The sequence below is a fragment of the Pezoporus flaviventris genome, unplaced genomic scaffold, assembly GCF_033815535.1.
Source record: "Pezoporus flaviventris isolate CSIRO_AGI_PZ_B2104156 unplaced genomic scaffold, CSIRO_AGI_Pfla_v1 ptg000007l, whole genome shotgun sequence".
Lineage (NCBI taxonomy): Eukaryota > Metazoa > Chordata > Aves > Psittaciformes > Psittacidae > Pezoporus > Pezoporus flaviventris.
In genome coordinates, this window is record NW_026892555.1 from 20,246,318 (window position 1) to 20,317,554 (window position 71,237).

Genomic DNA, 71,237 nt, shown 5'->3' on the forward strand with positions numbered 1-71,237 from the left:
CAGTGGGACTTTCACTGGCCCTGTTCGCACTTGGAAGCCCCTGTAAGCATCTCCAACCACTGCAACCATGTATGTCTCCTACACAGTTGCTGGAGGGTGTTCTGTATTAGCTCAGGGTGGATTAAAGGCTTTTCCATACATTGGTTGGTTGCTCCTGTACGCTTTTAGAATGCCTCCTTATTACTGGGTACAGGCACTTCAGGTTCTGCCTCGGTGGCAGCTACCACTGCTATCTTTAGCTCTGTACATGTTCTCCAGTAAATAGTTGACCCAAGCAGTTAACTCCCTCCACTAGTTCATCTTCCATTATCGTCCTCTGGAGGATTGTCCACAATTTTCTCCCTGTTGTGGGAGGTTGTTTATTTTTTCTTGACGGTTTTGAACGCATCAACTGTGGTCAGCGCTCCACCACCCCACGGTTCGGCCTCTCTCTCGGCGGCCGCGGAGGTCGCACACTCTCCTGCGCTGTCTGCCCTGAGGTCAGAGGCTGGCTGCAAGCACGGGCCGCTTCCCCCGCTCCATCCCCTGCCGTCAGCCGGGCGATGGGGGACGGCCCCGGCCCCGCAGCCACTCCTTTTTTCCGGCCCTCCGGCGCCCGAGCTCTGCCGCGGGGCTCGGGTCAGCGGCCGTTGTCCGCCCCGCCCCGGGGAGGAGGAGCTGCCGCAACCGTGGTGTTCCCCCTTCAACCACCACCGCCCTCCCGCGGCCATGGGCGAGAGCCGGGGGCGAGCGGCCCTGCAGGAGCCGGCTGGGCCGGAGCCGGTAAGGTCGGGGCGGCGAGGCTTCGCGGCAGATGTCCCGGGCGCGCAGTCGCTGCCGCGCGGCCGGGGGACCCACCGGCCGCCGGGGACAGGTGCGGTGGGCGTGCGGAAGCCAGCCGAGGGCAGCGCAGCTCTGCTCGGCGCTGTCCCGTCTTCGGCCTTGCAGGCTCCGGCCCAGCCCGGCCCGTGCCCGAGCAGCCGGCTGTAGCCGGGCGCCGCGGCCTCCGCACCGCCGGGTGCCGGGAGCTGTCGCCGCCTCCCCGGGGGGCGCGGGGCGGGCGTGCAGGGGTCCTGGCCACCCCGGCCGCCCGTGGCTCTGTGGCGCGGCTCCGTGGCGGCGGTTGCGGTGGCCCTGGGAAGGGCACGGGGCGCCCTCGCGTCCTTGTCCCGCTCCCGGGGGCCGTACCCTGCGGCGGCACCGTGGCTGCGGAGAGCACTCAGAGCTTACCTGTGATGTATGAACACAGCCGGGAGTCGGGCCCGGCCTCGGACAGGCCTGGCAGCCCTGGTGTCTGGCGCAGGGCCTGGGCAGCACAGGGCTCTGCCTCCTGGGCTCGCAGGGCTGAGCCTGCCCGGGGCTGGGGGGGCACAGCCAGTCCGCTGTACCCCGAGCTCCTGTGGGCCGGGAGGGGCTGACCCAGGGAGGTGCGTGAGCTCCTCCTGGGTGCTCCGCAGCACCAGCCTGCGAAGCCAGGCTGAGGGGTGCGAAGGTGAAGGATCTCTATAATACAAAGTCCCTCGTGATGTTCCCAAACCTTTGCGTCTCAGCAGTACTTACGTTGCCTAAATCTGGGATTTGCTGTGTTAAATACAAGCCTGAAAAAGCCCTTATTTTTTCTGTCTGTGAATAGCGATATGCTGATCACATGTATGTATGGTGAAGAGGTGCTCGCACCAGCCTGCCCAGAGGCAAGCTTTAGTGCTGTGCATCCCTTCAGCAGACAGAACCAGCAGGTGCTGTGCTCCTCAGCTGCTGTGCAGTGGAAGCTGTGTCTCCCCAGAGCACTGTGATCTTCCCAGTGTCACCAGTAGCATGGCTTGGGCTACTCAGGGCCAGCCTGAAGCCCTTGGGAGCTCATGCAGTGTACCTACTGCCTTCTTTCAGGGTGTGGAAGAGGTCACGGTCAGATACTACAACATGGTATGTGCCCCATCACAGTGCTGGCTCTGCCAGCACCTTTAGCGTTTTCCCTGGCTACAGCTGATAACCAAGATACTTGTATACACAGCCCAACAGCTATTGCTGTGAGGTGGTGGTTGTATGTGTATACATGTTAATTGCTTCCTAGTCTGCTGTGTTGAAATTAAGAGAAAGAGCTCCAGTACCACTTTTCAGTCATTGTTGTCTGTTGGGTTTATTGTCATCACCAGAAGGGTTGGTTGCAGTTGCAGAACAACTGGGATATGATGTACTGCAGTGTGTCCATCAAAGGGCTGATAGTTAAGGGATTGGAATATCTGTCATAAGAAGAGGAGCCATGAGTGCTGGGCCTGTTTAGCCTGGAGAAGAGAAGGCTCTGGGGATCTCATCAGTGTGCGTAACTACCTGGTGGAATAAAGGTGATGGAGCCAGATTGTTCTTGGTAGTACCCCATGATAAGACCAGAGGCAACAGGCACGTGCTGAAACACAGGAGATAACATTTGCATGTAAGAAGGCACTTGTTTGTTGTGAAGGGAGTCAAATACTGGCACAGGTTGCTCATGGAGGTTGTGTTAGTCTCCATCGTTGGAGATACCAAAACCTTGGCTGGATGCAGTCCCGTGCAATCTGCTCTGGCTGACCCTGCTAGATCAGGGGTAGGGCTGTGTCTGCCAGCTCCAGCTCTTTTGTGCATTTGGTTCATGTTGTCTGAACAGAAAGTAGAATGTTCACATTATAAACTGGATGTTCTTCATTATTATGTTGAGTGTTGATTGTTTTATACACCATTGTAGGAATAAGGAAAAGGTGCTGGGTGCAGACTGAAAACAGGAGGTGTGTTGATGTAGTGACTGTTACCTTCTCCAGCCATCCTTCTGCTTTCCTGGCGTGAGGGCTCTACAGAGCACACACACTGCTTCACAGGTTTTTTCTTCTCTTGCCTTTCTGTCTCGCTGTGTACTGACACTGTTTCTGGTGTGTTGACCCCTCTGTGGTCTGTAGCTGTTAAAGGCCATTGGAAACATGACAAGTGCTCCTTGGTCTCTAGTTTTCTTGCCATACTGGAACTTTACTCTTTATGTACTCTGCTTCACTTCTGGACACCAGAAGTATTTCTCAGGTTATCTCTGTGCATTATGGGCTGGGTATGCTGGCTTTTGACAGGCTTAAGAGCATCAAGGCTGAGTTAGCAACTGCTTGTACAGCTTGTGAAGCTAAAATATATACTTGGGAATAGTCCCCAGGCAGTATGGAAGGGTAAAAGGCTCAGGGTAACACTGGGCTAACAAGGAAGGCTTTTGCAGTGTTTCCTTTCCACCGATGTGGCTGGTGCAGAAGCAGATGGAGGTGCCAGCTGTGTGGCAGGCCCTGAGAAGGTGTGTGCTAAGGTGGGGAGCCCTCCCCAGCCAGCCCACATTCTCCCTTCTGGCACTTCCAGTGGGTTACTGCAACTGTCTGCGTCCCAGGAAATACGAAAGGTCTGGCACTGTCGTAGCCTTCAGCAGGGACTCAGCAAGGTGGTGCTGGGAAATCTGTCTCATGTAGTTGAGTAATATTTAAAAACGTAATAAAATGGTAAAATTGTAACCCAGAATGTGCTTCCTGATGTGTTTTCTTTAGGACTCTGCGGTACGTGTGCCAGCTATGCAAGCTGCATAGGTATTTGTGGTTTGTTTGGTTTTAAATGTGAGTAGAATTATTTGTTTGAGGGTATTTTCCAAACTGATATAAAGAATCACTTTTTATTGTGTGAGTGATTACAAGCAGACTGGGTAGGGAAAGGAGTTTGGCACCTCCTGGGAGGGTAGAAGCAATGGTAGTCAGTTGCTCCCCTTCCCTTCTGTATTGTGTGTAATACTTCATGTGGAGGTGGAGGTGGGATCTCATAACTAACACATAAAGGCATCCTGATGGCATGCAAACTTTGGTTAGCGTGAGTTGCCAGCCCTTCTCCTGACAGCTCTCCGAGGTTGTCTTCAGTAGGTGCTTGGTGACATGCCTGGCAAGGATGCTGTCTGATGTTGATCCCAGGGATGGGTCTTCCCAGCTGGAGGTGAGGTGAAGGTGCCACTTGTGGAGTGCCCTCTCCATGCTGCTCTTCACTGGCCTGTCTCCTAAACACAGCTGTGCCTGCCTCAGCCAGGCTGGTAGCTCTGTGAGGCAGAGTTGTGGTCAGGTGTTTGGCAGGAGCTTGTGCAGCGGGAGTGAGGTGGGGTGGGTGCGTCCGGGCAGGGCTTTTCCTGCTGCCTGCTGTTGGCAGGAGGGCACACAGCTTCATGTCAGCATTTAAGAGCAGCCTCCAGACCCACGCTGACTTGGGCTGCCTTCTGCTCCCCTCGGGACTGCATAGGCAGACCTCCGTGCAGACTTGCTGTGGCACAGGGCTGTTCCTCTACCAAAGGGGATTAGTTGCTGTGCTCTCATGGCATTTTAAAGTAAGTCAGTCCCTCCAGTGGCTTGATGTACAGGAAATGCTCTGGAGGTATCCTGGGGGGTGAGGCTTGCGCAGCGGTGCTGGGTGCAGGCGGGCAGCAGCAGCAGCTTGCACACACCTCCCCTGTGCCGTACTGCAGCCGCTGATGCCATCTCCTGGGCAGATTTCCTCCTTGCGCTGGAGAGACGCTTCCTCTGCACGCAGGAGCTTCCTGGCAGGGAGCAGTCGGTGGATCCAGGCAGGCAGCCCTGCTGCCCTGGCAGTGGGAGTGCGGATGGAGGGCAAGGGAGCAGGTACCCCAGGGGGGCAGGTGAGTGTCGTGTGTGACATGAGTGGCTTCTGAACCACGCCTCTGGGACATGGGGAAGAGAAGTAATAAGTAACGGCAACCTTAACAAGATCTGTGTGTGCTTCATCTTCAGAGCTCCCCTCAGAGTGCTGCTGAAAATGGCTTGGACCCTGTCGATGAGCCTCTGCTCAGAAAAAACCCACGTCGGTTTGTCATCTTCCCCATCCAGTACCCAGACATATGGAAAATGTATAAACAGGCTCAGGCCTCCTTTTGGACTGCAGAAGAGGTGAGCAGTGGGTTGGCACAAGGCACTCAAACTGGGGTCCTGGTGCATCTTTCCTAGCTCTGCTGCTGGCTCCCATGTTGTAAGGGGTTGGAGTTAATTGCCTCAAACACAAGGTGCCTCTGACAGAGCAGGACTCCCTTCACGGGCACTGGAAAAAAAGCTGCTTCCACCAGGCAACTTCAGCAGATCTGCTCTAGGTTTTTGGTTTAGCAGAGGTGTAATCGAATCCTGGGGCACTTCTCTGGTTACGGAGAGAGCTCTACGACTCTGATTTGTGGTCTAGTAGCTGCTATCCTGCTGTGGTGTCGGTGCCTGCAACAAGCTCCTTGGCTATGTAAGATCTTCTGTGTAATTTCATGTGATTGCTGGTCTTTAGTGTTAGGCACCCAGTTTCCAGAAAGTTGGTGATAATTAGGGACACTTGATAAAAATGCTTCTCACTGGTTACAGTGTTACACTGCAAGCTGTAAGTTTTTCCCAGGTTAGCCAGACCTGAGCAGTACTCAGGTTGCTACGCTTGCAGCAGAGGAAGCTTCTGGGCGTTGCACTGATCGGGAGAGGTTACCTGCCAGCTGAACTCATTCTAACTCAAGAACTTCTGCAGCCTTGTGTGTGGCCGGTGATCTGCAGTTGCAGGCAATGAACTGGAAGTACTGGTAGTCTCTAAATAGGCCAGTGTCCTGGGATGGTGAGGAGCTGCTGCCTGTAGAAGTGCTATTCCATTGCTAGCCTGGGAGGCTTGCTGCCCTGTTGCAGTAGAGGTTGATTTAAACCATAAAAGAAAAGGCATTTAAAACTCCTGCCTGATCAGCATTTTACCATATTGATGATTCCTTCTTACACTGTCCTGCCATCTGACAGTGCATTTCCCAATGAACTGGAAAGTTAACTGTAAAACCTGTTTGTGTATATGTGTTGATATGCACACCTATACGTGTACATGTTTTATACACACACACGTATACACATATATGGTTTTAGGCCTCCATATTTTTCACATCTGGCCCTACCTAACTGCTGCTGTGGTTCAGAAATCCCTCCGAACAAACAAACAGAAAAGGCTTTGCCAAGGAAGTTGCGGTTTCTGCTGTGGCTGGAGCTCAGTCTGGTAGAGGAGAGCAGTTGCACAGCATTAGCCCTGTGCCATTCTTTGGCAGGATGGAGGCTGAAAACCTGCCAAAGGCAAAGGTCCCCTCAGTCCATCGTTTGGCACACCTGGGTATGGGTTTCTTGCAGCATTAGCATTTATTTCAAGTAGAGTTAAGTGTCTCAGAATGAACTCAGCTTATTGGTGCATGTTCATACTCATGGTAAGAAGGTACTAATGCTTTTCAAAATCTGATTTATTTATAATTCAACTGACACTGATTTTTATTCTAAATTACGAAGTGTAAACTGCAAAGCAAACACATGATGTTACTGTTGCAGAGGGAGACAGCAGTACTGCTGTGTGTCTGTTGTCTTTTACAGCCACATGTATTTAAATCCTTTACATGTGAAGATTTGAGAGCAAAATCCAAAACTCTGCTGTGGTCATTTGACTAGACTGATTCTGTTCTTATAGAATGACAGACTCAAAGGGCAATAACGCTTTTCTTCTTTCATTTCATTAGGTTGATTTGTCAAAGGACCTTCCTCACTGGAACAAGCTGAAAGCAGATGAAAAATACTTTATTTCTCATGTTCTGGCATTTTTTGCAGCCAGTGATGGAATTGTAAATGAAAACCTGGTAAGGAAGCTTTAGAGAGGGCTTAAATACTGATTTTATTGGTTTATTGGCTTACTGGCTTTTAATTTTGGTTTTCTGACATTAATGCGTAAGTTTATTAAATGTGCACTTTTTTTTCTTCCCATCATCTCACCTTTGCCAAGGGGAATAAGCAGCTTGTTCCACTGGGGCCAGTGTCTGAGTTAAATTGGGCCAGCTGTGGTCAGCAAGACTCCACGTCACTCTTGGATGCAGTTTTTAAGCTCAGCCTTCTGCCTGACTGTGTTGATCCATGTTTCTCATTGAATTAATAGAATCCCACACTTCTTCCTGTATTTGTGTTGGATGAGAAGTAGGGAAGGATTGTGCTGTGCCATGGTCTGTATGCTTCATTTTGGTAAAACCCATTTGGCTCTCACTGAACAGCATCCTAAAATCTTTGAGGGCTGCAGGTGGATGATGCTAAAAAGGTAGAGAAATCTTCCTGCTGAAATCAGTTCTGCAGAATGTCTCACCACAGGTTATCAGTGGTAGCTGGCTGCAAATGCCCAGTTTAAATCTTGAATGTCTCTAATGTGTAGAATGTCATAGTATCTGCATATATTGCATGAGTGTGCCTTATACAGGTTTGGGTTTTTTTAGTGATAAACAAAAAGTCTGAGGCTTTGTTCCACAGGAAGTGATTTCTACTGCAATATTTCGCTGTTCTCCTGTGTACCTGTGCCCTCATGCTTCACTAGAGCTCTCTATCCAATATGCACAGCAGATGTATTTATTTCTAGCTAGCTTTCTTTATTTTCTTCTGCACCACACCTGTTGACATACCTGTGAATAAAGAAGGGCTGAATAGCCCCCATCCTTTCTTCAGGGTAGAGATCTATTGTCTTTGTGTGCAGTTCTGGTGTCCTCAACATAAAAAGGACATGGAACTGTTGGAACAAGTCCAGAGAAGGGCCACGAGGATGATCAGGGGACTGGAGCACCTCCTGTATGAAGACAGGCTGAGGAAGTTGGGGCTGTTCAGCCTGGAGAAGAGAAGGCTGCATGGAGACCTCATAGCAGCCTTCCAGTATCTGAAGGGGGGCTATAGGGATGCTGGGAACGGACTCTTCATTAGGGACTGTAGTGATAGGACAAGGGGCAACGGGTTAACACTTAAACAGGGGAAGTTTAGGTTGGATATAAGAAGGAAATTCTTTCCTGTTAGGGTGGTGAGGCACTGGAATGGGTTGCCCAGGGAGGTTGTGAATGCTCCATCCCTGGCAGTGTTCAAGGCCAGGTTGGACGAGGCCTTGGGTGATACGATTTAGCGTAAGGTGTCCCTGCCCATGTCAGGGGGGGTTGGAACTAGATGATCTTAAGGTCCTTTCCAACCCTAACGATTCTATGATTCTGTGATTCTAAGTTTACAGTACTGTCATGCAGAACTGGTTTTACTGTCCTCATTGCCATGCTTTCTGGTTTTGGCAGGTGGCACGTTTTAGTCAGGAAGTGCAGATCCCAGAAGCCCGTTGTTTCTACGGCTTTCAGATTCTCATTGAGAACGTTCACTCAGAGATGTACAGCTTGCTCATAGACACCTACATCAAAGATCCTGAGAAAAGGTAAACCTCTGGATGTGTTAAAGACCTTGGGGAAATCTTGTCACCTAGACTGGGGGCACGATTGCTGGGCAGTAGAAGCAAGCAGCTGCCTTCCGTTTTCATACTGACTTACTAGGGGAGTTGGGGCCAGCCCCTTAAAGCTTTCAAGACTTTCATGCCTCACCCCCAAAATACAGGGAAGTATCACCGACCAACAGACCTGTGTGGGACTGTCAGAAAGTTAGTTAATACTTGTATAAATCTTTGATTGCAGAAAGTGTGGATGATATGAAATGCTGTTAGAGTTTCCTTGTGGTTATTATGTTCCTGAGGTGCTTGCTGTCACATCAGCAAATGATCTGCCTCAGGAAATTGAGTGCTTGTGATCCAGCTGGTGTTTCTAATGTACAGTAATCAATGTTACTGCCATCCTGACAGCTTTTTTGTTGTCAGTGCTTTTTCATATGACTTGAACTGTTTAACGTATTGGATTCTTTGGAGACCCCATACCTTTGTTGTCTGTAGACCTTCCTAGTGCAAATGGTAATACATTTGAAAAGAAGCACTTTCCCTCAGAGACTCCACAGTGCTGATGGTCAGGCAGAGCTTGGTATCCCACGGTAGCATCCTGTGTGGTAACAGTGCGAGGACTGCAAGGTTTCATTTCAGGTGTTTAGCATGGTAACAGAGCCTGTGCTCATGGGAATTGTCCAGTTCCTTTTGTGGAGTTGTGCAAGATGAGGTTTAGCTCTGTGGGTAGGAAGTAGCTGCCGTCTGGCTTGGAGTCCGGTGGGTGGTCTGGTGAGTGGTCACTCCTGGGTCTGACTTCATTTCCCATCTCTGCAGCTCACCTCCTCTTGAGACCTTGGTATTGTTGCTTTCTGCACATCTGCCTCCTTGTGCCCTTGTTATCAAAGATCATGTTGTGGTTTAACCCGACAGGCAGCAAAACCACACAGGCGCTTGCTCCTTCCCTCCCCCTCCACTTGTTGAGATCCAGACAGTTTAATGGGACAGAAAAGGAATGGAAAATAACAACAATGGTGATAAAAGAATTAGAATATGCAAAACCTGTGATGCACAATGCGATTGCTCGCCTCTGGCTGACCGATGCCCAGCCAGTTCCTGAGCAGTGGCCCTTGGCCAGCTTTCCCCTAGTGAATATACTGAGCATGGCGTCATATGGTATGGAATATCCTTTTGGCCAGTTTGGGTCAGCTTCCTGGCTGTGTCTCCTCCCAGCTTCTTGTGCCCTCAGCCTACTTGCTGGTGGGGTGGTGTGAGAAGATGAAAAGTCCTTGACTTAGTATAAGCACTGCTCAGCAACAACTAAAACGTCAGTGTGTTATCAACATTATTCTCACCCTAAATCCAAAACACAGCACCGTACTAGCTACTGGGAAGAAAATTAACTCTTTCCCAGACAAAACCAGGCCAGATGATTGTCCCTTGTGAGTCCCAAGTCTCTTATTTGGATTAGTTCAGAGCCTGGCATAATGGGTTCCTCTGGTGGAGCCAGTGTGGACAGCCAGGGCAGATTTACATCAGTCACTTTTTATTATATTGATGTTTTCTATTTCTTTTCTTTTATAGGGATTACTTATTTAATGCTGTTGAAACAATGCCTTGTGTCAAGAAGAAAGCAGACTGGGCTCTGAAGTGGATTGATGACAGAGAATCCACTTTTGGTATGTAGCTTCTTAAAAATTTGTTCCTGTCACATGTCACAAACTAATCCTCTGGAAGTGAGCTGCATCCCTGGAACATGAAATAAATTCTCCACAGATGATGTAGTGGCTTCTGGCTCTCTGATTTAGCTAAAGAATTAGAAGTAACTTTTGCTGAGCATGTATATTTATATCTTCAGCTAAAGCAATATTGTAATGTCAGTGCCCACTAGAATCATGTTATGCGAACTGCTTGTAGACTTCTCTGTCTTTGTCTTTATGCTACTTTCCTCAGGTTTTGCTTGTAGACCTTATTTAGAATCATAGAATAGTTAGGGTTGGAAAGGACCTTAAGATCATCTAGGTCCAACCCCCCTGCCGTGGGCAGGGACCCCTTATGCTAAATCATATCACCCAAGGCCTCATCCAACCTGGTCTTGAACACTGCCAGGGATGGAGCATTCACAGCCTCCCTGGGCAACCCATTCCAGTGCCTCACCACCCTGGAGTGGTGAGTTTCTAGGGGTTTCACTTATTTCTTTCAGTTGGCTCCTAGTGTGCAGAACTGGGCAGCTGAAGTCCAAGCTTTTTCTGTGTTCATGTTTATACAGACAAATGTATGTAGTTAGCCATTTTTGTAACAGCGTGACTGAGTCTGAGTGAAAAAGGTTCAAAAATCATCTGTCTCTGGTGTTTCTGGTTTGCTGTTGGGACCGGGTTTCTACTTTTTGTATCTCATTTCAGAGCTGGGACACTGGCTGATCTTCCATCAGCATAATGCAGAGCGTCCTTTCCAGTGTTGCATTCAGTTGCATTCAGCTTACAATGTTGACTCTGAAAGACGTATTGTAGCTGAAATGCATAATGAGCAGAGTCTGGTGAAGTTTTTAAACCAAACAGAGAAAGTGTAGGAGATGGAGAGATTCATCCAGACAAACAAAATAAATCTGAATATCATTTTTTTGCATCATCTGTTGTTCACAGCTCATTTTTGAGTGGAGTTCTTTCTGTAGCTGTAGATCCTCCTGTCCTGGAGTGTCCCACTACCTCCCTAGTCTGGCTTTGCTTGCTGTGTATGATGGCATCTCTTCTTCATCTCCTTCATTTTGCTCCCAGCAGCATGGGGTGTGCTAGGAATCAGTAGGTTCCCTAACTCAAAAGGCAATGTTCCCTCGGTGCCTTCAAACTTCATGCATCCTATCCAAATTTTTGTAAGGTGCATTTTTCCTCTTCTCTTTTTTAATCTTACTGAGAAAACTTCCCAGATTTAAAACATTTGTGAGGCCCAGGTCTTACAGTTATGGATATATCATACGGAGATATGGCATATGGAAGTGGCTGAGTGGCTTGTTTGCGTGGTGTTTCCTTACAGCTTGGGGACCTGCCCTGTAGCCAGGTCTCCACAGTTTGATTGATTTCTTATGCTGAGGTTTCAGTTGTTGTACCTGTTCTGTGGTCTCCCACTGTGCACTCACATTATGTGGTGCTGCTGATTGGTGATTTTTGGTTCAGCGTAACTCATTTGTATGATAGCTAGTTAGGTGGAATGTACTAAAAATCTTATTGATATTCAGTCTTGTCCTTCACTGAATCTATATAGTATGAGCAGCTTTGCTCCATTCCTCTCTAGAAGTAACCTAGGAGATTTTTAGTGTTGCCCGACAAATTCTTTCCTTAGTAACTTCTTGATACAGTTTGTATTGCTCTTCATGCTTTTTCCTGACTTGAATTTCCTCAGATGAGCCAGTAGATGGCATTTGCATCTCGTAGGAGAAGTAGAACATGTGGCTGTTACGAGGTGTTTTTTTTTTTAAAGAAAATTCTATGCAGTTCTTACTGTGAAAAGGCACCAGCACTTAATGCATAAGCTTTCATGTTAGAATTTATCCAAGGCTCTTGTGAAGTTGTTAAAAATAGAGTACATGGAATGATGTGTCTTTACTAGGCAGTCAGATGGTTTTAAGAGTCTGAAGAAATACATTCCTGTAGAAAACAGGGAGAACTGGGACCAATAGTTCATCCTTGGATGAAAGGTGGGATAATGTAAGTAGTTATTTGTGTCTTGATGAATTACATTATGTGTATTGCACTCTTACAAGAATATGGTTTTATGTAGATTCTCAACAAGTAGGGCTTTTAGTTTAATTTATAGGAGATCAGCTCTTCTCTTGGTTTTGTCTATTAATTACACATCCATTTTCCTGCCTTTTAGGAGAAAGAGATAAAGAAGTACCAATGTCCTGCCCACTTTGGATAGATATGTTCTTTCCCTTCTGACCTGTGACAGTTTCAGTGGGTGCTCTGGTTCTTCAGTTCTGCTGGCATTGCCTGTGGTTAAGTGCTGTTGTGCGTGTAGACCCCATGTGCCTCGAGATCTGCTGAAAGATGTGGTCAAATACAGCACCTGGTGCTGCAGAGGGGATTGCTTCTCTCCAGCATCTGTCTGTCTGATGCAAATAGTGCATCTTGCTGACAAGCAATACACTGTTTTGTGTCTAACTGAAAATGTGTTCTGTTAAACAGGTGAGAGAGTGGTTGCCTTTGCTGCTGTTGAAGGCATCTTCTTTTCGGGTTCCTTTGCTGCTATATTTTGGCTGAAGAAGAGGGGCCTGATGCCAGGGCTGACTTTCTCCAATGAACTTATTAGCAGAGATGAGGTAATGTATGTAATATCTTACATACTGTCTGGGAGGAAAGGTGGGTTTCCAGGGGAAAGGCAGAATTATATTAATGAAGATGCTATGTTCCTCAGCAGCAATGCCTGTTTTTAAAGGGAATAAACATAAATATTAGCTATACTGTTATGCTTAGTATGACTTAAGTATGACTTAAAAGGTGGACATTTTTGATTGAAGGGGACATTTGTTTTCCTGTGCCTGGCTGCCCAAAGACTGGCGTGGAGTTGCATGGTTTCCAGCTGCAGCGTTGGCTCTCTTGAGCAAGGACCTCACTAGGACATGTGTGAGCCTTGCTGTACACCTTTAGTCAGGTCCAAGTGGTCTCCTTGTACCACTCCCCATTACAGCCCCTAGCTGTGCGTCCCAGAGCTTGCAGATGGTCGCCTGCATCCATTGCCTGGCTAGCTGTGTTAGGGTGCTGCGTAAGCAGCAGACACCATTCCTCTCCATGTTCTGGTGTTACTGCACAGCAGTAGAACTTCCTGGGTGTGGGCAGCTACAGATCTGCATTAGAGGTGAGTGCTTCTTAGCTTAAGATGTGATGTATCTGAGGGGATGCACATTGAATGTGTCAGGCCATGTGGTGACAAGTGCCTTTGCTTTTCACTGCTTCCTGCACTGCTGCCTGCCAGTTGGCAGCAGTTGCTTATGGTTGGGGCCCGTCTTTGAGGTACCACACATCTTATGGTGCTGGCAGTACTAAAGAAGCGGAAGGACCAGTTTTGTATGCAGTATAAAAAGCTAGTGGTTTGAATTTACCAGAGTTGGTCTAAAAGAATAGAGATCTTTATCATAATGTAAGTAATTTCCATGTATTAGGTAAACTAGTTTGAAAAGAGGCATCTTGCAAGATGCCTTTAATTTAAAAGACACTTTGGAAGAAATTGATATGATCAGTAAGCAAAACAGTTCTTCAGCCTTGGCCTTCTTTGTGTCTTTTGTTCCTGTGAGTCATCGTGAACTGATGTATTCAAGTGAAGTATATTTGTCAGAAGGGTCACTCTCAGGTGAATGAGATTTAAGTTCCTCCATACAGCAGTGTAACTGTACTTTGCAGAGTTGAGCACCAAAAGACTGATTTTTTTTCTTGAGCCCCACTGGCATAATTCAAGCTGCAGAGCTGTTGCGAAATGTAAGGCTTGGTGCACACAGCACCTGCACCAAAAACCAGGAAATACTGTTACAGAAGCAGTGGCAGTAAAAAGAATCCGCAGTGGAAAAGTACAGAAACTCTTTTCTGATGCACCTGAACAGATAAATCGTTGGTGCTTAATGTTTTTTGAGCTGTAGGCTCTGTTCTCAGGCTGTTTTTTGAGCTGGTGCAATTCTGATTCTTAAAGGTGCAAAGCTGGTGGGAGCACCAGTCAGGGCAGCACGCCACTTCAGGGAGAAGCCAGGCACATCCTGCAGCCTGCTGGTGATGTTGCCCTGAACAAGACCACAGAACCCTGCAGCAGGCACCTAGTGCTGTCCCTAGAGGAGGAGTATTTCCCAAATTACGTTATTTCAGGGCTGTTTCATGACCTGAATCTCAAGGATTTTGTGGCCTTTCTGAAAAACATTTTGCTTCTTGGATTTGTTTTGCCTGTTGTTAACAATAGCAGAGGGCTGTCTCATAGCCCACCGTCCACCAAATCCTTCTGATGGGTTTTCACTCTGGATGTGCCCTAATGGTCCATATAGGCTGTAATCACCACCTTGCTGTCAGGAGGAGAGGCAGTAGCACAGTGCTGCTTTAGTCTAGCAGCAGTAGGCATGGCTGATGCCAGAGTCTCAAGCTGTAGCCAGTCAAAGTGGAGGCACCTCTTAGAGCAGCTGTCTGGGATCCCCCTCAGACTGTGAGGAATTGCTCATCTTTCCTGATGTTGTCTTGTCCTGGCTGGAGGCTTTTCTGGAAGTCTTGGGAAGCTTGGGAATGAGCAGAGTTTACTGGCCTTGTGCAGGATAGCGGCGTGGATGTGAGGGTGGGTTGAGTTGGGCACAGTAGTCTTAAGTATTAAAAATCTATGCATGTTGTGGTAGCGAATTCCTCACAGTAACTGCACATTGTGTGGAGAGACTTGTTCTTGGGTTTTGTGACTCTAATTTAAATCTTTCTTTCTGAAAATGCTGTGACGAGAAGCAAGGGAAGAATGCTATTGAAGGAGCTTAAACCAAGTATTTCTGTACAGGTATCTCCAAGTGGAGAGCAGGTAAACAGTCTACCTTAACTGGCAGGTAGTTTTGCAGATCTTGATGTAGGAGATTTTCTGCAGAAGCATCTCTGGTGGAAGGCAGGGACCCAGCAGGGCTCTGTTAAGGATCACTCGCAGTAGAGCAGCTCTCAAAAATATTTACCTGAGAAATATGTATGCTGAGCATTATTTTGGCATAGATGGCACATGTTGGATTTCAGATGTTATTAACTGGGTTATAAACTAAAAGTGCCTGCTACGTGTGCTAACATGAAGCTTCCTAGCCTCCTGCTTGACAGTCTTTAACCTGAATGAAGCGGCTTCAAAGAGCAAACTATGTGAAGGAAGGAAAACCTGACTTTTTTTTCTCATGTTCTCTGTTACTTCAGGGTCTACACTGTGATTTTGCTTGTCTCATGTTCCATTATTTAGTGAACAGGCCATCAGAAGAGCGGGTCCGTGAGATCATCGTTAATGCTGTTGAAATCGAGCAGGTAAGCCTGGCCGTGACAGCATCGTGGGCACTGCAGGATCAGTCTTGTGTGCATAAATAAATTGAAACTTGGCTCAGCCCTGGATCCGTGATGCATTATATTATCCTTTCTCTCTTCCTTGATGGTGACAATAAGAATCAGAGACTTCCTGATTCAGTTGTCAATCAACTGGGAGAAGCTGAAGCTGGCAGCTGGTTTCCTCCAGTAAGAAAGGCTGTCTTCTTTAGGATAGGATAGGGTAGGTTAGAATAGTTCCAGTTGGAAAATACTTACAACAACCATGTAGTCCAGCCACAAGGGTCACTTAGAGAAGTGTTTGTTACCTCTGTCCTTTCAGGATCTTTGTCTCTCCCTACTGTATGCACATCCCCGCCTGTCCTCAGGCGAAGACAGGGTCTGCTGTGGCCACAAGTACTATGCTGAGTTCTGAGGCTGCTGTCAGGTTGTTTCACACGAGCTGCTACCCATTTGCAACTACAAGTTTCTGCGCTGCTACGTGTTTGGCGGGATTGTAGTTTACTGTTTCTTTTCTGTTGTTATTTAACTACTGTGATGATGACAGATGCCCTGGCTTTGCCTCACTGATAGGTATTGCACTGGTGCCTAAGTATGTACGTGGCTGTGTTCAGCACTTACATAAATCACTGTCCTCTCTGATCTGTTGTTCCATAATGGCTGGAAGCCAAGGAAAACAGTAGTTTTCTGGATCTATTCCTGCTTCCTTTAGTATGGTCTGTAGGTTTTATGGAAGTTGGAGTTCAGGTGTACAGTGAAGCTTGGGTTCGTACAGGGAGGAGGGGGAAGGCAGATGAGAGGGGCAGTAATAAAAATTCTTGTGCCTTTTCCAGAAAAATGTGCTAAAAATAAAGGAAGGTACAAACAACTACTGGAAGCAGAAGACACTTGTTGAGTTTAATGATACAAGTTATTTATTCAGACAAGTGCCTGAGGAGCCTGGAATATCACAAATCATGTTACCGTGAAACACAGGTGTCTTCTCTCCCTTTTCCTTCTTAAATTTCATTTCTCTAAATGTTGCCTATATTTTAACTTGTAGGAGTTTCTAACAGAGGCATTACCTGTAGGTCTGATCGGAATGAATTGCACTTTGATGAAACAATATATTGAATTTGTTGCAGACCGGTTACTGATGGAGCTTGGGTTCTCAAAGGTAAGAGATGCATTTGCCTGAAGTGCTGGCCTGCCCTGGTAGCCCAGGAAAGCTGTCGGCACAAAGCACTCTTGATGTGCCTGGGAGCAGGTCATATTTAGTGCTTCCACTTTCTGTGAGTGACAGCTGAAACCACAGCACTAATGTATATCCTTCACTGTTTAAAGGAGCAAGAACAATTTATGCCATTGTTTCCCTTCAGCTGCTCTGCAAGTTTGTAATGGGAAGCTTGTGCTGTGCTCAAGCTCTGTGGTCCTCCAAGGGTAGTAAGCACCTTGCACTGGTGAGCTTCACCACAGACCAAACTCCTGAGGAGTGACAGTACTGAATTTGCTTAGATAGAGGTCCATAGATCCTACAGCATATTGCAGCAAGGGATGAGCTAGTTTGAAAGGGTTTGACTGTTTTGTTTGTTGAAGTTTTTTAAAGCACTGTTACCCTTTCAGAATCACCAGGGTAATGGTGTTTCCCTTTCACAGGCCTTTCATGCAGAAAATCCTTTTGATTTCATGGAAAATATTTCTCTGGAAGGAAAAACAAATTTCTTTGAGAAGCGGGTTTCAGAATATCAACGTTTTGCTGTTATGGCAGAAACAATGGACAATGTCTTCACTCTGGATGCGGATTTTTGATGACTTGGCAAATGAACAGTGACTGTTGCCCTCTGCCCATTTCAGTTTATGCTGTGAAGTTGTCTCCGTTTTCTCTCCTGGAATTGAAGTCTACTGTTTTTTTTTTTTCCTGGGTTTTCATGTTGTTTGCCAGAGAAGTAAATATATTTCTCTATTTAAGGAAAAAAAGGGGGGGGTGTCCTTTTTATATGGCTTTTTAGGAGGATTGCCTTTTGAAGATTCCCTTGATTCATCTGCTGTGATTGCTGTCTTTAAAAATCACCTGGATACAGCTACTTTTTAAAGACTTCGGTAGTACTTTAAGAAAGCAAACTGTGTATTTACCTCATGTTATGGGATTTTAATCTGAAAACCAGATAAGGTAGCACTCTGTATATATGTTGTTATAAATGATTTTCATGGTTTCTATTTTCATGTTTATAGAGTTGGTTTAGAATAAAAGCTCTTCCCTTTCATCTTGCTGTAGATAGAGTAATAAGTGATTGTGGGAAGATATAACCTGTGTACTATAAAATCTTGCTAAATCCAGGGATACACTTTGATCTTCCCATTAACTTGGGTTCTGTCTGGAAATGTTTTACTCTGGTTGCAAAACCGATGGCTGCTGGTGGGAGTTTAAATCAAATACATACGATTTTTGTCTTACAGCTGTTACTGAGCAGGTCAGTGGTCTTTGAATGCTCCTTGAAAAGGCAAGCCTGTTAATAGAGGAGAAAACACACATCCTGTATGTCTTTGTCTTGTGCTCCTTGTTTTTCCATGCTTCTCTGAACAAGTGCCTTATTAAGCAGTCTGTAGTTGTGCTGAGTTGCAATCAGCATCCAACACTGGAACAGCCAGCTCTGGGTGTGGTCTGTCTTCCCTTTGTCATGCTGGGTGGTTTAATATTTTCCCCTTCTCTGTTTCCCTTGTGCATTGATGGGGTGAGAAGGCATATTGTTCCAAAGAATTATCCCTGGAGGTGCTACAAACGTACTGCTTAGGCTGTAAGGAAGCACCAGTAATGTGTGAAGGTACTTCAAGTTGTGTGTTTAATGTGAACCATTGAAACCATCACAGAATCGATTCTGGAGGAAGGCATTAAACCTTTTAAAACCAAATCTTGAAGTAGTGTGGATCAGCAGCATCTCACAGAGGACTGCTCTTTGGGTTTTGGTGTGTTCCAGTGTGTGTCTGGAAGTTGCTCAAGTTCTTTGATGTCACATGCAGCAAATGAATCAATGGAGTAATGGCAAGCATGCTGCAGGGGTACTTGGGATGGAAGAGATACTATTCAGTTGTAGGTGGGTTACTTGCAAATAGATATGTTCTTTTTGCTGAAGTGAGTGCACATGAGCTGGACAAAGGGTTCTTCATTAAACCCAAGCATTTTTTCATAATGTTCAGCAATTTGTATAAGAGCTTTTATAAGTCTTTCTTATTGTTGCAAACATCTTGTTCTGCTTTCAATACGCCTGCCATGAGATGAGCTGACGGCCCAGGGTTATTGGTGATGGGGTGGTAGGGGTGTTATTTCCCTGCCAGCCCACATCAGGCATAGCCCTGGGTACTTGAGTTCCAGGAAACAGGTCCACTGCTTTAGCATAGTTCCTAGTGAACAGTTGTCCCTGGTGTAAAAATAAGCAGCAGAACTGACTCTTTTTGTTTGGTCTCAGTAAAAGATTGTATGTAATGGGCACGGAAACAGGACGGCTATCTTGCCTACAGAAGTGCCTGCTTCATTTGACATAAGGTACTTAGGGAGGGCAGAGGGGATCTTGGAGAATACAGAGAAAAGCTGGGATTGATGTCCCTCACTAGTGCCCTGCAACTGCAAGAGAACTATGGGCTTGGGAAGAAAATCCAGCACCTTTTGGAAATACTGTGGTACTGGGGGAAAAAGAGAAAATTTTGTTAAATGGGTCTGTTATCTGAGGAATGGAACCTATTTTTATGTCACTAAAACTGTGAAAAAGCGTTTGTTTTGAGTATTGTGAATTAGGAAGAGAGTGTACAGAATATACAAGTATGAAACTGCTATGTGCTCAGGTTTTGTAAATGCAGAGGAGATGCCAAAGTCTGGTACAGCAGCTCCCGTTTGTGTGTATAATACGTGTACAGTTTCAATAAAACTTGAATGTGGAGAGGAGCATGCCTTTGTTTGTTGTTACATGCTCTATCGTGAGATATCCAAAATGATGAAACTGGGCCATGCCAGAGTAAATTGGTGTTTACAGCTTTTGGGTCGCGGGAGAGAGTTAAGAGTGCTCCATACGCTGTCTTGCACTTAGTGAGCTCTCAGCTTGCTGGGTTTTGTTCTCAGAAATGGTGTTTGCAGTTTAGGGAGCAAACAAATACTTTTTTTCTGGAATCTTCTGGCTCAAGGAGAAATTTCCTGGGAGTCCCTTAGGTTCAAAGAAGAAACACTCCAGTAATGTAATTTTGGTGGGTGGTAACTGATCTGTCTAGGGCATCGTGCCCTTGCATTGGGCATTCTGACTGTGCCTGGGCCCCACAGTGTAGGGTTCAGCCCCAGGCATGCCTGCAGCCCAGCCTTAGGCACCACAGTCTGTGCTGGCTGAGGTTCATACAAGATGGTGTCCTCGAGGGTGTCAAGTCAAAAGTCTTGTCCCTGCTGCCCCTTTGTGACTCCTTGAGACAGGCATGCAGGGCATAAGGTTCACTCTGCTCCAGTGCTGGGTTTGGGCAGAATCTTTGTGCTCCTGAGGGTTCTGGTGCACAAGCTGGGTCTGGCTCTGTGTATCTCACACTGTGGCCATCATGCTTCAAAAAGACTGATTCTCATTCAAGCGGATGCATGGGTCCTACTGAACCCTTGACTTGATGTCATGGGTGGACAGTGTGCGCCCAGCCCTGCTCTCTGATCGTAAAACCACTGTGGAGTGCAGTGTATTAGTGACTATTCCCAGACCTTGCTGGGAAAGTGAAGAAAGTGGGTGAAGACAGGGCAGTTAGCAAGCTCACTCTCAGTGTTTCTTGGCAGCCTGGAGGCCCTGTTTCTGGGCTGGTGAGATTTAGCAGCAGACGAGGACACGGTGTGTGGCAGCACATCTGGAGCAAGCCCCTGGCCAGCTGACACTCCGCCACGTTCCTCCTCCTTGCCTTTGAGCGTTGTTAAACCCCAAGTGTGGCCTCCCTGCCAGTCACCCCCAACCTGGCAGGGGAGCGCCTCCCGTCAGCCCTTCCGAGGGAATGAACCGGGCTGGATTTCCTCCTGGTGGAGCCCTTGAGTCAGTAAGTGTTAATGCTCTGTCACCGTGCTCTCTAGAGCTCCTTCTGGGAGGGAAGCAGCCACCGGAGGCGCTGATGTGTTAACGTTACGTGTGGCAGAGGATGTGTTTGCCAGGAGGACGGTGGTGGGGCCGGGGGGCCCTGCGCTCCGCAGGAATACACGTGTGTGGGTAAACTGTATGTATGTGCGCACTGAGGGACACGGCTGGTGCGCACAGAGTGCGCGCTACACGTAGGCAACAGCGGAGCTGAGGGGAGAAAGAAGGCTTTGAACGTCAGGTTTTAGCAATACTTTCCCCGGAGCAGAAGGGTAAGATGGGCACTGTAGTACTGCTATTGGGAGCTGCTCTTCCTGGTTTGCAGGCAGCTGCCTGCCCTGCTCCTCGCACCTGGGCACAGGTAATGGCAACGGCACAGTCAGAAGCTTCTCCTGTTTCCACTGGCTCTAGGGCTGAAGGCTGCCCAAGCTGTGAGGCTAGAGCTGTACTCTGCTAACCAAAATCTTAAACTAAGGATTTTCATCTTAAAGTAAATACAGTTAAATCTCAGTGTGGAGCACGCGTGCCTGCTTTGGAGAACAGTAACTTTGGCCTTTGGCTGGTTGTGTGTAGCCACATGGACAGGATCAGGAATTCCCTGTTGCATTTTGGTGCTTCTAATGAAATCAAAGAGGATTTCTGAGTGACAGACATAAGATTTCAATGATGGGCAGTGGTGCTTCCAATATCGCAGCTTCTTGTGGAGCTCTGCTGACCAGGGGCTCCTGCAACGCTGATCCTTATTCCCAAATCTGCTTAAAGGGCTTACCCAGGAAATGTCCTGCCGCAGGACTGCTATTGCTTTGCCTGCACCATTCATCACTGCATTGGCTCTCGTGTAGGAAGTGGCAGGTTTGCAGGGACAAATCCTTATCAATCCTTTTTTTTTTTTTTTGCTGTAGTACAGTTTGGTTAATGTCACTCTGGGAACGGCCCTGGGTAACTGCTGCAGCATCTTTAATAAGCTGGTGGTACAAGAGGAGCTGTCACAGTGAGCTGCATGGATCAGCCTGGCATCAGGGATGAGGTGTTGACTCCTGCTATGGAGATGCCTGTTTTCTTAGGGAATGCCTCTCGCTGCAGAGGCATGGAGGAGGTCATCAACCAATGCTGAAAAGGGATGAACAGACTGATGAAAAGACAGTATTTTGGGTACTTCCATGGCTTTGGCTCCTGTCCTCTGGTGCCCAGTGAATGTCAGAAAAAGCCGAACCAGGCGCAGTGACTGCTGATGGCTTGCTAGGGGATCTGCTCAAAGCCTGTCCCTGCAAGCCCCTCCTAAACATCACGCCACAACTCCTACTCGGTAGCTACACAGAGAGATGGAGCTGCTGGGATGCTGTAAGCAGCTCTGCACGGCTGCCTCTCTGCCCACTCTGTGCTATGGCTGCTGTGGTGATGCTGTGACCTTTGAGCTGCGGCTCAGGCTGAAGCCCTGCCCTGCAGGGAGCCCTGTGTGCAGCACAGTGCCTGGTGAAAGGTGTGTGGTGGAGGGCAGGGCTGACAAACTGGGGGCAGGCACTGACAAGAACCATGTTTGCCTGCTCTGGCCTGGGCTCAGAGCAGGCTGTGCTCATGTGGCTGGGGTGGTTTGGGAAGCTTTGTTTTCAAGCCCCCCAGACAAGGTCGTGTCTCAGGTTGCTCCTTTTCCTTACTGTTTATATTCCCTGTGAGGGTGCTGAGGCACTGGCACAGGTTGCCCAGAGAAGCTGTGGCTGCCCCATCCCTGGCAGTGTTCAAGGCCAGGCTGGATGGGGCTTGGAGCAGCCTGCTGTAGTGGAAGGTGTCCCTGCTCATGTCAGGGGTTGGATGTAGATGATCTTCAAGGTCCCTTCCAGCCCAAACCATCTCTGTCTCTATGACTTCTAGTGAGGAAGTTCCCAAAATCTCCTGCAGATTCTGGGCAAATGGCTGAGTACTTGATGTGATTTTGTTTTTCTTGTCAGTTTGCAGATCCAGGAGGAGTGTTAAGAACAAGACTCAATGTGCAAATAGTTTCTACTCATCTGATGAAAGCCTCTGGCACCGCTACCTAACTTGAACTTGAGAACTGTAGGAAAACTTTGGCTGCTTATTGCTGTTTCCTAGCCCATGGACATGGTTCTGAAGAGAGTACACTCAGGGGTTTTTACAGGGAAACACTAGAATCCTTTCAACAGCCAGTGACCTCGCAGTGCAGGAGGTCGCTTGGGCTCCCCACCTGTGCTATGTCTGCAGGTCTGTTACCAAGTGGCCTGTCCAGGGCCTGTTGTGTGCTGATGGTGACCTTCACTGCTCTCTGCCATAGGGGGTCTCTGCAGTGGGATCAGAGCGTGCTGTTCCACTGCTTGCACTGGCAGTTTTGAATGATTAGTTGAAGGCAGACTGATGTGGCACATCTGCCATCTCCCAGCAACACCTAGGGAAGGTCTGGGGGCTCCTGAAGGCAGTGATATGCAGGAAAAGTGTGACAGGCAAAAGAGGTGTTGGTGACAGTGGGAGTGACAGCCTGTTCACTCCTCACTGCTTAGATACCAGCAGCTGTGTGACAAAAGAGATCATCATACACAGACTCATGCGGTCACTTGTGTCCTGCAGTCACTTTCTTGGTGGCCCAATGGTGAACAGCACAAACATCAGCTAATAAATATTCAATAATCGTACTGAATAGCGACAGTAGTGCTACCATCTGCTCCATTGGAAATCATGGCAGAAGCAGCTATGGGGGGCTGGAAAATCACTAGATTTGGAAAGATTTACAGCCAGTGTTAAACCTGAGGAGCCTGGAGCAGACCTGGGGGCGGTTGAGCCCTGGGAGTTTCAGCCCCATTGTGGCTGTTGTGACTCTGCAACTTGGCAGTGGCAATAACAAAAGCCTCAGGAAAGGGGGGAGGATTCTTTGAAATAAATCTCAGCTGGTGAGTTCCTGCTGTCTAGCTAGCTACAGAGGAGGGTTTCCATTCATGAATTTAAACCAGGTTAGTGAGTAGAGGCTGTTCAGATCTTGGTTGCGGGGTCCCACAGCATCACAGCATCATAAAACCCGTGGTGCAAGGAAGTACCAGTTTAGAGCTATAATAGTATTTCTTCCACATCAGCAGCTTGCCTATCAGTTATCGATTTCCTTTTTCTTTCAGTGTGAAGGGAAACAGAGTTAAATTACAGCCTATTAGGCTGGCTGGAGAACTGAATGTGTTCACTGAATAACTTCATTCATAGCATGTGTAATTGCCTTCTTCAGAGATGGGTATTATGATAAGCCCTGGCAGAGCTGCCTCGCCTGCTGTACCCTCTGCCTCCTGTTTACTCAACCCTCCACAGGCAAATGGGACCATATGTGGAGGGGGCTGAAACTACTACATCCTATAGCCGCTACTGTATGTGCCGCATGTTTGGATGAACACCTTGGAAGAAGCATTTCTTGGTTTGTTTCTCCAAGACTCCTGTTCTTAAAAGCCCCTTGTATGCAGTCACACCAGTCATGCTTAACTTCTCTTGCTAGCTGAGCAGGGCGTAGGGCCCAAAAATGTTTTCCCAGCTTCTCCAACACTTGAACAGGCTTTCGGGGTGAAGTGAGGATGTCTCCTGCCTTTGGAGCCACCTTTAAAAGGATGGCAGATGGCTGATGCCCCAAGCGCTGTGGCTGTGCAGAGGTGTGAGCTGCTGAGGCTTCCTCCTGAGCTATAAGGCAACAGTCACATCCATGGGATGCACATCCTGCAACCAATTTAGTCAGGATGCTTTATGGCTCCCAGTAGGCTGCTGAGGCCAGGCAAAAGACATGGGGAAACACTGCGTGCAGCTGCTGAGGTAAATGCAGATGTTTTCACACTAGAATGTGGCCTATTGCAATGTCCATCTGCAACACAAAATCACTGCATAGTAATTTCTCCGCACAATTAAAAAATAACTGTATTTTTAACTCTGTCTTGAATTACCCCCCTTTTTTTTTCCTGCTCTCTGGTTTTATTCATCTTGGGCCCATTAGATTTACATGCTTTAAAACGTGAGGCTCCTGATGGGCATGTTAAAGCTCTTCCTTCACTTCTACAATATTAATCTGCATGTACTCTTGGTGCTGCTGTACTTTGTGATACGATAGCTGCATCCATTACATGCAAGTGGCAGTATTAGCACATGCTGATTGTATTTTAAGCTCAAATGGTCTTGCCCAAACCCTGTAAAACAGAAAGCAATTGCTGTCACTTCTGCTTCCTTTGTGTCATGGCTGCTAATTTATTTCCCTGTTACTGCTGAGTGTAGGGCTGAATTAACAGGGTCTGGTTATTCTCACATCAACCACACAAAAAGGCCAATTTTTGCCTGGGAGCAGGAGAGAGAATTTATTTTCCAGACATTTACACTTGCTTGTGGGGCTAAAAAAATGAAGTTTACCACATTGCACGTCCACCAGTGATGTTCAATGTGAATGCTGCTTGTATGAAAGGATGGCTGTGGTTGGGGTGAGAAGCACTTTCCATAGACCTCAACGATGGGAAGGCAGATTCTCACCCCAGATACTAGTGAGTATCATGCAGAGACACTGGAAGCATCTGACCCAGTCAGTGCTTGATTGATGTGAGGCTGGAAATGTGGCTTTGGTGTGATAAGCAGCTATAAAGTCCCATTCTCTGCTCTTTCTGCATAAAGTAGTACCCACACAGAGGTGAGGTGGAGAGGAAGTTCAGATGAAGATGGGAAGGTATTTACCTTTCCTGAGGGCCAGCAGCGTTTCAGACTACACCAGAACAAATACTAATTTACAAAAGCCCATGGAGTTGCAGTCCATAGGCACAGCGTGCTGGCCCTTGGGCAGTGTTGTGCTGTGCTTTGCTGTGCTGATGATGCTTCATCCCTGCAAGCAGACCCCTTCCTTGACAGCCTGGTGCCTGCTGGTAGAGTGAGAGGTGGCAGGGATTGCCTGGAGAGCTTTATATTGCTGGCTTAAACAGCATTCATTTATTTCCCAGTGGCCACCCTGAAGACCTTATCTGAAGCTCATTAATGTCAGCAGCAGCTCTCCTAATTTTATCACAACTGCCTGGTTCTTGCAAGGAAAGGCAAGAACTTGAGTCTGAGAGGATGAGAGGTTTTGGCTCAGGGGTGGTAAATGGGATATGTCCATCTCTGCAGGACAGGCCAGCTGCCAGGTCTTCTGGCCCTAGTGCACCCACGGCAGGCTGGGGTTGGAGGCAGCTGGTGATGCTTGCAGGGAGGAGATCAGCCTCCCTACACTTGCAACTACCTTTTCCTTAGAGGAAGCTGCACCATAGACCAGTGCTCCTTCAGTTAAAAGGCTCACAGTAAACCTCACACAGGTTATTCTCGTCCCCTGGGGCCATTTAGTGGCAGGGAACATTTACATGCTCATAAACTGCATCTGAGAGCTCTTGAAGATTAGCCAGTAAACTTTCCAGTGGTAAATTTGTGATTCCACCTGAGAAGAGGTTTTGCATCCAGAGGTTTTCCTCCATTGCCAAACGCGCAGTGGTCGGGGACTGTACGTTCAATTAGCAGGGTTCTGCTGAGTGAGCGGGGTTGCCTGCATGCACTGGAGGTACAGGCACGGGCTGGAAAGTGCCTGTGGGGGTACCCAGTGGGCTCCGTTACTTGCACTTACCCTGGTGTGTTGCTAGAGGGGTGTAAGGAGGCTGCTGTCTCTGGGAAGCGCGGGTGTGTCTGTGAGGCAGCTGCAGCAAGCCCTGAGATCTGCAGCTGCTCTGTGCTGTGGCTAAGTCTGCTGGGACCTGTGTGTGCCATTTACTGTCTGTTTACCTGCGCTGTGAGAGGAAGAACGAGAGGATCATGCGGACGGCAAAGTAACTTTACAAAAGCCAAACCAAGCGGCAGCCCCCTGCTCAGCTGTTCTCTGGCACCTCCTCCTACGCCCCAGGAGCATCTCCCCAGACTCCGCTGGTGATTGACGGGTGATTTTTCCTGGGAAGCTGGCCTGCAGCGTGGCACCTCCATGCGGAGGTGGTGCCAGATGCTCCGGGGTGCCGGCGGCTCCTCCTGCTCAGGGGCTGGCGCAGCCAGCATGAGCTGTGCCCACGGAGGGAAATGCCATCGAGAAACCTGGCGTCTCCTTCTCTCGATTCACCCCCTCGAGCCGGGCTCCCGGCTCCTGCCCTGGGTGGAAACCAGCCCCTCGTCCTGATGGCCCCTGGGGTGGATGCTGCCCATCCCCTTCTTGCTTTGGAGTGACTGAATTATTCCCTAGAAGAACAGCGCTCGCTTTCTGCCCAGAGACAGCCCCCTGAGCAAGCACTGGGGCATTTTACTCACTGCTCTACACTTTGCAGGGGCACTGGGCTATATAAGGTAGTATGGACCATCTTTGATGGGCAGTCATACAGTAATTGTTCAAACTGCATTTGTATTTCTGCCTACTTTCTACATGAATCTTGCATTGGGAGCCTAATTAGTATAAGTTATGAGCAGGGGCGCTGGAGGCACAAGCTTCCGTGGAAGCCAACTCTGTAAGCACCAGAAGAGGTAAATTAGAATGATCTTGATGTGACCTACTTTAATTTACACCTTCCTCACATCCATACAGCTCTCTTCCGAGCCCACACAGTGTCAGCCACACAGGTATAAACTCTTGCTGTAAATTATGTCTGTTGATGAATAAAATCCATGGAATTTGTAATCTGAAGAAATCCAGGGAAGGTTACACTTCATTTAGTTATGTTCTCTTGAGATTCACAATATCCTTCTCCTGGACTTCTGGGTAGCAATCAGACTGCAGCCCCAGATGATGTTCAGTGCACAGGACTTTAGCCCCAAACTAAGGAGTCCTCCAAAAACATGACGGACATCAGGATGCTGGTGGATAAGCAGCTTTTTGACCCTATAAGTCTCCTAGGTTTGCTGAAAGACCTGTGTTGTTCAACACTGAAGCCAGAAGAAAGAAGCTAGTTTGGGGTCTTTCAAAGTCCTTGGGGTCCCCTGGGGGCACTTTTGCCATTTGTGAAAGTGGCATGAGGGAGCAGATCAGTCCTGAACATGGAGCAGATACTTGTTCAGGGGATGGGTTTGTCCTCTCTGCCATGCAAAGCCAGGGATGCTTTTCAAGAAAGACAAAACTGAAAAGCAGCATGAAATCTGTTTTTGCAGTGCAACCCTGACCTGGGTCATTCAAGTCTGTGTCACTCTCCAGTTGCCACTCTCCAGTTACGTGCTGCACATCTCCATTCATTAGCTCAGTCATATCTGCCTTATCTGGTCTCTTAGACCCACTGCTTGGGAAAGATTGCCTCTGCACAGCGGGAAGCGCTCAGGGAACTTATCTGTAGGTTGCATGGATTTTAGCACTAGGAAGACCACTGTGTATCTGATCCTTTTACACACCAAGTGTGTAGCAGCACTGTTCTGCTAGGAACAGCTCTTCTTCATCTTCTTGATCTTCCCTTCAGTAGCTCCTGTGATTCTGGTTTGCTCCTTTGGGGCTGAGAGGGGAGCTGGAATGTCCTTTGTGTGTGATGAGTTAGCTATCCCTACTTCAAACAGTCACATCCATCTAAAGCAAAAAAGCTCCAAGTCCTCCCACCCCACTGGAAGGTGGAGATGTCAGCATGCTGTGGAAGGAGATAAAAAAAAAACATGCAAGTGACATCAGCTAGGACCTGACTGCCTCTCATTACACCAGTGTAAGCTGAGGGAGAAGGCGATGGGTGCTGGGGCTGTTACTGGAAAGGCTTTATTACTGCCACATAGAGCATCATTCAATTATTCAAATTCAATCCAAGGATTTTTAAAAAGATCGCATGCATTACAACTGGGTCATTTCACAAAACTATAATGCTGTAATTATTATTATAATTAATTATGTATTTGAATTCTCAGAGGATTATTACAGTCTTGGCATGCCTTCTTTTGCTTCAAAATATCCTCTTTCCTATTGCAGCATGTCACCTCTCCTTCCTAGTCCCACCCCCTCCTCCTAATATGACTACAAGGATACTGGGCATGCACATAGGTTCTGATGTTATCAGGATATTTGCAGGAGTATGTTTACTTTGGTAAATTAGAAAGGGTCTCAGGTAAGTGGAAGTTGTTGACCAAGAGGGCAGTTTCGGACAGTGAGGAGTCGGCTGCCTCAGCTGGCCACTTCCTTACTGCCTTTAAGCTGGGGACAAGACAGTTTAGTTCTGATTTTAGGGTCATCCTCAAAACCACTCACATACACCAAGCCTGTGAAAATACACTATGGTCTAACAAAATAAAGTGCATCAAAGACCTATAGTTCTTTTCATGGTGGGCTTTCAGGTAGCAAAGGTGCTGGAACGTAAAGCAAAATCTCAGTTTAGTGGTTAATAAATAACATCCATTTTTCAGAGTTCAGTACCTGTATTTGATTGAGTTTCGAGGATCTGTGTGTACTGGATAATAGGATGGGATTGCATTAACAGCTGTAATTTAATTTCTCATCAGACTTCAAACATTTTCTACTCATGTGAAACAAATTTCAAAGTTGTTCTGGTTCATCTTCCAAGAGCTCCTTCTTTTTGAGGTTAGTGTAAAAAGATATTGCACAAACAGGGGCACAAGAAGTTCTGAAGTAATTCCCTTCTTGAAAAACCAGATAATTTTTACTTATTTGAGAAAGAACATATGCCAAAAGGAAAATCTTTATTTATAAAATGTTTATTTATATTATTCCTTTCACTTGAGTTGTTTCTGAAATATCTTACTAACAGATCAAATAATAATAATAATAAAAAAAAGGATATTTTTAAGTAAAATTGTGTTAGTTGAAATATAACTTCTTGGGTAAGATATGGCAAAGATATCAGGTTCTTTAGAAGTGCTAACAACACAAATAAAATACAAGAAATAAAATTCATCAGTTTAATTTTGGTCTGAATGTGAGCTCCCTGTAGGAAATTGAGAGAGGTTCAGTAAGAGGATCTTAGACACAATTTCATGGGATTATATTTGAGCTTCTCTGTTCTTTCACTGGATCTGTAACAATCCTACTGGATAAGAACATGTCATTGCTGATGCTGACTTGCCCAAAACTAGTAATTCTGTGGTTGTATTAAATTAAAGCTGTTCTCTGTCAATTATTGTCTGGCAAGGGTTGTTTTCAGCAATCTTCAGAGGTGCAAAGTGCAAATAGAGGAAAGGAAAGATAAGCAGTCTTGGACTCAAATAATCCTCTTTGGAAGAGGAGACAAAATTACACTTTTTATTTTGGAAGGAAATAGCATGGTGGGAAAGAAATACATAAAAGGAAATAATTCTAAGCACAGTTTTAGAGTTATCACTGCAATTTACTAATAAAATATTCAATAGCATAGTCTCAAGGCAATGTCCAAACCCATAAAGTCTGTAGTTGGAACTGGTGGGTTGATTGAGACCTATTTTAGTCTGTAAGTAAGTGTGAACTGCTGTTGTTGAATAGAGAAGGTAAGATTACTTAAGAACTCCAAAAAGAGGGCTCATTGAAGTAATTCTAACTGGCTCTAAATGTGCTGAGAGGTCTCATTAAGATAATTCTAGGTTTGCTCTAAATAACCAAGGTGGTACCTGTTCCTTTGCTAATAAATATCACCACCATAAAGATTCCTATAAACTTCAATGGGGCTGCGAGTCAAGGAACATTAAATATTCATTGACAGCAGGTTTGTACCATCCAGAAGAAATTATACAGTGAGTCAAATTTTGGTTTTGGCTACATCACCAGCTTGTGCACATAAAGCACAGGCCTCTCATTGATGTTGCAGGGTGACAGTGTGAAGCTGTAGCTGTTTAGTCAAGAGCCAAGGTACACTGCTACCACATGGAATCTGGTAACAGCCCTTTCCAGTGACCACTGGGAAACTTCAAATGCACCAGCACAAAGTAAATAATTTGCACACCAGGTGTTTGTGGCATAAAGAACACAGGTTTGAAGTCTTTATGGTTTGCTTTGCATGATGTCTCACAAAACCTGCTTATTGCATGAACTCTTTTGTCTTGAAAGGCATATTTGATTTTCTAGAAACATGCTGTGGTTGACTGCTCAGGATAAACAAACACAGAAAATCCCACCTTTCTTGTCCCTGTGATTATTACTTTTCACTGTGTTGCTGTGCAAGTCCTGCTGTCTTTGTGAAGCTCACCCACTCCAGCTTAGACTTTCAGACCACATCTACACTAGTAAATTAAATGTGCCCATGGCTGCTATCTGCTCTGAGATCAAGGGGCAGGGGGCAGCCTGGACCTCCACTGTTAGTATCTAACCCCGGGTGTGGGGCTGCATCCACAGTGCCTGCCAGAACAGCGCTAACTCCCAGCTGTGGGGTTGTTTGAGAGAACATTGCTTGGTGTGGGACAAGACCCTACTGGGGACTCTTAAAACGTCCCAGACATTGAGCACAAGCTATCCCTCAGGAAAGTGTCTTTATGCTCCTTTAATTTCCAAGTAAAGCTGTAGTTGTTGGTCTGGAAGAGAGCAGTCTGGAGCAAATTAAAGGTCAAAGAATGGCCAAAGCCATTGGAGGAAAACCAAGGCCTAATGCTTACAGAAGTGCATCAATGGTGTTTTCAGATGCTGCTTAATGAAAGTCAGTTTTGAATGTTATTTAAGTCATTCCTCCCACCCTTTTATCCCCCATATTTTATGTATTTGCATATATATTTGTGCTTTTTTTTTGTTTAATTTGCAGCCTATTGGATGTTTTCTGGTGTCCTCTGTATGACCGGGATAAGAAAAAGTATTTATGCCATTTTCTCTTTAATCTTGTTAAATCTTCATAACCACACATCTTCCCCAGACATCTGGGTTGCTTTAGCACCTTACTATCAAAAAATGATGCTTTAGTAACAGACATGAGAAACAAGATCTCATTTGGACAAGGTACTGGGTGGGAACCTGCTCTGGGTGGCCTTGGCTAAACAGGGGGCTTGAACCAGATGACCTCCAGAGGTTCCTTCCCACCTCAACCACTCTGTGAGTCTGTGAGGGCATGCAGGGGGAATGCTCCCCCAGATTTGCCAGGGCTGACAAAGGTCATGGATCAGCATGCTTATGGAAGGGAGAGGGTCATGGGAACTGTTGGTAGTAGCCCTGAGCTCATCTCATGCTCACCTCAGGCTCTGCTGAGGGTCAAATCTTGTTTTCCTGGTAGGGATGCATGGTGTTGCTGCCTACTAATGACCAAAATCAGAAAAGGGTTTGGCCTCATTTGACAGCCTTGCGGGTGATTATGCTAGAAGATTCATGAATAAAGACTATTTCTTCATGCTTTGCTTTACTCTGGACTGCAATCTGTTTCCAGTGCGTAACAATATTCTTCTACATATGGACTTTCTATAAATATCTTGCTGTAATTCTTTTCTACAGTACAAATACAGCATAAATCAGTATGGTGTCATCAATTCCCACTGGTTTGCTGGCTGATTTTGTGATCAGCAGAGGTCTGGTTTTTGTGCAGTTCAGATAGAGAAGTATAGCAGTTTAAGGTGAACAGTGATGAGTAGGATTGTCATCATTTTAATTGTGCTAAAGGGGCAGAAGGGAATAACAATTGTGAGGCATTGAAGAGTAGGACTGCTAGTGGCCTCGAGAGATTCACTCAGTCAATTGTGTGTGCCGAGGCAGGATGAATCACACTTCCGTCAATCCTGACATTATAGACAAGCTTGTTCCTGGCTGGATAATTCAGCCTGCAGTGCTGGGTTCCACTGTCACCCCAGGCATTGAAGTCCTGTGCCTCACTGTTAGGTGCTCTAGTGCAAGACTTCCTTCATACCATTTTAAAATCCCTTTACTTTCTCCTCACCAGGAACGCAAAAAACCCAAGTTAAGATGTTAACTCACTGCCACTGTGTTTTTCATGTTTCAAGAATATTCTGTATAAGTTGACCAGCCTTGATGCTTTTACCTTTTCCCCTCAGGTTGTGGTGGAAAACCTTGCTGCTTTAGCAGTCCTTCCCACCCCTCTGGCCAAGTCCATTGGTATTTGGTACACCACAAGCCACAAGTCATAGAGATAAATGTTGACAATGGCATTGCTGAGCACAGCTGGCTCCTCCTGTCAGCATCAGTCGTGCTCTGCACCACGTGCTCCAGCAGTGGTGGTTCACACCTAATCTGTGTTGTTCACTAGCAGAAGAGGCCTTCGCACAGGAGAATAGGATGGGGCATTTCCTCCCGAAACAATGGAAAAGACAAAAGTTCAACAGGGGAGAGGACAAAAAGTGTCTGAAATCCAAAGTGCCCAGAACAAGGTCCTCTATAATTACAAGTGTCCTGAAACCAGGGCTGGTCCTAAGGGATTACCCAGCACCATGGGCTGGTTTTCTCCAAAATCTGAGTTGCTGGGGAGGGGCTTCCAGTGCCCCTGTTGAGATCCTGTTGGGGGTTGAAGGTATTTAGGCTGTTTCAGGCAGAAAGTACCACCCTGCTGCTATCAGGTACTCACAGCTCACTCACTCCTCCTAAACCTGGCTCTGCCATCGGTTCCTCACAACCAGAACCAGATATTTAAAAAAAAAAAAACAACAACCCAAACAAAACCCCCCATAATTTCAGTATTTTTCTGGAAGGATTTCTGAAGGAATCCCCCCCAGAGGCCTCCCTTTGCTCCCACCTCTGCAGCTGAGTGCCTGTTTTAGCCTGTTTTCTGAAAATATATATATGGTTCTAGCTCAGTGCATGCAGATAAGTGGGTTTTTAACTCAATTTTTGTCATTCTTCCTTAGTACAGGCAGCAGACGTTTCATTGACTAAACCTGGGAAGTGGGTGCTGTGGAAAGCCCAATGCACTCCTGGTGTGCGGGGCTGCCGCAGCTAGGTACGTACGAGCTGTTCTATTATTGTTTATTTTCAGGAACCCGAATTTTAAAGGCATTCATGGTACCTTGCTCCTTGATTTTTTAAACTTTACTGACTCCTAGACCCTAAGGAAATCAGTGTGTTGAGATGTTTAAATGAGTCATGGAACAGCTCAGGAAGGTTTATATGATTTCTGTAAGGGCAAATCACTTCATTGTCCTTGCCCTTGCCCTAAGTTTTCATGCAAGATAAACTTTTGTGCTTGGTGTGACCTTAAAGTATGGTTGAGAAGGTCAGCATTCCAGAAAGCAAAGTGTGAGTGGTGCATGAGTGCTCACACAAGGACACTCAGGCAACCTTAAGCTCTGACCCCTGCCTCTTTGACCAGAACACCTCTGACTACAAGAGTTGGACTGGATTCCCACTGACATGCTGGTATCCCTGCTGAATTCAGCTGGAGCTGCAAGGCATCCCCAGAGTATTTCCCGCTTCTTCCTCTTTTACTTCATCCAGTTTCTCTTGCAGAAGAGAGCTGGCTGTGACAATTGCCACCATGCTGTGGTGGCAGCTCAGGGATGGTGCTCCAGGAGGCCACGCTGCGTGTGGTTTGCCAGCAGCTTCTGGAGATGTCTGTCAGGGAAACCACTGTGTGAACATGCATGTGCCACTCACAGACACTTTGTTTTGTCATTTCTAGCGACTCTATTGAAAATGACATCCATTGTAACGTGTTCATCCTACTGGATTTAATTAGAAACACTCAGCTTTAATTAAGTGTTTGTTTTGCAGTCCCAGTAGTTCTATTTTGATAAGAGTCTGTCATGTAAATCCTAAATGAAGCTGAAGAAGTAGATTACTGCATGTCACAGCTTCTGAGTAATGATTAAAGACAATACAACGTGAGATACAGTTGCTAAGAGTGGGAGGTGACCCTGTGCTTTGCATTAAGCATTTATCTCATGCTTTCTAGGATTTTCCTGTACTATCAGTGCTCTGTATCCTCAGACTCATTCTTTGCTTTCCAGAATCCTCCTCCCATGACTTTTTCAGGGACTGATGGAGGTGCAGTGGAGGCAGGAGCTAAAGGGCAACAGAGATTGCACAGTGCCACTGACTCCTCCGTCCTTCCACCTAGAACGCAGCCGGCATGGGGCGAATGGGGAGAAAATAGGGCTCCACACAAAAACCACAGGAGTCTTCTTTCTCTTCTCAGTAAACCTGCAATTTTTCCTTACCCTTTTCATGCACAGTTTGGGGTTTTATGCTGCAATTGTGTGACTTGCCCGCACATGGCCTGCTCCATATATAAAAAAAGGCTTCATATGCTGTAGCTTCTGGCTCTGTTAATGTTTTTCTCTACTTACCTACAAACCTTTATTACTTGAAGTGTAACTTGAAGCCTAGCAGAGAAATGAGTTCCAGTTATAATTATGGTGTAAGGAACAGACCTCAGTAAGAGTTTTCCTATACAGCCATACAAAAGTGTGAACTCTTGCTACAGGGTCTGCAGATGAAAGCGTAGGCAGAAATGTCCCAGTTGTCTGGATTTTTATGTTTTCAAAACAAGCCAAAGCTAAGGCTAATGAAGAAGGCTTAGATTTGACCTGGAGGGCCAGGGTGCTGCTGTTGGAGCCTGACAGCCAGCACAGTATGCTTGCTTGCAGACTGGTTCTGCATGCAGTGTTCTCAGCACCTCTCTGGAGTCATCATTGCCTGCAGTACTGACCTTTAATCAGAGTGAACTTTTCACATCAAAGAGCAAAAATACTCATTTTTTCTCCTTTTTTTGAGGGTGTTGCATGGAACAGAGAAAAAAAATTGCAAGCCTCAGACCCAGGAACATAAATCAGCTCTACACTGATGGCAGTACGTGCAATTTCTGCCTGAACAGAGCAGTCGGCTTGGGCCACTCCATGTCCACATTCTTTCCCTTCAATAGGTTATCTTCAAGATTAATGATCCTTTGTTATTAGCCTGGTGTCCTCACCTCCTGGAAGTTCAGTCCTAAGAGGAGGTAAAATGATAATGAAGGACCAATCCCCACTCACACAGAATTTGCAGTCAGCCTAACTGTAAGCAGATGAAACAGCTTTAGGCAGAGCTTCTGAACCTCTGGCACTTGCTTTCCTGGGGAGAAAGAGCACATGGAACATCCAGAGCAAGGCACCACCCCAACACTCCCCCTCAGTACAGTGCCCCCCAGGTACAGCTTCCCTCTGTCCTAGGGTAGGTACATAAGCAGATCATGATTTTCCTTCTCTGCTCTCTTTTCTAAGCTCCAAGCCTCTTCCCCAGCCTCCCTGATTTACTCTCCTACTCTCAACCTGTCCTTGAAGCTCTTCACTTTGCTCTCAGAAGTTTCTCTGCTCTCCTTCCAGCTTGATATTCCCAAGGTGGCCACCTATTCCCAAGGTGGCCTAGCAATTGTGGAGTTCAAGGACCTTCTTTTGTTCCTGGCAGAGACACCTCATACAACCTATAGACAGGCACTCACCAGCCCAGTGATTTCCATAGTAAAAACCTCATGACAGTGGTCGGAACCAGGTCTCCAAATGCTTAGCCATGCACAGCAGAAACTATAGTTTAATAAGGGAAACGTTAATGGAATTTACATTTTATGCCATAGCATTTCAAGAAATGCAAATTGCCTTCCTTGAATTTATAATATTATCTGGCCTCCAACAAGCTGGCATGAGAAGCAGGCATGGCAAATGGCCACAGAAGCTCCCATGGTGGTTTGAAGGCTGCTGAATACACCATAGACAGCAACAAAGGCCTTCAGAAATCAGCTTTGGCTCCGGATTAAAAGTGTTCCTTGATCACATCACTCTCTGCAGTGCTGCTGGCAAGTCTCCCCAGCCCCACTAGAAAGGTCATATGGACTACATGCAGGAGCAGAAGAATCTGAGCAGTAGCTCTTCTTGTGTCAGAACATGGAGGAGAGGGGGGGTCTCTGTGCATGGGGTGTTGGGATGTACACATGGGCTGTGGACCATGCCCACCTCACCATAACTCATGTTGCGAATGGGGCAGACCTGATTTCCTTGGCTGTGGCTTCCTTCCTGGCAGGGTCTCATTGAGAAAGCAGCAACACTTTGGCTCTATGGCTGGAAGAACAAGCATTCAGAAAGGTGTGAAGTGAGGACTAACACAGAGCTGGTCTGCCAGCTCAGAAATGTTTCAGTGCTATGATAACAACAGCCTTACAGGTAAAGCCTTTCTCTGCTGGAGCCTGACACAATCGTGCAGCAGGGCTGGGGTAACAGAGGAAAGATGTAGGCATGGGCATGAGCATGGACATGGGCAGGAGGACATCCTTCCTGCTCACAGCAAATGCGATGCTGCAGACCTCCCTGATGGATGTGTCAAAGCTTTATGAGGATGCATCTTAGTGTGCTTCTGGGGGCTGCAAATAGCAGGTGACTCACTGGAGACCTTTGTGGCAAAGCAGATCAGAGCCCCTGTCTAAGTGAAAGCAGTGAAACAGCCTGGAGACCTTTGTGGGGGCTGTTGTACAACTAAGGCCTGTGCCACCTGAAGTGGGTAGAACAGACATCCATGCTCACCCATTGCCACTGGGTCGGGCAATGAAAGCTTGGGCAGCACTCTTAGGAGATGCATGGGCTGTATGGCACTTTGGTCCCAGGATCTGAAGCCTTCACCTTAATAGTGAGGGCTAATAAAACCTTTCTAAGTAATATTTGTCTTCTGGAGCTGGCAAGTGGTCTGAAAAAACCCAGGCCTTGTATAATTCTGTCTGGGTAGGTGAAAGTTTCTCTCAACTTCAGTTTAATGAAAACTAGCTGCAATTCACTTTTCTTTCAGCTTGACAAAGTAGCTGTTATTAAAAGCAGACCTTAACCATTACAAAATGCCCTTTGCAGCATTGTCTCCTCCTTCCTGTGCTGCAGAGGCCATGATGGGATTTCACCAGCATATTTTGGGATCCTGGGTCACTGGCTGCGCTAGCCTGTTGCTGCCTCCCTGTGCTGTCTTCTCCTGTCTGTGTGATATGCTTTCCATAGAGCTTCTTCCCACACACTTCAGATTCCCTCTCTCAGCATTGTAGCAATGACTATATGTGCTTTTGTGCTAGCAGCCCACCGCTCTGTATCGGTAGGATTACATAAAGATAGATGATAGAAGTCTTAATCACTATGTGAAAAAAACCTTTAACTGTTACCTGTCTCTTAAGGAGCCCTTTTAAAGCCCTTGTGACATTTCCGCATTTCAGGCTCAAAATCTTATTTTAACTCTCCTGTCATCACTTAGGAGCCTTGATATTCAGTACAGGAATTAAAACTGTTTATGTATCAGCTTTCATGTAAAGACATGCAGAGAGTTAATGCCTTTTTGAATTCGGATTTTGGCTCCAAGTGTCAATTCCTACTCTCTCTGGATGTCCTGGGTCAATAAGAAAGTCTCATTCTTCTTTCATACACACATACATATACACATGCACTGAGAGGCAGCTTGCAGACATGAACCGATTGACTGCCCATTTATGAATAACCATTTCTCAAAGGCATTCTGGAATATCTCTCACTGTTAATTTTTGTTCTAAAATAGTGCTTATACCAGTGGGTTATAATGGAGCAGCTAAAATACAACAGGGCCATCTTTCCCTTCATCACAAGACTTAAACACACTGTTCACAGTGTGACTTATTATCTGTCTAAATGGATAGCCCCCCCAAAGGCAGACACCTCATCTTCTTTTGTATCTTGAACACGCAGCAGATATTTAGGAAGTAAAAATCTAATAGTGTTACAGTAATAGCTAGAATATAAAGATATGTGGCTGCAATAAAAGTTGTGGTAGCAATATTGGATTTTTGTGGTTTACAGTTCCAACTTTGACTCTCAGAAAGTGACATTTATATGCACTCTGGGAATGTGATAATAATCTTGGTATTCTAAAGTAGTTTTCCAGTTTGAAGGATAATATAAACCAAATTAATTTCAGTTCTTAGATTAATCATCTCCTCTTCCCTAGATGGTAGCGAGTCAAAGCTGCTATAATAAAATTTAATGACTGCTGTACTGTGTGTGAGATTTTTTTTTCTTTAGCTCATATGCATTCAGTTGCTAGAAAAGATGGAGTGGAACTTGGAAAAGTAAATCCAGAACTGTTAATTAGAGGTCTTCCCATCCGAAATGATCTCCTAATGTTGACTGTTCTGTACTTACAAATTAATTAGAATTGCTGTGTTTAAGGAAAAAAAAACAACAAAAAAAACCAACAAAAAAAGAGTATCTCTCCACATCCCTGCACAGACTCGACTTTCTCCCTTTTAAAGCATTTAGAAGGACATTTTCTGTTCAGCATTTTCAGTGGATTGCTGCCCAGAAGTGGTTGTAGAACCCAGTGGGTATTGACTGCAGATGCTACTGAATTTGATGAAGGTGGAAGGCAGGGTGAATGTGAAGAAGACTGATAGAATGGTGCATTAGCAGCTGAAAATAGCAGGTCCGTTTGAAACACTAATATTTTGTATACTCTGATTAGACAATCCAAGTCCAGAACATCAGAACACTGTTAAAAGTGACAGAAATGTCCTAAGGAATTACCCAGCTGACTGTGTTCATAATGTGATGTTGGTTTCCAAGGAAGCCTGCTTGATCTCCCTCAGTACAATAAGCTATGAAAAACAGCATCGTAAAATCACAGCTCTGTTCTGGAAAGAAGCAGAGGTATCCTGCCCTGGGGAGAAATTCAGAGCTGAGGTCCGCGGCCTGGGGACTATGTGGGGAAGGATTGCTCCCAGAGGTGTGCAGAAGCCAGCCTCCTACCAAAAGTCATTCAAACTGCACATTTGAATGACTCGTCTCCATGTTTCGGTTAGTCAGCTTGAGGCTCCTCCTAAGGTTATCGCATATCCACATAACAGCCCTCGACTATTCAGCTGTTGAACACGTAAATAACATACAGATGGACTACATCTTACTGAGTAAGCATCTGGAGATAAACTGGGTTCCCCTCTCTGTAGGTATGTTGTTCATCATAAATGTCAGCCAGGTTTTGGTGATATTTTAGGAGGACCCTGTATGTAGCTGCAGTAGTTATCATACTTAGGAAGGTGGCAGGAGCTCATGTGAACAAACACAGATCTGTCATTGATACTGTTGTTATGATCTTGTCTGTGAATTCATAAAGAGATGCACAGTGAGGCAGCTTTAAATAATGTTTGTGATGTGCCTGTCTCTGCAACTGTGTCTGATACTATTGAATCGTTGTTATTTCTTGTCTTTTAATGATATTTTTTACAACTAATAGGGCACTAAATGTTGTTTTCCAAGATCATAGAAACACCCAGAATCAATACAACCAAGCTTCTAACATTTCGTATGTCTCCTGCAAAGAGCAGTAGAGATGATGTCCCACAGGTCCCCTACAAAGAAGAGACACACCAGTGTGGTAGGCTGTTTTTCTGATGGACTCTGCAACATGGTGGATGTGGAGGCTGAGTAGATGAAAAGGCTGCATTTGTGGCTCACAGCAGGCATCCTGCAGTATTAAGGATGTTTCACGCAACTTCTGATCCTTTTCAGGCACCAGCTTGTCTAAGCCCAAGTGACTGCAGCTGGAGGAGGAGCGCAGGGTAGCTACAAGGGCATGGAGCTGCAGTGCTGAGCACAGGGCTCTTTGGTTTGGGATGCATCAGTCTGAAAACAGGAACTTTGTTTCCCTGAAAACCCAAACATGGGCGCACCTCTGGGTCCATATCCTCCCCATCTCAGGCAGAGCCTGAACCTCTCTCAGAGAACAGAGCAAACCATCAGGCTGGTCCGCATGAGGACTTTGCTCTGATACAGTCTGTGACACTCAGCCCCTTGTACATGTGACAGGGTAACTGAGGCAAAGCCATGGTTTCTACTCAGCGCCGGATTTAGGGCGGTCTGATGAAGCAGATCAACTCTGATTAGGTTTCTTGATTTTGTTAGTTGTCTGCAGACAGCGGCCACTGCATAGCAATGTTTCAAGTAGCATTAACGTTTCAGATCGACCACAATAGCTATTGGAGCAGCCAGAGTATTGTCAGGAACTGGAGAATGAAGGAAGAACACATGTAAGCTTTCAAACTTTTCTTTTAAGACCGATCCACCATTGTGCAAGTCTCTCTGGAATGTGGATGGGGCCCTGTAAATCAAGTTATCATTTCAGTTTGGTAAGACATATTGTGATCTTTTAGGCACTGTTCCTGCCAACTTCAGAATTACACTGGAGTTGCTTTTTGGCATAGGAATGAATGGAAATAATGCAAAAGTGATAAGAAACTTCAGGAACATTGCAAAGGCGGGGGGGAGGGGAATCGATAGCCCAACTGATGGGTACCTAGGCCAAAGCATGCTGCATGGGCAGCAAACAGTTGGAGCTGGAAACCATTGTGCAGCAGGAAAACTATGATATAGGTGCCATCACAGAAACATGGTGGGATGACTTGCACAACTGGAGCACTGCAATGGATGTCTATAAACTCTTCAGAAGGGACAGGCAAGGAAAGAGAAGCAGTGGGGTAGCCCTGTGTGGTAGGGAGTGGTTTGATTGTCTCAAGCAGGTCCTGCTTGCAAACCTGAGACCTCTTTCTAAGGAAAGGTGATCCTCATAATGGATGAGGGAAACAGAGTGGATGTTGTCTACCTAGGCTTTAGTGGAGCCTTTCACACCATTTACCGCAGCATTCTTCTGGAGAAACTGGCTGCTCACGGCTTGGATGGGCTCTTCACTGGATAAAAAACCAGCTGGATGGCCAGGCCTGAAGGGCTGCGGTGAATGAGGTTACGTCCAGTTGGTCACAAGGGGTGTTCCCTAGGGCTCAGTACTGGGGCCGGCTCTGTTTAATATCTTTATCGATAGAATGAAGAGATTGAATGCATCCTCAGCAAGTGTTTTATAGTCATAAAGCGGAAGTTTAGCTACATTCATAAACACAGGTATCCTAGCCAAGGCAAACAGGGAAAGCCTAGTGCTTTGTTCACAAAGACAGCTGCCCTTCAAATATTTACAAAGAATGAAGGCAAATTCAAGAGCAATTGGCAGAAGGTTCAGAAGCCATAATGAGTATCTTCACACAAGCTCATTATTCTTGGGGTGAAAAAAGACGTTGCCAGGATAGTTAATTCTGAAATTATGAATGTAACTATGAAGCAATTAAATAAATAAATATTTAAACACAACAGATGCCAAACAAGTTCTGGAGCTGCAGTTGTATTATTCAACATTACCATTTCATTTTTTTTTGTTTCAGGAGGATTATATGCCTGAGGGAGAAACCCTTGCATTAGGAAATGTGACTGACAAATGGGTTAGGAATGTTCACACCTATCTGTGGACACTGTGTACTATACCTTTATGAAAGAAGGCACGGCACTGCAGCAGAGAGGAGTGTCTGTTTACCTCAGCCTAGCTGAACAGGTCAAGTTTCCATGCCTGGAGATGAGAAGAGGTGACTCAGATGGGAGAAGGATGGGGAGTTTAGCCTACGGCAGAGAGGCGGGGAGAGAATGAGTTGGGAACATGTGGCATGTGTGGGGGACTTTGGGGAAAAGCATGAAGGGGACTTTAGGGAACAGCAGACCCACAGTTTGGTCTCTGAGATGATGGAGATTTGCTATCCAGAGGGACCTTGACATGCTTGTAAGAGGGGCTGATGCCAATCTTATGAAGTTTAACTGACAAATACAAGGTCCTATACCAGGGTTGGAGCAATCCCAGGCACAGCTACAGGTTGGGCAGAGAAGAGATTCAGAGCAGCCCTGCAGAGAAGGACTTGGGGGTGTTGGTTGATGAGAAAATGAACATGAGCCAGGTGCAGTGTGCGCTCGCAGCCCAGAAAGCCAACCGTATCCTGGGCTGCATCAAAAGGAGCATGACCAGCCGGTCGAAGGAGGTGATCCTGCCCCTCTACTCTGCTCTCATGAGACCTCACCTGGAGTATTGTGTGCAGTTCTGGTGTCCTCAACATAAAAAGGACATGGAACTGTTGGAACAAGTCCAGAGAAGGGCCATGAGGATGATCAGGGGACTGGAGCACCTCCTGTATGAAGACAGGCTGAGAAAGTTGGGGCTGTTGAGCCTGGAGAAGAGAAGGCTGCGTGGAGACCTCACAGCAGCCTTCCAGTATCTGAAGGGGGCCTATAGGGATGCTGGAGAGGGACTCTTCATTAGGGACTGTAGTGATAGGACAAGGGGGTAACGGGTTAAAACTTAAACAGGGGAAGTTTATATTGGATATAAGGAGGAAGTTCTTTACAGTAAGGGTGGTGAGGCACTGGAATGGGTTGCCCAGGGTAGTTGTGAATGCTCCATCCCTGGTGGTGTTCAAGACCAGGTTGGACAGAGACTTGGGTGATATGGTTTAGTGTGAGGTGTCCCTGCCCATGGCAGGGGGGGTTGGAACTATATGATCTTAAGGTCCTTTCCAGCCCTAACTATTCTATGAAAGGAGGGGAACTTCTTAGGGTACCATGTAGACTAAAAAGCTGATGGACAGAAACCAGAACACTTCCTTGACAAGGCCAGAACCGGCTGTTGGAGATTTGTTTTCTGGTCTTCCTTACTCCACTTTTTTCTTCCAGCAATTCTGGTTGTTTGCTTGTTGTTTGTTTACAGACAGCAAGAGTTTGCCTGATCCTGGTTTCCTATTTTGCCTCGAGGTGAGTCATCCCCAGATGTCAGGGGCATTTTGGTGTGCCTGTTTTAGAGCACAGGTGAGGCAGATCTGTCCTGAGGCTCTGGCTGACTCAGGGACTCACTGCAGTGATGTGGCCATGCTCTTCCAATCTGTGCACAACTTGGCAAGCCACAGCCATGTCTGCCAGTCCGATTCTGGGTGTCTCACCGCTGTTTTCTGCTTCAAAGACTTTGCTCCATGAATAAAGGGAGTGAGATTTACCTGCTTTACACTTCACGTGCGGGCTTTTCAGAGCTGTTTCTGTTTTGCTTTGAATGTGAGTGGAAGCTGCCTGATCATCTCACATGGCTCAGGCTGGGTTTTTCTGTACAGCAAAGCCCAAGGGGGAAACATCTGCATCTCATGCTTCTTCATGCTCCCATGGGCATGAAGAGCAGATGGTCACAGCCTCCTTCAGTTCTGCCTTGTGACAGAGGAGTTGTCAGTGCATGCCATTTGTCAGGGATTAGTTTCACTTATATTATTTGAGGATTTGTTGTTTTCTTCCCCAAATGACTTTGTCTTCCCCTTCCCGATTTCCTTGAATTTAAATTGTTGGGATGAATTAAGGACAGAAGTGTTATTCCTAACCATGAGATTAGGTGCTTTGCCTCAGACCATTGCTCAGTCTTGCTGTTCCCAGATCCTCATCGCTCCAGTGGTTAAAAACCCAGTTTCTATCCTAGATCTGTTTGTGGCCAATTTATAACCATTTGTTCTAGTGCCAACATTGTCTTTCAGTTTGAATAACTTTTCTCTCCCTGGTATTCCCCTTCCTCCAGGGGTGTTTATAAAAAGATACCTTATCACCTCTCAGATTTTGCTCAGTTAGGCTGAGGACATCTCTTTTAATCTCCCCTGACAATTCTGGTAGCCCTTTTCTTGCACATCTTCCCATCTGAAGTTTTCTTCTTGGATGTCATTGCACTGATCATTATCATGTCACTATCTGAGTTGCTGTATATTAAGGAGAGATTGATTTAAGATATGTCTGCTAGAGCTGTCTCTTCACTTCAGACCCTATGTGCATGTAACAACAAGAGTGCAGTGGGAAAAAACAGCCCTCATCACTGCTCTGAGGTGGATACATCCGTCTTGGGGTTTAGATAGGGAAAAGAGATAAAAAAAGACACAGTACAGCTGACACAAGCAGAACTTGACGTAAATATCTTGGAGTCATCAGATCTTGCAAAAAAAATTACCTGAAATCCACACCCTGATGATCAACCCTTGGGTAATGCCCTTGATAAGCAAACAAGATGTGCAGACCTGTCTCAGCTGTGTGGAAGACCCAGAGCTCTGAACATACAATTCCCAACACAGGGTGATTCCAACATATCTTCCTTTGTGGGGGTCAGCAGTGAAACAAGGAAGCAGTGAGCTTTAGCTTTCCTAGGCTGGTATAACAGAGATGTCACAGAACAATATCCAGACTTGTTTCCCACTGACACCACTGCAAATGCCAGAACTCCTGCTGGCATTATCAGGCTCTGCCCTTGTACAGTGTCCCACTGTGCCCTGACCCAAAGGAAACACTGCAACGATCAAGCAAGATCAAACCATCCTCTGCCTTACTAGCATGTGACATACCGGGCTCTGAAGGTGCAGTGCCAGGGCCAGATGCTCACCACTGTCCCACAGCCCATGCCCCAACATCCTCCTTCCTGCTGCTCAGTCCTACTTCTTGGCCCTGTTGCCCCATGCCCAGCTACCTGTCCTTGCCACCAGCCTCATCTTCATACCTACTACTTGGTAATGCAGCTATGGACCTTCTTCCATGAAAGACGTGTTTGATGTTGGTGAACAAGTGTGACATGGACCAACCTCCTGTATGAACTCCTGTCCCTCACTTGTCATCTTGGGATGCAGTTGTGCTTGGTCTGGTATTGGTACCTATGTTTTTCAGGGTTCTTTTGTGCCCACAAAACTTTCTACTGTGAGAGATTTTCATGCCATGGAAGAGATACTGAACTCTCACTGGTTTGAGGAGCTGCCAAACACTGCAACTTAACTGCTGGATCAGTCCCAGGATTCAGGGGACTTGGGCTGTAATTTCTGCTCAGTTGGTACATTTCCTCAGCCCTCTCTATGGAAAAGATTACACTTGCTGGAGACTCGATGCTACTGGGTAACTTTAAAAAAAAACAGTGGCTAATGAAGTTAAAGTGTTTTGCACTGCACTGGCCAGCATGGACTCAGTCCCCATTTTCATTGGCATCGAAAGCACCAGAGAAGCACAGATGCTAAACAGGATGATGTCTACTCAGATAAGCTGCTTATTGTACTGCCTGCCTCGCAGCATGTGTCATGATTTTGTAAATGTGAGTTATTCCTCTCCTACACTCCACACGGTTTTTGCTTGGAAATGATTCTCAAGGACACAGTGCCATAAGATAAAGTAAGACCAACTTGTATCTATTACACATGTTTTCTCCCTGCCTTCCCTTCCTCCATAACACGATGGCTTATCTTGTCTCTGGGAGAACTGAGATTATCCCAGCTGGAGCAGCTGTTCTCACATCTTTCTGGTCCCTGGTTACGGTATTCAGGCTGTTTTCTCTTTGCACCACACACTCACCCACTCATTTCTTCCTCCTACGTTCTTCTTTGCTCCCTATCTTTGTCTTATATCTTTCCACTCTTTTGTTTGTCCCTGATGATTTCTGCTGTCAAGCTCCTCTTCCAGTTGTGTATTTTCTCTTCTTTTTCTCCTTACCTTTCTCTAGTAAATTAACATTTGTTTTGTTTGCTTTGATGTCTTCTGTTTCACAAATTTTCCCACTGTTCTCTTTCTTTCATCTGCTTGTTCTTTTTTGTTTTGGTGCTGTTGTTGTGTTTTTCACACACTGATCTCTTGCTGGCTGCCTCTGCCACACTTGTTTACCAGTTCCAATATGCATCTCCTCTGGTGCTTTTTACAGAGCTGGCCATTGACCATTGGTTCTATAGAAACCTTCTACTCCAGTATAATGAAAGCTCTGTCTGTCTCTGGATGGTCAGTCATTTCTCCACTGCAGGGGCTGTGCAGGGCACCACATCAGAAAGTCAGATATAGGAGGAGCAAAGCTCCCTGTGCCCCCCACCAGTGCATGGCAGCACCACTTCTTCCAGCATCCCTCCTCCTGTCTGCAGGAGGTGATGGCACTAATTAGCACTCTCCAGCATGACAGTACTGCCAGCTCTGCTCACCACTGCTTCACAAGGCAGTTTCACAGGTTGACACAGAGAATGATTTATTGCCAAGAGACAGACTGAGGGGAAAAAAGGGTCTGTAGAAGGTGAATGGAGGATGCAGGGGGGAAGGATGGTGGAGGAGGGCTCAAGACAATAGGCTGCTCTGGACTCCTACCTCTTACGAACAGGAAAATGAAGACACAACTGAAGTTGTTTATGTGAGAAAGCTGATAAATTGCATTTCTACTGGGCTGTATGTTGGATACATTTGGAGTGGGAAGTCAAGCAGCAAGATATTTCTGCTGAAGATGTGCAGAAATATTCATCACCATAGTTAGGGGCTCAGGAAGTTTGCCTTGGAGACACATGTTCCCCCAGGGAAGACACGTGCAAACTGGTCTGCCTGCTGTGCAGGGTAGCTTCTTCCTCCTGTTCCTAGTTTTCTTGACTTTTCCCTACCTGTATTGACCTCTACCCCTTGCAGCTCTTCCTTGTACCTTATCCTGGTTGCTAAAGAAGAACAGCTAATGCTGTTTCATATAAGCCCGTGCAAGTGCCTTGTGGTCTCTGCCCTTCTGATTGTTGTCTCAGATTCAGTGGATATGAAGCCTTGCTGGGAAATTGAGTAGAATTGAAGTGCTGATTGATAGAAAACTGCAGAGCTCACTGGAAACTGTTCATTGGCTTCTGGGCAAATCTAGAAGCAGGATCTATTGGAAGGTTTCAATCTGCTCATGAATTTGGCCTTCCACTGAAAAGGGGATTCGTGTTTCTGCACCACAGTGAAGGTGACTGGTAATGGTGATGACGTGGGAACCGGTATTTTTGGCATATAGTAGCCACTCTTTTTAAAACTTGTGGGTAGACTGGGGTTAACCTTGAAATGGTCACCTAAATCGAACCAGTCTTCATTTGTATTTCAACCTAGCAGTGTGAGGCTAATCCAGACTGAGGAATGCATCTGATTTTTTAACATCTCAGCAGAGACTGGTGGGCTTTAGATATTTTTTTCTATGGTTCTTGTAGCTATCTGCTACTCAATGCTGAGTTTTTAGTTCTGTTTGTTCTGAAAAACTAATAGTAGATTTGAATATGAGATTTTACCTGTTCCCACTGTTTTTATTAAATCTTTGGCTGAACCTGTGGTCTAGTCAATACAGGAACCATCGCTGGTATTGCTCCAGCTGGTTTTTATGAAAACTGCTTTATGTTTCCAGACTAAAGTATGGAGTGATCCTGAGTCGTGCTAAGAAGTCTAAATTGACATCACTTTAATAAGATTTCAAGGCGTTCACCACCTTACCAAGATTACCCAAAACCATAAGAAATGTTTAAATTTACTTCAAATTTTCATAAAACTGCAATAATCCTTTCCAGTGATTCCCAAGGAAACCATGCTGGAGCTTGTTCAATTGTGCTTGATCCCAACATTTCAATATTCCTGATGCTCTAAGTCCTGTCTGCCTCAGTTTAAATGTAAGAAAATTTTCAGATTTTAATGGACAGCTTGGATCTTCCAAGCACCATCTCTCAAGAATTGAGACTGAAGCACTTCAGGGTTTCAACAGGGCTTATAACTGTCAACCCCCGTCTTCCTCCCAGAAGTAGTTTCAGAGAGCCAGTCACACAGGTTACTAAACTCCCAGACACATGGCATTAGTTTCTGATATACATAAATGGAACATCGAGTCTTAGTCTTGCCGATCTCTGAATCTCGCTGATTATTCTGGAGCAGGTTTAGGCTCTCGGTAATTAGTGTGCATTTCATAGCACCCAAAAGTATCTGCAAGCCCCATCAAAATATCAGTTAAGCAAAAAAGTTACTATAGAGAAATAGCTATTAATTTTAATGGTTTAGTGTAAACTTGCCCTCATCTTCAAAGATTGACATTTGATTGGGACATTTTGTGTTCTAAATCCTGGCAAACTCAAAAATAAAAAATTTGAAGGTTATTTTGATTTTCAGCTTCTAGAAACATTTTAACAGGAGAAAAGAAAAGTAATAAATATACGTTCTGAATGGTTATAAAGGAGGATTATAATGCACTTGCATATCTTCCCTAGTGCTCAAAAGCCTTTGTTAATATAAGGAGATTTTAAAAAAATGGTAACTTTGAAAGCAATTTCTTTTCATGCCCTTAACTTGATAAATTTGCCATGTCGTTCAACATGAAACTTCTCCCTCCAGTGTGCACATGAATGACAGTGCAAAAAATCCCTGTTAGTCTTAGTAGAAATGCTTTTGTCATGCTCTACATTCAGCAGCTGGGTTTAAGAGTCTTTCTATAATTTCTTATTCTGAAGTAATTATTGTATTTCTGAGGTGCCCATCACTGCAATATCTTAACATCATAAAAAAAACCTATGGGATGATGAAGTTCATGCAAGGAGTGTGTTTCCTCACGTCATTTCTTACGCAGAAGCAGCTGCAGGAGGCAGTGAAAGAAGCTGCACTCCAAATGTGATTTGTCTTGTGTTTTGACTTGGCAGGTACCAGCTACCTATCATTTGTGCTGCTGAGCTTTTCACTTTTTTATTCAGGTTTTGGGTGGTCACGGCTGATCATGGTGTTCTGCTGAAAGGAGAAGGCAGGGCCAATACATGTAGGCATGTACAGCTTCTGGCAGGAAGGGGGATCTGACAGCCTAAGTGTCCCAAAACAATTGTCTCCATCTCAACAATTATGATCATGAAGGAGTAGGCAACAGTGCACCAGCTTAGGCTTTGGATAGGTGAAATAGGCTGTCCCAGAAGTTACTAACCATGAAGTGGTCACACACATACGAAGGACTGCATGTCAGTAGGAATTATCAAGTTTATAAATGCTCCCACTAATAGGGCTGGATCTGATCTAGCTCTTCATGAGACGGGGGAAAAAAAAAAAAGATATTTAAAAAGTAAGCAAGCCACTGGGCTAACGAGTTAAAAATAATCCCCAGGTCATCACACCAACCCATAAATTCATGGGAGACCTTAATGTGGAACACTTATTTCAGCTGTGGTAGTCAGAAAGAAAAAACATGCAAGAAACTTTCATGTGCTTGCAATGGAGATGGTGAAAATTATTTAAAAGGCTGGAGAAATTTATGTAGAGACAAATGGGACTTTTAAAACGTGAGTGTCACAAGAAGGACATAGTAAGGGTGCTTGGAAGAATGGGTCACAAGCGGGGCAAACTGAGGAATGTGACAATGCATCGTATATAAAAAAAAAATAACCCTATGAGAAATACAGGTCCCAGTGTGGCTCTGTATTTGTAGCATTGTACTGTTGATGAAAATGACAGAGCCTTGGGCTACATGTTCTAGTGTGAGGTGTTCCTGCCCATGGCAGAAGGGTTGGAACTAGATGATTTTAAGGTCCTTTCCAACCCTAACTATTCTATGATTCTATTTAAAGTGTCTGTAGTTGGCATATAGAGGTTTATGTACAGTATTCACAGTGTATGGACAATAGAGCAGGAGCAAAGTGGGAAGGAGAAGCAAAGTCTGAATTTATCCTTTTGCTCTCTTGTTTTCTTTCTAAATGAAGCTTGGACTATTTTTCTGAATAGATGTTATGAATTCATAGCAAACACTGACCTGTTTTGATACATGTGTGTATGAACATACCTGCATATATTTCATTCTAAGCTCTTGCATATCTGTCCCTGTACCAGCTACTGCAGCACTGGAAGTGTCCCTTTCAGGAGGGTGTCCCTAAGTGCCCGTTTGAGAGGTCACATCTGATGTTGACCTCTTTCTGGAGAAAAGCTAATGGACTAGATGGAGCAGTAGCAGGATCTGTGTGATGATATGATAAAAAAAGAAGTGCAGGTTCGTTAAAACTGAAAACCTTTAATCAAAATAAATGTATTTCAAGCAAACTCACTCTTGTTCCTAATTGCATCTATGCCTGGGTTCCCTACTAGCTCTCCTGGGTGCATGTGTGTTTGTGCACGCAGGGGTGTAACATTCACTCTGCATCAAACAAATTGCCTTGGCAGCACCGTGACAGCTGCAATCCTCGTGCCTCTGAGGCTAGGTAAGAAGACTGTTCTGTGGGCTAGCATCAAGGGTAGCTTTCATTAGTTACTACTAAAAATATCAGTGGGTGCCTATAGGTAGTAATTGTATCCAGTCACACATAACTTTTGTAGTTGGTTGTTTTTTCCTGGAGTGGATACTGGCTAGGTTCTAAAATAAGTTATGTTGCGTATTATCTAAGTATCTGTCTATGAGCCTCTGAAATGCAACTTACTTTTTTCTAAAGTGTGATTATTTTTCTTTCCATCAATGTGTTTGCTTCTGTACAAAAATCATCAATAAAAATGGTTTTGAAGCCACCTCAAAAAATAATTTTCCTTTCCTACCTTCTATATTTCCATGTTCAGCCTGCCAATGTATGCATAATGTAAAGGGAGAGTAGTATTAAGAGCTGTAGGCATGAATGCAAAAGGCAGAGCTAACAGGAAAGTGCAGCTACTCACTTGCTGACCCAGAGCCCCTGACAAACAAATAAATTCTTTGTTTTCTTGTTCTGGAGCAATATATTTCTAAAATAAAAAAAGAGCTACTGCGACCCTCCATACCAAATACTAAATAACCAACAAAGTCTGTCTCTTGCAGCTTCTGGTGTGGCACCATGCACTTGTACATCCCTGGGTATAACAGAAGCTGGACTCCAGGCAGCTGTGGGATAGGCAGTGCTCAGTGCCACAAACCCCTCTGTATTCACACCAAACATCTCCCTCTTTTCTTCTGCTCCCCAGCTATGCCTTCCCACCCACTTAGTTTTCCCTGTTTTGCTTTATCTTGACAATCTAACTGCACCTAGCATTGAGGTCTCTAAGGCGTTTGTTCCTGTTGCACTTCTGCTTCCCCACTCCTATTCATAAAGAATGTATCTGGAGAAAAGACCAATTAAGTCATCAATGCCTCTCTCCTCCTTCCCATCTTTTTTCTACCTCCAATTCCCTCCTGCTTTTCCCCCATCACAAGAGCAGTGGATTGAGAAGCATTCACTGATTTGATCTCTGCCCTGGTGCCCCCCAGTGCCACACAGTGAGATGGAGCAGTGGGGAAAGACGTGCTCTGGCTGTGGGGCACTGTAGTGCTTCCTTGCTTGCAGTCCCCAGGGTCAGGCAGGGAGCCACCCTTTCCCTGACAATGACAAAGCAGTGCCTGCAAGGTAGCATCTTTTTTGAAAAGTTAATTAACATCTTCCTATAGAGAGTATTTTAAGCTACAGTAGCTGCCAAGTGACTCTCAAAGCAGATTAACCTTCAGTACTGATGGAGATTAGGGCTTTCAACTTAAAGGGCTCAAAATACTATTTTCTGCTTATTTGCTGTCACAGAGCTCCACTGTCCCACACATATACTCCTTTTGACACTGCTGAGCACTAAAGAAAAAAGAAAAAATATTATATCTGGTTGTTTTTTGAAGGATTTTAGAAAAGAAGAGGAAATACAAGGGAAAGCTTCCTTTTGCTGTTTGGTGGTATGTCCCCATGGCTAAGAATAAGGAGATTCTATTACCAGTATTTTGCAAAGCATATGCATGTGATCAAGGGGTAGAGAGGTTGAGAGGAAAATGCTATTAATAGGCATAACGTGGGAAAAAAATAAAATCACAGTTCCTCACTTAAGTGTAAGAAAATAAATTAGAGAAGGAGCCTGATGAATATCATACTTAGAATTGAGAATCTGACCAGAATTACACCTGTCTGCATGCGCAGTTCAAACAGAAGAAAGTTACACCCCAGGAAGCCAAACAGCAGGGCCCATGTCTGCCTGGGTATGTGTTATTTTTAAGCAGCAGCAGACTCTGCAGGGACTCCTTCATTTGTTATGGCCACTTCATGGGTGTTGTCTAGCTGAGAATAAATGTGAAAAGTGTTCTGGGGAAGAGCAGAGCATCTTGCCTGATTGTCAGGGAAGACAGAGCAGGGATGGGAAAGTCTTCATTGAGAGGTGATGTGCTGCCTCTCCATTTGCCCTGTGACACGGAGACAAACCAGGCTCAAGCCCAGCTCCATTTATTCCCCAGCAGGATGCCTGCCCGGTGGCTGTTTCTTTATTTTCTCTACAACAGAATCAATTTGATGCATGGGCCAAACAATCAGATTTGGATTATGAATGCTGGGGATGCTCTCTTCTGTGTGACACTTGATCAGAACTGAAAGATGATGGGAAGGAGTGAATGGCAATGCATTTAATAGCTTATTGCACTTCTCCTTTGGGTGACTTTCTTGTTAACCCACATGTCACTCCATCATTCAGCTCTCCTTTACTAAGGCACTTACCAAACCATTTATTTCTCCTATTAAATCAATGCAGAATTGTGAAAACTGTAGGCTTTTTGTTCTTCAATGACAGGCATGAGTTCATAGGAATCAGAGTGCTGCAATCAGGCAGGTTTGTACATACCAAATCTAGAGCTGGTTTTGGAGCCAAAGACCTGAAAATTGTCTCATAAACTTTTCACCACAGAAATTTAGTGTGTAGTAAGGAATAAACTCTTTTTCACGGTCCAGGTTTTAACCCTGGCTGGAGTGGCACTTGGTGATACTCCTGCACTGTGCAGTGGTATATACAGAAGTGATTCAAGCTGTGAGAAGGACCAGAAGCACCTCAAATTCCCCACACGTAGGATGCTGCTTGCAGTTCGAGATACCAGAACATGAAAACTGCTGCACTTGTCAGGATCTATTTTTCCCCTCTCACTGACCGGGCTAGATTAAACCCTTGGTGTGATGGGTTGCCTGCCCATGGCCTTGTCTATGTAAATGATGATATATCATTAACACCTACACTTTCAGGTTGGCATGCATGTTTGTAGCAATGGTTGTTTGTCCTTATGGGCCTGAAAACCCTTCAGATGTTGTGGTTTTGCTTTTCTCTGATGTAATAAGTTTGAGAACCCCATCTTGGGTAGCTAACTGCTGGTAGAACAGGCCAAGGCTCTACTCACATCTACAGTGGGACAGGGCTAGAGGTGTGGTAGAAAACATTACCTTTCGTCTGACTCAGATGTTCCCCCATCTGTGTCTCCTTTCTGGATTTTCAGCTCCAAGCAGCAGATAACACACTGTGGTTGTCTCCCTCAAACATCACCTATTTTTGACATTAAAATGATACCTCCCTCATTTTGCATTTCATCCAGTGACCATTAATTAAATGATTAAGGATGATGCCTCTTGGCAGCACATAGTGACCTCCTGGGGTGAACGGCTTCATGTCACAGAACTGTGGTGTTAGTTATCTCGGTGCTTTTACAACTATCTTTCAGAATCCATTCAAATAACCCTATTTTTTTACATAGTAGTTACTACATGGAGCACAGAATATTTTATGTGAGCACAGCTCATGGAGAAAATCCTGTATCTAACCCAGCCATTGATGAAAATGCTTTCTTCCTGTGGTTTCTGTCCTTACAATGGAATCAGATTTTCTCAGACAAGAGGAAAAGAGGACTCTGATTTGATTAAAGGCCTGAATTCCCACTTTCACATGGAGTATTCTGCAGCAGATTTATGTTACACTATTAGAATGGGGCAATATATTAAGAACATCTTCTGGGACAGAAACACCATCTAACACATTGGGTTATTCCATGGATTATTACAACCTTAAAGAGAGATACTGAATATCCATGGATCTGGTTGAATATAATGCAAATTACAGATGCACAGCATTTCACAAGATTGATCTTTATAACTGGCATATATATAACACAGTTTTGTCTTCACACCGTTGATATACTGCTCTCTTTTTGAATGTCAAGACATACGGTGAGCAAGTCAATGCAGAAAGCAGTACGCATTTGACAAGCTGACATGAAAGAGGTTAGTAGTATAGATAAAACATCTCTGAGAGGACTAGTCCCTGTTCCCAGAGGTACCCTTCCTTAGCTGTGATAGTGAATAGCAATCTTCCTTTGTGTCTGCTGACATGGGAGACACATAAGACACGTGATGAGGTTCAGTCATACAAGCTCCAGCAGCAGGAGCTGACTCTCTGTCTCAGGTCTGTGCTCCTCACTCCATGCTCTTTGGCCAGCAGCTTGTACTGGAAACAATCTGTTTACATCATTCTTCTACATGGTTTTGTGTGAACTGTGATTGCTACTGCTTATGTCTGGATGAAATGGACCAAAACAGCACACACACAGTTTTGAATCCAATGGTGTGGAGTGTTTCCTCCCAGTGGATGGACAACTTGTGTGAAGTATCGGAACAACTATTAGATATTTTAATTTTCTGGCCAGGCAGTGGTTCCATCTTGAAATGCCCAAGAGAGTGATGTTTGAAGACAGCTGGAGGCTGCCCATTACAGTGGAAAGAAGAATCTAAACTAGGTAATTCTGATCGTGTGTTGAGTTGTTGAAATTCTCAGGGGAGTGGGAAAGGCTTGAACCTGGTGTCCTGGTTTTGGCTGGTTAAACCATGACACCTGGCCAGAAATCCAGGGAGACAACTGGTCTGCCAGGATGTGTCCTGAGGCTATGATCACTCTAAGATGAGTGTTGGGCCTAAAGACTGAAAGCTGTGTAGGCTTTGGGAAGGAGGAACACCTGGAGCTGTGTATGTGTCTCTAACCCTAGGAAATGTTTTGTCATTCTTCAGACTGAAGAAGGTAAATTAATCCTTTACTTTCCCATAACATTAATTTACTGCTAAGCGGATTTTCAGGGAGGTGACAACACAGGATTTTGATCCAAGAGAGTGGTGAAGCATAGGTAGAAGAACTAGTCTAGTTTCATGTTGCCCACCACTCTTGTACACGGTCAAAGGTATTTCAGAGTAAGAAGACTTTTGCTCAAACACCCAGCACAGGTCAGTGTGAAAGCTAATAATATGTAGTGTCATTTCTGAAAAGATGTTTTCCAGTGACAAGCATGAACTAAACTGTCTCTGACATTTAGCAAAACTGTAAGAATTGTTCCTGACCTCTGAAACTCCTTCTTTGCGGGTTGTGGATGAAAGCCATCAAAATACGCTGTAGTCAATAAAATGGCTTATTCATAGCAACATTCAGAAGTTCTCTTGAGCCTGCAAAATTTGGAAAATCTAAATATGTTTTGTCAATAATTTTAGTCATATTTCATTTTAGTAACTGGTATAATTGACCTGTTAAAATATGTATGTACCCAGTTACTTCCTAAGGGTGATAATATTTTACTAGAGCCTGAGGTTTGTTGATATAAGTAGAATCTAATTTCTGAGACTTAGCCTTAAAAATAACCATGTAAAATATATTTTCAGAATATTATAGTCTCACAATATCAGAAGCGCTTTCCAGAGTGGGCTGAATGTTTTTCCCAGAGAATTTATGAGATCACACATGTCATGGTGGATTAGTGCTGTGATGTGCAAATGAGGTTACAGTATAGAGAACCTCCCAGATCACATGTACACCTTGGAACATTAGCTGAAAGAAACTTGTACTCCTTTTGTAGTTCTTCTGGGCCTCAAAGACCCATTTTTGAAGTTTTACTAAAGATGGCAATGCAGGCAGTTTGTTACTCAGACACGTACATCTAAAGCTCTATCTTGCATAATATCTCATGTTCTTCTGATGGTGCAACAACATGTTGGACTGAAGGTATGGTCAAGCATGGTATCTCTGGATACAAGGCACTCAACTACAAACAGTGCAGTCTTGTGAGACTGGAAAACTCATTGTCAGGATTGAGGTTCAGTTGATGTAAATTTAGGGAAGCAGTTGTTTTGCTGGTGGTTTTGATTTGGTCAGCTTTCGCTGTAAGCAACATCTCTAATGTATAGGACAGTCCCTTCTGAAGACAGCGACTGGCTGCTTTGGTGTGATCTGATGAAGGCATGGCAGTGCTTGGCAGATGGGGCAGATTCTTCGTACACATGCATATGCTCTGCACTTTCTCTGAGCAGCATTGCTATTGTAAGTGTGCACGGTAGAACCGTCATGACACATCTTTCCTTTTGCGAAAGGAGCGCCTCAGGCTGTTCCTACAGGACAGCGAATCTGTGTCAGTTTTAAAAAGCATCATTTTGAACACTACCAAAGCTTGCATGGCCTTCTCAGCATGAAGTTCCTACCACTCAAGAGCTGTCCAGCAGACAGCCTCTGCATCTGGAAGTAATTTAAACAAGCAAACAGGAGATGCATGCCCAGGCCTCCTAGAAACGTTATTTCTGGTTTTAAGTGACAGCTATTCCTCGCGTTTTGACAGAGCAAGTTCAGAAGTGAGCCGCCTTCCTGTGAATACATCCTCAGGGGTCTCCAGTGGGGCCTGGGAAGTTCTCTTGAGCCACTGGTGGGCTCATATGGGGCTTTGGGCACTGTGGGCCAAGCTTAGCTGGAGGGCAAGGAAAAGCATCGCTCACTGAGATCAAAGGAGTGGTGTCTGCTTGCAACCTGGTTTAATGTGTCCCACCAGCTAGGGACCCCAGAGAGCACACTGGCTTGCCCAAGGTGCCTCCTTCGCAGGGCAGAAAGCTCTCTGAAAAGCAGCCACCTCTGCTACAGTTTTGAAAATGGGATTTTTATCCTCACGCATCTTTATTCTGCACTGTGTGTTATGGAAGAAAACAACTGTATTAGTGACAATGGGCATAAAGTATATTTCTAAAAGGAGAACCCTGCAGAGCACACCTTCTCCTCTTCCATCCCTGCTTTGCCCAGCATGGAGCATAGAAGAATACTGAAAAGCATTTGTGCCTCCCGGGAGAACCATGTGGATGTACCAGCCACCCCAAAATCCCAATCATTTCTGTGAGTGTTCAGAGCCCTGCATCTCCTGCAAACACAGGCTGGCCTCTGAGAGGTCTCCATGCTGCAGCAGGCTGATGGGCAGGTGGGAGAAGGCCTGATCCTCATCTGCCAGGCAGCAACAGGCTATGAGGGTTTTCCATCCTGCAAAGAGAGGAATGTGGGTGACAGCTGCATTTTTTCATTCAGAGCCTGTTATTCCTGCATTTTGATTTGTTTTCTTCAGAACAAAGGGAAAACAAAGGTCTGATGAAAAGTCAGAATGCCCCTGCAAACAAGAGCGTCGTCAAATAAACCAGACCCCTGCTTGTGCTGGTGGAGATCACTCTCATTCAGCGACATAAAGATGAAGATTGGCTTTGTAATAGAGATTTAATGGTGAAAGATAGTAGGCTTAGCTAGGAGTGCTACAAAACTAAGTGCCCTGGGCTGCAGTTTGGCAAACATCATGTGCTTCTGGATGTGTGAGATACCCATGGTATGATGTGATACCCAGGATGGTGTGAATGCCCATGTCCTGCTAGTGGCTAGAGACTTTATTCTGAGGGCTTAGTAGACACTATGAACCTCCAAGCATTGTGAAAAATTCCATCAGGATGTTGTGTTGGAGACACGTTCACAAAAGAGACCAAAAGGGAAGATCTTGCCACCCTTAGATGTAGAGCCATGCCACAAATTTCCCACATTTTGACATGACATTGACTTGGTGGACAGCTTTGCTCATTATGCCTGTGGCACACAAAGGTATCTCATGGGCTGGGATGAAACATGGTATTTGCAAAGTGCATGGAATATGCAAGATCTGGTAGTACATGCATCTTGTTCTTCTGGAATACAGGATGTGAAAAAGCCTGCAAAAAGACTCGCAGGTTATTTGGAGAGCCTAATAATAGCTTTCTTTACTCTCATAAATTCTACGTTTCACCTTCCTGGGTAATTTTTGTTTTCCACATGTCATAAGCTGTGGGAAGAACGAGTGGGAGATAATTGAGGTGCCAGGATTAACCAGGAGAGGAAGTCCAAGGTAACCTGAGTAGTACTTAGAGCATTGGCTGTGGCCATGTGGATGGAGATGACCTGTGCTTACAAGTGCCAGGTCCTGGGTTGGAGCAATCCCAGGCACAGCTACAGGTTGGGCAGAGAAGAGATTCAGAGCAGCCCTGTGGAGAAGGACTTGGGGGTGTTGGTCAATGAGAAAATGAGCATGAGCCAGGTGCAGTGTGCGCTCGCAGCCCAGAAAGCCAACCGTATCCTGGGCTGCATCAAAAGGAGCGTGACCAGCAGGTCGAAGGAGGTGATCCTGCCCCTCTACTCTGCTCTTGTGAGACCTCACTTGGAGTATTGTGTGCTGTTCTGGTGTCCTCAACATAAAAAGGACATGGAACTGTTGGAACAAGTCCAGAGAAGGGCCATGAGGATGATCAGGGGACTGGAGCACCTCCCATATGAAGACAGGCTGAGGAAGTTGGGGCTGTTGAGCCTGGAGAAGAGAAGGCTGCATGCAGACCTCATAGCAGCCTTCCAGTATCTGAAGGGGGCCTATAGGGATGCTGGGGAGGGACTCTTCATTAGAGACTGTAGTGAAAGGACAAGAGGTAACGGGTTAACACTTAAACAGGGGAAGTTTAGATTGGATATAAGGAGGAAGTTCTTTACAGTAAGGGTGGTGAGGCACTGGAATGGGTTGCCCAGGGTAGTTGTGAATGCTCCATCCCTGGTGGTGTTCAAGGCTGGGTTGGACAGAGCCTTGAGTAATATCGTTTAGTGTGAGGTGTCCCTGCCCATGGGAGGGGGGTTGAAACTATATGATCTTTAGGTCCTTTCCAACCCTAACTATTCTATGATTCTATGAGAATCTTCTCCAGCCCATCCCATGGCAGTGGGAACCTGTCATAGTGGAAATCCTTCCCTTACAGATTAGGCTTTTTCCTTCCTAACTCCCTTGCTGGCAAAACAGATCCCAGACCTGTTCAGATCCCAGACCTGACATGATGTGGGACCTCTGCCTTGCCTTCTGCTTACAAGGAGGGGCTCAAGCCATCCATATTCACATATGTTTTAAACATCCCTTTTTCTTTGAGATTTTTGCTTTGCTGTCTTTTCTGACTTCCCACTTTTGAAGAAGCCGTGAAGAAATTATTCAAAGTAGGGTTGTCAGAAGTGCCTGACACATTTATATACAGTCTTTTCAGACCAGACCCTCTGAATAGTTGATAAATTGAGTGGGTTTCCTGCTGAACAGCTCTGCATTCATGCTGATATTTCAGCCCAGGCTTTGTATAAATATACATCCAGCGGAGGCTTCTCTAATGAATTAAGTTTATTTCCAAATGAGAAACCTGTCTCAAGAACTGATTGCTACTGTGGCTAGCTGAAGGCCTATTAAATAGTGCAATAGTGGCCTTTAAATTGCAATGTGTGTTGAGGCACACCTGCTAATAAGGTGGATTTTCTGTAGATTGAAATGCCCCTTTTTAGCAGGTTTGTGCTGTGCCCCTGTCCTTGCCTGTCTCAAGCAGCAGACTCCAAGGGGTGTTCTGAAAGCTTCATTAAAAAACCCTCTGATCTCAGCAGCAGGCAGGAGAGAGCATGTCTGTATAACCTTGTCATTTGTACAGATCAGGGGGTGAGCACCTCTCCCTAATGTCCACTGATTTTAATGCTTTAAATAGCTCTCCTTGACACATGGCAGTGAAAATGGCTTACTGACAAGTTTCTCTTAGCCCCGTGGCTATGAAGTCTGTTCTCTAAAGAAAAATAGATGTGGAGACCATTTGGCTTAAACGCCCCTAAGCAAGTGAATAAAATTAATCAGCTGTCTTTAAACTCTGATTCATTTTTCCTTTAATTCAATTTACAGAAATGTGCAGGCAGAGTCTGAGCCTCTGGGTATATTAGCATTAATAAAACACAATTAAGTAAATGTTATTATGTTGCCAGCAACAAAGGGAATGCCCCTGAGTATACAGCTTCCCCTTGCCATAATAAATATGCAGACACAAGAACTGTGTCTGCAACCTATTGCTTAAGCTGTCTTAAAAAAAAAAAATACCCCCTTTGGTTAATACAGAGAAACTAGCAGAAACAGGCTGAAAGTTAACACACCAACATGTAATCGCCTGAAGAGGAGAAATGAGAGGGACAGGTAGGGAAGTTTTGCCTTTTGTAGTCAAATTTAAAGGTTTGGACTTGATTGATCAGTGTGAGTTGCAGAGCATTTGACTGGGACCTTTGGGAATGACTGTATTTTCTCGTTGCTTCTAGACTGTGCCACAGTCAACACTCCACTCCCAGCAAGAACAGAGGAATAAAGACTAAGGTAAGAAACCAGGCACATTAATTATCAAAAAAGGAAAAATAATGAAAAAAAAAACCAACATTCTAGTCTTGTGATTTGGGCTTTTTTGTTTGTTTTGTTTTTTTGCTTTTGTAAAATCTGTCTACCTATTGTGGCAAATATATATATATATATATATACACACACTCATGTATTCTGCATGTTTTGGAAGACTTCCTGATAATTTGGGATATATGTAAGTCAATTCCTTATGTGACATAATGCAGACTGCAGCTGCAGAGTAGCTATGCACATGCTGTGTAGGAGCTAAAAGAACCTTGATTAACCAAACTCAGCAGTGAAGTCTATTCACAACTATACCAATAGCAACACTTTACATAGTGATACCCCTCTTCAAAGCACTGAATTAGCTGTTTTCAGGTAATTGTTAAAAACAGCAACAAAATGCAAACCTCTGGTTTGCATTAAAGTTGCTTCTTTGGCATTTCATTTTGAACTTGGAAGTGTATATTTCAAAAGACTGGGTTTCATAGCTTGTGTAGTGCAGGGAGTATTTTCCCAGTGTTTTGACCCCAGGTACGGAGGTTATCTATTCTTCATTCCTTTCTTGGACTCTTTTCCTCATTGCTTGTAGCTCTGTCAAGTTAGAATCGACATTTATGCTAATCCACTGTATGACTCTAAGTCCTTTTATTGTTTCATCAAAAAACAGTGATTCATTATTCTTATGAAGGCATTAGGGACTTTGTTTTGCCAGGATGCAGTCCCTAAAGGCATTCAATTGTGATTCTTTACTGAGTTAGTCCTCTGTAGGAACCAAAATTGATTTGAAAGAGGGATGGTGCATTTTCCCTTATGATCAGCGTGGGCCAAGTTGTAGGGCTTTTCGGTGCTCCTGCCCATAGCCATCACTGTTGAGGGTGGCTAAGGGCCATCATAGTCTCCTGATGCTTAGTGCTGGGCTGAGGTGGGAGGGACATGACCCATCTGGACTCCAGGGGACTGTCTGCAAAGAAACAGTATTCATTATCTGGGGAATAAACTGGCCAGAGTGGATGTAAAGCTGGCCACAGTGGTGTTGGTTTTGGCATGTCTCATTGCCTGACCAGGTGGGGATGCAGGGCTGAAGAGCAGAGCCCACCCAGGGACTGTTTGCCTCCTGTTTGTCCTTTGTTAGTGTGAACTCTTGGTGCAAGGGGAAAGTCAAGTCCACATGGGCATTTCTAGCCTTTGCTAGCTCCTGGTTTTCTACTGATGCTGTTTTCTGTAGAAAGGCCAGCAGTGGTAACTGATCAGTGACATGAATAGCATCAGCAACAAAGGGGAGATGAACACAGAGGAGGAAAGGAAAGGTCATTGGGATCCTGAAATGCCTTCAGAAGTGATGGCTGCAGACCTAGAGCTATCACTGCTGACTTGGATTGGTCTAATATGCAAGGCAAGAGGAAGTGTAAGGAGTTGGAGAAATAATGCAAAAGAAATAGGAAGCAATTCAGTGAAGATGTATGTGCTATATAAGGAAAGCCTGAGCAAAGCTGGCGTTACTCAACAGAAGACTGACATATGATAGCCATTTTCAAGTACGTCAGAAATTGCTAAAAAAAATATTGTGCATTGTTCTTTATGTCTGCTCCAGTACAGTAAGCAGGATCGAAGCAAGGGTGGTTCAGGTTAGAGATTTTCCAACATTTTCCAGTTGTTGGGACAGCTGGGCAACTGAGTAGAGTGACAAGGGAGGTTGTCTACTGCTTGGGTTTAGAGATATACAGAAACAGGTAAAGTGTTATTGAACAGGAATCGTTCATCCTGACTGTGCTTAGGGATGGACTGAATGACTCCTTGAGGCTGTTCCAGTCATATTTCCTGAGATTACTACATTGAATGAACTCCAGTCTAGCTGGAATGTTTTTGCCATTAAGCAAAACAAAAGGCTTACAGATGTGAATGGCAAATTACGTACTGCAAATTAAAACTTTAAGTAATTATGCATGGCCTTTTCAAATTGTATTTATACTTCTAGTGTTATTTTAGTTCATGGCATATAAATAACAAGTTGAAAATTGCAGTCTTTAACTGAAACCACCTCTTCATTTCTATGAGAGAGATTACCATTTTTAACAGACTTTTTGTGATATACTGGGGGTTATTGGAGGTTTTTTTGCATCGTTGCTAGGCAGCTCCCTCCATGCCAGCAGACAGACACTGCTGGGCATGTCATGGCTAATTAAAAAAATCTCTATAGTTTCGAATATACAGCAGCCCAAGGTCTTCAAGCTTGCTGCCCGGGATAAGGGCAATGTAGTTGGCATGAGGACTGATGAGAAAAATAATGGCAATTGTGAAGTGTTCTAAAATAATTCATAGTTTGCAGTCCTCTGAATCCACGGAGTGAATGAAGTGGCAAATATCTAAATGTTATTTATTTGTGAGAAAATAACACTGAGCTGAACTATTCTGACATTGGTTTTGTCCAGGCAATTTCAAAGAATCAAGTACCACATTCAAATACAAGAATAATAAAGGTAAGAGTATTTAACGTGGAAGAAGCAGGGATTTTTAAAGGGGTATAAATTATTTAATTTCTACTATGTTGCTTGCAGTTAAAAAGCTGCTGCAAGTTGGGGCTGTTCATCCTGGAGAAGAGAAGGCTGTGTGGAGACCTCATAGCAGCCTTCCAGTATCTGAAGGGGGGCTATAGGGATGCTGTGGAGGGACTCTTCATTAGGGACTGTAGTGACAGGACAAGGGTTAACAGGTTAAAACTTAAACAGGGGAAGTTTAGGTTGGATATAAGGAGGAAATTCTTTCCTGTTAGGGTGGTGAGGCACTGGAATAGGTTGCCCAGGGAGGTTGTGAATGCTTCATCCCTGGCAGTGTTCAAGACCAGATTGGATGAGGCCTTGGGTGATATGGTTTAGTGTGAGGTGACCCTGCCCACGGCAGGGGGGTTGGAACTTGATGATCTTCAGGTCCTTTCCAACCCTAACTATTCTATGATTCTATTCTATGATTCTAAGTTATTACCAATGCCACAATGGCCATTTTTTTTAGAAGATTAGCCAACAGACTAGATAAAAATGCTTCTTCAGAATGAGGTTAGGAGTTATTATTAGCAAGATAGGTAGATTACTGCTAGGTGCAAATTCGGAGTGAAGGCAGCAGCTCTACGTGATGGTCCGTGGGTGGGTGAGCAATGTTGTGCTGCTGGTTACCTGCTGCTGCTGTACTGCACATTACTGGAAACTCTCTTGCGCAAGGACACAAGCCTGCCTGGTTCAATAGATTTAAAGCATTAGGCGGTTTTTCTTCAGGTGATTTACACAGGATATCAGTGTGTACAGTTAGCAAATACTAGAAAAGAGCCTTTGTGTGAGTTAAATGTGCAAAGGATCAGTTATGATTTCTTTGACTTCCACCCTCAAGGGAGCATAGGGAATTTATAAATTCTGCAAAGAGGATTACAGGCCAAAGGATAAATCTTCATTTAATATCTTAGGAAGTTGCCATTTAAAAATATTATTGAACAGCAGGCTGAAGTGCAGGGACTATAGAAGCTGAGGACGCCTGATACAGATACAGAGACTGATCAGAGGGAATAGATTTAATAGGTGCTTTTCTTTTTCTTTGGAGGGATTGCTTTTAATCTGGATCTAGTTCAGGGAAATGAACAAAGAATCTTTAAACTACTTCTGCATCTAGGCAAGAATTAGATTTATAGGGATCTTTGTGGAAACTTTTGAACTCCTTAGAGCTATCTTTTATGTAAGGTAGTTGAACAGTCTTACAGGGAGGCTTTGAACTGACAACAGAAGTTGCCACTTCTCTTATTTAAAATCTTATTTTATTAGTTGTTTGTCCTATTGTCCTGGGTTCAGCAGTAGCAGTCATTTTTCTCCTCCTTGGTAGCTGGTGCACTGATGTGTTTTGACTTTCAGCTCGGGAACAGAGCTGATAACAATGATGTTTTGGTCTGGCCAAGGACTTTGTGAGCCTCATGCTCTGCCAGGGGGGAGGGGAAGCCAGGAGGAAGCAGAGACAGGACACCTGACCCAAACTGACCAAAGAGGTATTCCATACCACAGCACGTCATGCCCAGGATGTAACTGGGAGTTAGCCGGAAGGGCTGGTAGTCTGCAGGGTTGGAGGAGGTATCGGTCGGAGCTTGGTCGGGCTTGGGGGGGCAAGTTATCGGTCGGCTGGTGCTGAGGTGTTGTATTCTCTTCCCTTGTTATTTCCTTTATCATTATTATCATTGGTGGTAGTGATTTGTGTTATACCTTAGTTACTAAACTGTTCTTATCTCAACCTGTGGGAGTTGCATTCTTTTCGATTCTCCTCTCTGTCCCTCCGGGAGCAGGGGGAGGGCAAGAAAGGGGGGGAAGTGAGCGAACGAATTGCCTGACTGGGTTTAAACCACGACACCTATCTCTTCCTTCCTAAGTATGTTGCATTTCTTTCGCCTGTTCATGTAAAACACAGTTTTGAAGGAGACACCTGGGATTATCACAGTCATATGGCAGTTACACTTTGAGCCTGACAGCTCTGGACTGGTGACGTTTCTTTCCTTAACAAAGGTAGGTTATTTACGTTGTGTCTCCTACTGGCCTCTGAGAGAATAAGGATTTGTTCAATCTCCATTAAAACAGGGAATCTGTGTTGAAGAAGAGGTTTCGCGGGTTTCTCTGGAATCCCTAATGCTTTTTAAAAAAAGGACTTGTCTGAATTGTGTAGTGGTTCATGAAGTCCCAAGTAGTGGTACATTCAGTCTCAAGCCTGGACTGGCACAGCTGACACAAGGACAATCTGAGCAGTGGCCAGCACAAGGAAGTTCAATGTGGTGAAGCTCATGATGAAGACGTGATGCCTAGCTGAGTAACTGGAATAACCATAACCACTGGAGTGAAGGATTCATGTATCTTTCAGCAAAAAAAACAAAAACAAAAACCAAAAACCAAAAACAAAACCATATCCTTGCTTGATCAGTGATGTTTTGGATAAATGGTGCATGCCATGGCGTCACTGAGGAGCTGCCTCTCTGCAGCAGTGCTATGAGCACAGCATGGTGTATGGCAGTGCTCATACAACCTGGGGTGGAGGCATTTACTCTGGGAGCCCACTGAATGATTTAGAAGCCGTTGCATTCTGTAGGAGAATGATTATATACATAGGGCTTGAGGGATGCTCTGCAGGCACCCTCAGGATTTAATATAAAATAGCTGTGGTGGCTATAGCCCCCCAGGAGCTCCCTGATCTATTTGCAAGCTGTGATAGCAATACAGGAGCTGGCAGCACCAGGGATGGGGACTGTGGCCAAAGGACAGGGTTGTGCAGAAAGCCTGGTCCCTGCTAGGGGCTAGTTTGGGCTATTTTCTGTGCCACACAACACTTCACCAAATATCTGTGGTGGGGGAAGGAAGGGCAGATGGAGTGGAGAAGTATAATGGAAAGATCTGTGCTGGTTCAGGATTCTGTATGTCTGTTGGATTGTCAGAAGTTCTGAACAGACACAGTTCCTGTTGCCAGGAAAGGGCTACACTTACATTCACTATTTTTAGTATCTGAAGAAAAAGAGTTTGTATGATGGCATATTCCATTTTCTATGTTCCTACAAACATCTCTCATCTATCTCCAACAACATAGGTAATCTGCTTAGTGTTTATGTTACTTATTCCTTTGGATTCTGCTTAAAATGGTATCTATGGATGCTTTCCAGTACTCCTCCTCTTCTTCTCAAATACTTCTTGTTTCTTCCCTTGTTCCTATGGAAAAAAACAAAACAACCCCAATTTGTGCTGGGATTATTGACTCTGGATTGCTGTAAAACTCCTTTTTCAGCAGTGAGGTTGGAACCTAGGAGCTGGAGGATGGTTTCTTGACATGCAGTCTCTAAGGCATTGGGGATTTTTCACATAGAAGGACTTTTTTTTTTTTTTACATAAACATATAAACCCTTTTAGTATTAAAATACTGCAAAAAGTGCTCTCAAGCTCATTTTAGGGCAGTCTCTGAAGATCTAGATCTCCTGGCACGGATCTTTCACATCCACTTAGCAGGTCAGTCTGTAATACCTTGTCACTGCAGTGGCTCTCCTCTACCTCATCTCCTCAGTTCTGCATGCTGTGCGCTTCCTCTTCAGAAGATGCTTTTAAAGGAGAGTCGGGTGGAAGTGGCTTTCTCCAGCCTCCAAGGACTGTCATGGTTTAAGACCAGCTAGCAACTAAGTACTAGCAGCCCCTTGCTCACTTCTCCCCTGCCCCTCCAGTGGGAGGGAAAGGAGAACTGGAAAGAAAAAAGACCCCAGCAATGACAGAAATAACAGTGCAGGCAGTGCAGACAGTGCTGGCAGTACTCTTGACATGTGGGAAAGGAGGAGGAAGGTTAGGCATCCCGCTGCTGTCAGCCAAAACAGAATTGTGCCTAATTCTGTGAGTGAAATGGATCCAGCTCTGCAACCCTGCTACTAAAGAGGTGTTCGTTGTCCTTAAACTCTCAGTAAGAGGCAAAAAGTAACCTGATGACATTAGGATGCAATTCAATTACCAAAGGAATGCTGTCCAAAATCAAAGATTGGCAATTCTCAGTACATTTATTTATCATTAAAGTCTATTACAGCTTTCACTGTGAAGGATGGGTTCAATTAACTCCCTGATTCCTTGTGTTAAAATAAATTAGATTTTCTTAAGCACTGTGGGAAAAAAGTTACTCTTTTATATATCTTTAAAGTGGTAAATTATTCATATGAATTTCATTTTGATCAAAAGAGAGTTTGCCCAAATTTGACATAAATTCAGGTTTTATGCGCTTGCCTGTGTTCAGTGGGATGCATCCAATTACATTATACACCCAAACAGATCTGTACTTTCCCAGCCATTACCATGTATTGTGGCACCAGCCTGTTTGCTGATGGCTGTGGAAGTGCACAGACTATAAACCCAGATTTGCCAGGGAGGGTGTCCATGTACAAAATGTGTGTGTGCAGCCCGAAGGCTCGTTCAGCAGGGGAATGGTCTGGACTACCCCTCTGAATGACAGCCCCGGGGAACATCTCTGCATTTGACTTTTGGTGGTTTGTGAAGAAGCAGTGGCACGATAAATGTGTGTCCACTGCTTCTGCAAGTAGACTGTTCCATAACTGCTTCATAAAATTCCTTTGCAATGGTATGTTCAGGATCAAACATCAGAACTTAGTTTTCTATAATTACACAGGTTTATGGAGCTGTCATCACCATGTCAAGGCAGCTAAGAAATTAGAGTTTGGTTTTTATTCCTAAAAAAATGTCTTTAAGAAGAATGTTGACGTTCAAATATTAAAAAAGAAACAGAACATGGCCAGGCTAGAATGGGCTGGAAGTTCTTTTAATGGTTTGATTTATATTTAATTAACTACTGATAAGAATGAATGTACAGATTTTGTATGAGTCAAACATTTATCTGTCTTAGCTATACTTCTGCAATACACAGTTGGAATATACTAATTACAGCTTTGTGGCATTATGACTGGTGAAAGAAAAGCCTGTGCATTTTGTGTATGAAAACATCACTGAAAAACTTCAATGGTTGTCTCATCATAAAATGGGAACCAATTTCCACTTATACATCTACCTGTATTGGAACCTGGTGATAGCACCTGTAGGAGGGTGAATGTTAGAGATAATAAATAATTCTCCACTGAACTGCTAGGTTTATTCATTAAAAAAACCACTTTTTTTTGCCACATCAATGAGCACTTTGATGAGTATCTTTTTTCCTCATTGTCTTTGTGTTTTGAATTTTGTGGGGAGGATCATATATGATTTAGGATAGGCTGCAGCAGCTGGAGTCCCTCAGCTGGGATAGTCCACTGGTTGTGCCAAGTGGTGGGATTTGTACCCACAAGAGTTAGAAAGTCTTTGTGTCCTCAATGATAGTGATGTGAGGAGAAAGAGGAAAAAAGAAAAAAAAACAAAAAAGAAGCAGGAGGAAAAGAAAAGGTACTGTTATACCAAGAAGTTCCTCAATTAGAAGACAACATTTGAATCAGGTGGTTTAATAGAGTGGCAGGCGTGTGTGGAAAAGTGACAGGGATCTTTTTTGCTCTCCCTTCTCTCCCCACTTTCAGCTTGTTTCTTGCTTTTATGTGCATCTGCCTACCTCTGATATGGAAGACAGAATGCAAGATGGTTTTGGAGGTGCTGGGACTATCCTCTCCATCAATTCAAATGCGGCAGCATAGCTCATCCACCCTCCTTCCCGGACCTTCAAACCTATTGGTCCTCCCTGCCCAGCAGCTCTGCTTTGCCCCAGTGCACTACTGGGGAAGATATGGCTTGCTATTATAGAGCCAGGAGAGTCCAAGGTCCTGTCTGGGTTTTCTCCTTCCCCACTGTCTCCAAAAATGAGGCTGGGCTCATTGGGGCAGCATGAAAACATGCAGGAAGGGAGGAGGTGCTGCAGATGGGCAGGTGCTTAGGCTGAAACTATTGACACTGCCAGAGCAGCAGTGCCTCACTGTTCTGGTGAGATGTGAAGGAGGATGGGCACAGGTTAGGTTTTATAGACACACACATAACTGAATTTTCATAAATGCAAGAGCACACCACAGCAGCCAGCTCAGAGTCGTGCTATCAATGAAGTAATTAAAGAAATCTTTCTGGTTATTTGTCTTGCTGCTTCTTCTCACTACATGTTGCACCACACTCCATGGAGGTGTCTGCCCCAGAGACAGGCCTTTAAGATACTGCCAGGAATATTAATTTTTTCATTAAAAGAAGAGATCTATATAGAGATGCTTTAGCAAAAGAGTAGCCAAGCAGTAGAGCAGTGGGGTGAAGGGGAGGGCATGGGAAAACCGAATGGAAGAGAGGGGGTGAAACAAGAAGGGATAGAAAAATATTTCTGGCACAATCACAAGAGGTGACAGTGTGTGTATGTTGCTCCAAACTGCAGTGATGCTGTCATCTTGCTTCAATACCCAAGGAAAGCATAGCAATGAATCACAGACTTTGAGTTCACCCATACTGTAGTCAAGGGCTGGTGCGAGCAAAGCTCCTTAAGAGAAAGTTAAGTAAAGTGAGGAAACAAGAGAGCTTAAAGTAACATGTCAGTACAAGGAGGTATATAAAGAAAGTGCTTCATTAAGGGAGTGATCTTTATAATGCAAACAAGGTATTTTTCAAGTACAAATATGTTTGCAGGTGTAGCGATAGGAGTTAGTAACAGCATCCGTGCATGTTCCCATTTCTTTACCCTGGTCAGAAGTGTGGTTTACAAAAGGCATTTGTAGGTAAGTGGAAGCACACACTGTGTTTGTGTGGGAGATCCTGTGCAGTCATACTCCCATCACATACTTGTGTGCCTGTATTTTCACGCTCTGGGCCATGGAGAATGGCCTGTGAGCACTGTCTGCCACGCAGGGCCTCCAGTTCCTGCCGCTGCTTTCCTGCATGACCTTTTTCAGGTTGATCAGGGTTGGCTTTTCAAAATCACCCCTGAATTCCAGCTGCTAGGTGTCAGACAGCAGCAGAAATACAGATCCTCAGTGCCTGTGATTTGTAGTGTCAAGAGCAGACATGAAATCGACAGCAGCCATTGAACTGAAATCGAGCTGAAGCCAGTGGTTGTGGATGGTTTTCATAGCCTTGGGGCTTAATATCAGTCTTTCAAGATTGATTCCTAGAGTTACAGCCATTTAATTAAAAAAACCCACACCAAAGCCCAAATCCATTAGAAATAATCTTGATTTTTCTCTGTGCTTCAACTGCCTCCCCAGTACCAAACCTGCTCTGGGTTTCTGTTGGAGTTTCATTTGTTAATGGTTGTTCGCTGCCTCCTGATACTTAAGAGAGAAAGTGCCCTGTAAGCTATGAGAGTGGTAACAACGGAATTGTTTGCTGCTCATTTCAAGTCTCTCACAACAGTCTGTCAAACATGCACAGGCAATCATTTAATTACCAACTCAAACCAATTGCTGTAGCCTACAGGAAGACTATTTGTCTCGTTACATAAAGTCTCTTTCTCATGGGTCTTGTTGTTTTATGTTGTTAAATGGAAATCGCTACTGAAGTCCCAAAATATCTTTAACCAGGACATTATATCCCAGTATCCTAGACTGCGTCTGATCTGAGTAATGTGATGCTGCTGGGATAAACTTCCCCATGCAGTTTCAGTGGAATACTGTTTTCCTTATGTCTAACCCTGACTCATCACAGAGTGTCAGGGATGCTGCAGTCCTTTGATGTTCATTGGCAGGATGAACGTGGTGGGAGGAAGACAGATTTCTCGTCTAATAAGACCTGAGGTAGTATACGAATTTTTAAAAACCTAGCAGATTATGGCATGTTAATTTAGAAAAACATGCATGATCCTTAGTCTTCCTTTAAGAACAGGGCAATAGGAAAGGTGCTAAGATGGCACGTACTTTTTCAGCAAGTAAATAAGCTGATTGAAATAGGTCACTTATGTAAGGAAGGAGTTAGCCTTTGAAAGCACTTTTCTTCTAATTGTGAATTGTGTAATAATATGTAATGGGTGCATCTTTTCAAAATGCACATGGAGCTCAGACTTGCTCCAAGCTTATGTATTTTTATAAAAGAGCACACGCTGGTGATGCTATTCCTCCCCACATGCTGTCTTATCCTGAAGGGTGTTTGCACCTACTACCTTTTCAATGATTTTTTTTCTTTTGCTTATTATGAATATGCTAGTGATTGGTTTAAACAAACCTGAGTGAAGCAAGCTGCTTCTTCTAGATACAGAAGCATGGCTAGAGGTATCTTCAATAGTTATTTTATATACAGTTGCCATGGGTACTTGTCTGTAAGTCTTAATTTGGCATGATTGGTGTATGAATTTTAGGATTTTATAGAGGCTTGCCTGGGTGTAGGCAGGGCTTGAGGGCTTGGCTAACAGATAAGATGCTGAGCCTACAGACCAGGTCAGCGAGGGATCCACACAAGCAGCACCATGACTCAAGCAGGGACCAAGGCTGAGTGCCTGAGCTGAAAAGCAGCTCCCAGGTGAGGGGCTGGAGGTCCCAGGAGGGCTCATTTCAGCCCCTTCTCATGCAGCTCTTTCCCCAAGGCTGATCCCAGGTTACAGCTGCACTGTGTGGGGTAGACAGTGCCACAGAGCCCTGACATGTCTGATTTTGCTTATGCAAGAGCTGCAACCTGCATGTGGTGTCAGCAGACACTCTTGCACCCACAGGCATTTAAAGGCTTGTGCTCTGATCAAGTCAAAACTGGGCATCCTTTCCTGCCCTCCCCTCCCCTCTTGAAAAAGAGATCTTTATTGCCATAGGCAGGCTGGAAAAGCAAAACTAAAATAAAACCTGAGCTTTGGGCAGAG

At 45.0% G+C, this 71,237-nt stretch overlaps 1 protein-coding gene across 3 annotated transcripts; it reads left to right on the forward strand.

Annotated features, from left to right (window-relative positions):
• The first annotated feature begins 566 nt into the window (after positions 1 to 566).
• On the forward strand, positions 567 to 19,152 carry RRM2B (ribonucleotide reductase regulatory TP53 inducible subunit M2B). 3 transcript variants are annotated; one of them, XR_009742452.1, is made up of 10 exons: positions 567 to 762; positions 4,761 to 4,916; positions 6,530 to 6,646; positions 8,096 to 8,229; positions 9,802 to 9,896; positions 12,399 to 12,532; positions 15,117 to 15,221; positions 16,279 to 16,392; positions 16,872 to 17,161; positions 17,673 to 19,152. XR_009742452.1 is itself a non-coding variant. In XM_061447968.1 (9 exons), exons 1-9 carry the CDS (start codon positions 709 to 711, stop codon positions 17,022 to 17,024), a joined length of 1,062 nt encoding a protein of 353 aa, XP_061303952.1. In that variant the 5' UTR covers positions 567 to 708; the 3' UTR covers positions 17,025 to 19,152. The 3 variants fall into 3 exon arrangements, 2 of the variants coding, with proteins under 2 accessions (XP_061303952.1, XP_061303953.1); XM_061447968.1 differs by having other exon boundaries at positions 16,872 to 19,152; XM_061447969.1 differs by having other exon boundaries at positions 704 to 795; positions 4,763 to 4,916; positions 16,872 to 19,152.
• Positions 19,153 to 71,237: the final 52,085 nt, after the last annotated feature.

Excerpts from the sequence above, each read along its gene's own strand:
- RRM2B (XM_061447968.1), top strand. The coding sequence starts at position 709 with ATGGGCGAGAGCCGGGGGCGAGCGGCCCTGCAGGAGCCGGCTGGGCCG. Across the intron at positions 763-4,760 it reads AGCCGGCTGGGCCGGAGCCG|AGCTCCCCTCAGAGTGCTGC; the intron begins GTAAGGTCGGGG and ends CTTCATCTTCAG. Across the intron at positions 9,897-12,398 it reads TGACAGAGAATCCACTTTTG|GTGAGAGAGTGGTTGCCTTT; the intron begins GTATGTAGCTTC and ends TCTGTTAAACAG.